Raw genomic sequence first — 72089 nt, forward strand, 5'->3', positions numbered from 1 at the left:
AACAATTTGGGGTCATACTTCAGTTGCATTGAATTGAACTCATGATCACTTAGAGACTGCTGGTGGACTACGCTTCATCACGAGTCATCCACCCTGACGCCACCCACTCTGACCTGGGCCCCTCTCCACGGGTGTCACCCAGCCGCAGCAAAGGCCACCTGGCAGGATGGCCATTGCCAGGAGTCCCGGTGCCCCAGGGGGATGGGCACCTACTCTTTGGCATGCATGGGGAGCTAACGGCACAGGCATCAGCGCAACGATCCCTGTGTGGTCAGGGGACTACAACAAACAGGGTACATGGTGGCTCCACCACAACGGACTGGCTACCATGCTGGATATCAGGTGCAAAGAAGTGCATGGTCATCGTCGACGCAGAAGGCGACACTGCATAGTGCATGGCGCAAAACACATCCAGGAAGGCGTCCATGCCCAAGAGATGGAGAATGGGCAGTACCACAATGTGACGACGACAAAGTGGGCTAAAGATCTCAAAGCACGATGGACATGATGCACCATGTAAGGCGCACTTCCCCAACTGGCTTGCTCATCGGGAAAATTTTTGAAGAATGGAGATCAAACTCTACAGGGAACCATCACATAAAGGCCAAAATGTGTGAAACTCCTTTTAGGAGCCTCTTACGACAGGCAGGAATACCTTGGGCCTATTCTAACCCCCGGACCCGCAGGGGGGGGGTTCTTAATTTATTAATAGCGCGAAACAACAATGGACAATCGGAACGATTAGTTCACCCACAAACAATGTAAGGTGGTATTTTTTATGTAACAACCTTCACGACTTGAAATAACAAAAACACCTGAAGGTAAGGGTTTCGGGCACCTAAGATGGCGAACATCGGCTACAAGTTTTTGACATCATGACAGCTCCCTTATTCTTACAGCTAACGCTAGTCTCAGAACACTTCCTGCAAACGTGACATCATTTCAACTTCAAGTGCAGTATTGACAATGGCAGGAACTGCTATCGCCGTTCGTAAGCGTTCAATGTGGACCTCTCTAACATGGGTAACACATGCCTTTACCGGCAGAAATACACCAACCGGAATTGTCACTGGTTTACACAAGGATGTGTGAAATGAAATATTAGTGACAGAGAAGAATATAATGTTACTGTCCATCATTTCACTCGCAGGATTTTAAGTTGACCTCTTATGTTCCTGCCTAACCACATACTCTGAAGTCTGCCTCATTTTCAGAAATAAACAATCAAATACACATTTCATCTTTCGTTTTCTGAAAAGACACAGATGTTAAAATTACATTGAATATTGCAGAAATACTGGTATTACATTCATAGTAAAAGCCAATAAGGTGTTGACAACAGTAATATAAAATAATACTATTTTGTGAGAGGTAAATTTACATTCTTCAACTCCATACACCACGACCTTACTTGTCCATTACACTAATGCCTATTCATGCGATAATTGTCTTTAAGTCTCTGTTATCATAGTACCTCTTCGAGGCTTGTATCATTGATGAGGTATTAACTGACATTTAATGATAAGGGTGACATGTTTACAATACATTTGCAATGAGTCATTGCCTTGAAACGGCATACTGCAAGTTATAATACAAAACAGTTGGATATGCCAAAATAAATATGTTGCCTCCCAAATCGGTTGGTGATAACACAGTGAGCCTCGTGATACCGTAGTGCATGTGACATCAAGATGACACCATGATTGCAGAAAGTACTGCGAGACAAGTGTTATCCTGTTTGCCTCTTTGAAGGTATTCTTGGCTGTTGATATTTGTCACTATTGACAACAGATATCAACAGCCACAAATCTCCATACTCATAACATCCACCAGCTTTCTTTAAAATTTTTTGTGCTTCATAAATTTTATTTAGTCCTAGCCATACATGTTCTGGTTGTTGTGAACGGGTGCCGCAAGTGGTATTCCACTAGTTCTTTACTGTGATATCGATTGGCGAAGTAACGTCTTGTTCACCTTACTATTTCAGTACACTCACCAACCTCTTCCAATCCAACTTCGTTCCTCGAAGTGCTGCACTTACTGCTGGAAGTTAAGAGAACGAATCCAACATGCAAGTCTCAAAATAAATGAGAGGCTTCTCATTAAGTCTGGTATATTGTGTCAGCTGAATGTATCCTTTTTTTCACAACCTCAACACCTTTTGTTTGTCCCACCCGCTTCAGCCGGTCCTCCTCAACGCAGCATACCACCTTCCTACTCATTGACCTACTACTATCTGATGGCTCCAACCACACCTCTGCCCATCAACCAGCAAGAGTACCTGCACTTTGATAGCTTTCATACCAAGAACTACCTCCCATACAGCCTGGCTACCCAGGGATAGCCTATCTGCAGTGACAAGAACCCACTTGCCCAGTATGCTGAGGATCTCGCCAAGGCCTTTTCAGACAGGCACTATCCCCCTGACCTAGTCCACAAACAGACTTCCTGTGCCATTTCCTCTCACCCCAAATCCTCCCACCACCCCCAAAAACCAGCCACAAAGAAGTAGCCCTGTCACCCATCAACAACCCGCACTTGACCTGAACCTGATCATTTGCTAGGGATTTGATTACCTATCATCATGCCCTGAAATGAGGGTAATCCTACCCAATATCCTTACCATCCCTCCTAAAATGGTGTCTACAGCCCACCCAACCATCACAACATCCTAGTCTGTACCTATGGCACTCCCAATCCCAAGTCACAAGGATCCTACCCCTGCAGAAGACCCATGTGCAAGACCTGCCCAATCCACTAACCCTGCACTTCCTATTCCAGTGCTGTCACATGTTTATCCTAACCAATCAGGGGCCAGGCCACCTGCAAAAGCAGCCATGTTATTTACAAGCTCTGCAGCAATCATTGCACAATGTTTTATATTAGTGTAACTACCAACAAGTTGTCCACGAGGATGAGCGGCTACAGCTAAACTGTGGCCACGAGCAAAGTAGACCACCCTGTGGCACAACATGCAGCTGAACATAACACACTTGATTCAATGGCTGCTTCACTACCTGAGCCATCTGGATACTTCTCTCCACCACCAGTTTTCTGAACTGCACAGATGGGAGTTCTCCTTACAACACATTCTCTGCTCCCATAAATATCCTAGCCTCAACCTAAGGTAAGATACTGTCCCAACACCCTCCACCCACCAGTTTCCAACCACTTTCACATCAGCTGCTCCCCATTCCCATCTCTTACAGTCTGTTTGCCACTCGCTCCCAATGCACCCACCCATCTTTCCCTAGTCCATTCTTTTTTCACCCTGTTTTCCCCATCTCCATGCCCCACAACCTCCTGCTTTCACTGTAGTCCCTGCAGACTGCCAGACAGCACCCCTCCACCCATACACTGCTATACCTTCCCCTTCTTTGTCCCCTCTACATTGCTGCTATCATCCCATGTGATAGTTGCATTATGGCCAGAGCTACCAGAGATTGCACTCATGTATGCATGAGGTGTGCTTTCTTGTGTGTGAGAATGTTGTGTGTTGTTCTTTTTACAATGAAGGCTATGGCCAAAAGCATTTATGTGTCTAATTGTGCCTGTCTGTAACTTAGCGTGTTATCTTTACTGTAAGTAACTATCTTTTCCTACATTGCTTAATTGTAGCGAGTTCTCTCTCGTCCCTGTGATGTCATAAGCATTGTCACATCCAGTCTTCCTCTACGGGTATGCACCGTTATTTCCAAGGCAGGACATAACAACATGGAATTAACTGCCCAACCAACAGGTACTGCAAACATACAACACATCACTTCACCAGAGTAATATGTCACAAGATACACTTCCCTGTAAACAACATTACATAAACTACGTATTTGAGTGACATTCCTGTTAATGGGTTGTAATCGCCCAGTCTTAACAAGTGTATGCATACATTTTCAGATAGTTTGGTAACATTTTTATCGTTTTCCTACAGCCTTCCATCGCTGTGTGTGTTTCAGTATTACATACATAGTTAATACTGCTAAATAAGCCATTCTCTATACATTCAGAAATTAAACAACAGGCAAAAGGAGGCACAATAATCGCACCTCATAAGATACTGAGAAATTCATACTCTATCTATCTTACTTGAACCAGAGTGTTTCTGTTATTCTGTCTGCTGCAGTGAAGTTCATTCTAATAAAGAATTATCCTCGTATTACACAGAGGCGAAACTACAAGTAGTAAAAGTTTTGGATGCTGGAGTCTACTACAACTGGTGAAAATCAGTGCGGTGAGGAAACTGAATAGGGATTTCTCATTGCACCATGAGACTCCATTTCACAATTATCCAAATGATTCTGAGATGGAAATTAAAAAATGTGATGAGCTCACCAGATCCTATACTGTGCACTGCTAAAAATCTTGAGGTGTTCTATGGATAGACCAAATAATTCTGCTTTTAATTTTTTTAAATACATTATGAAGATTGTTATGCACAATAAAGCGGTGCTACAAAATGGCCAAATACCTGCGTACTTCACTGCCTTCCCATCTCTGGATGGATGTACAATCAGTCTGTGGATTTTGTACTCAGTAAAAGAATACCTAGAGATGAAGTGAAATATTTATATGTGAAATATTCTTCTGCCTGAAGCGAATTTGGTATCATAAGTAGAGCACAGGAAATTACACACTTGACAGGCTTCTATTGACTGATTTCTACATACAGTGCAGTACCCAGTGTCTGTTGTGCCACTAATATGCACAGGTTACTTTTTATAATACTTCATATATTTCAATGTAGATAGTGTGCCCTTTTCACCACACACATCAGCATGAGACGTGACATAGCTCTATGAATGTACTGGGTATTATTAGTCAAAGAGCAGTATTTACATTTGTGTGTTTTCTGTGTTATTTTACTCAAACTTGGAAAAGGATTACTCTGAAAGGTAACAAGTTTTCTTTCTTTGTGTACCTATTGACAACTCAACACCTCTGCTTTTCAATGAGTGGTCTCCTTTAATCTAACAATATATAGATTCAGTCATATATTCACAGCCAGAAAGAAACTGCCTACTTTAATACAAAAACTGAAATTTACGATCCTTCCCGATTTCATCAGATGGGTCAGACAATATTGCCTATTCTGCAAAGGCCATGTTTGTTGATAAGACACTGGTATAGTGGATCATTCTAACCTATTCACACCTAAACTGTCTTGTAAGTTCAAACATGGCCATTTGGCTGCACAATACGCATACATTGTAAGTTTTTTAATCAGAACTGTCTGATATACAGATTTATAAAAGCCATTTGTCAGCGGACAAGATAAATGACACATCACTGAATAACAAGCATGACAAATTTTTTTTGTGGTTTTCTGTAATACACACAATGGTATAGTCGCCAACCCCTGTTACTTTCTTGGGTGAAATGGTGATAGGAACAACCCAAATATCAATAATTAGGACAAAATGTAGGATTTCTCATGATGTAGACAAAAACTCATCTTAAAACTTTCTCATCCTTCTGAAAGATGAAAATTGTGTCTTGAAGAGACCCATTAACATTTAGTTCTTAAGTTCTCATATGCACACTAACACTCATTACCTACCAATGTAAAGCAGTGATTAATTGGAAAATTTCACTGCTACACTGGAGTGAGTCTGGAATTCTGAGGACCCCAATGCATCCCACATAGTTGACTCATCTCAGTAGCAACTGAAGTTGACTGTCTCCAAAAAGCCGTAGTTGAAAAATTTAATGCCCTTATTGGAAGCAGAAACAAATAATAATAATAATAATAATAATAATAATAATAATAATTAGTAGTAGTAGTAGTAGTAGTAGTAGATGTTACTATAATGGAAGGTGGTATAAGTGTGCCACACATTTAGTGGTGATAAAATTATGCCTATATTTCAAACTGACTTTATGCTGTAGGTAAAAACTTTTGAACTCTCATATTTTACTACTGCAGACTGGGTCATATTTAGGTTAATTTTGATATTTCATTCCCTTATTACAGTTACAAACAGTAGTTCTGCTGATAGTGTCATATCTTAAAAGTATCTTTGTAAATAGGGGACAATGTAGTTGTCTGCAAGGCAGAGCAAATTAACAGTGTAATGTAATAAAGCTTTGACTTAAATTTAACTATTATTTCCTTGTAAAGTTAATTTTTTGTGTAAAATATTAGGAAAATATAAATCACATGAGTATTTCTCAGCATAATGTACATTTTATTCAACAGTGTTGACACCTCTTTTGAGAACAATTAGTTTCATGTAATGAGTAAAATTACTGAAAATAGCAACATTAATTTTTTATGGATCATGCAAGAAATGAAACTGTTTCACACTTTTAATGTTGGCGTGTTAATATCAAGAGGAACACAGAAGCCTGCACTGCAACAAAGAACATCAGAACATGTAACCGAATAACAGCTTAAGACACAGAAGCCCAGAACAACAATGAATCCATCTCAAAAATACAAACTCCCTCTCCAACAAAAATAATATCAAATGGTATACCTTGAAAAACCTTACACTTAAAAGGTTGGTTTCAACTTCACATGGATTTACTAGGCATGGTCCGGTCCTACTGGAAACGGTATGCTGTTGCCTTCCTCCAACCTTCAAACCGAGTTCCCCATCTAGTTACAAGGGAATCTAGAGTTTTGTGTGGACTCGAAACAACAATGCAACTTTATGTTTTTCACACTAACCCATACTGTCGGATGTGAAATAATTTTTACGTGACAGATAAAAATCTTAGTACTGACTAGGGGTTGAAGGCAAGACCTTTGGATCTGTTGTCTGGCACTTCATCAGTAAGCCAGACTTAAATGTGGAAAATTAATGTGAATGTTGTGCAGTATGGGACACTTTAGACATAATTCAGACAGATCAACTTTATTTACATTTATACACCACAAGGTGTCTCACAGAAGGTGGATGACAATACACTGTGCAACTAAATAGTCTGCCTTCATGTTCAATTCACAAATGGTGCGCATGGAGCAAGACTATTGCTAATCCTTTGTATAAGATCAAATTTCTTCATTCTGCCAGCTGGTCATTTCATGAGATATGTATGGGAAGACATAGTGCGTAGCTTGATTTCCTGAAATGCAAATGGTTTTAACAGTAAATGCATAATGCCTCTCTTCTTCTCTAGTAATTTCTTCAGCCAAGGCACAATTCAAATATAGTAACCTGACATAATCTGCCACCCTACTTTTACATAAGCTGACTTACTTCTGATCTCTGACATCAAATGCATGTGCTCATTTTTTTACTAATCAGTCTCATTACTAAATGTCTCTTCAGCAAATCAATTACTGTACATGACTTATGCTCGTACTACTGTGCATAAACCTCCAGGATGGGGAAAATCAAAATATCTTAAATAAATATTTTTTAATAATTTACAGCATGTTACAAACATTTTAAAAAAATGTGCACTGTAACAAATATTGTAAATTTCAGTTCTTTTGTACAAAACAGCTTTTAAGACAGCACAGATAATGAGGTTCACAAGTTCTGAAGAATGTTTTGTCAAATACATTTACAGTCGAGTAAGTAACAACTTGTGACAATGCAATCATACAATTCATCCGCACAACACAGTGAAACGAAACAAACAATTAAAAGAAGTCACACAGTCCAATGTAATTCAACTCACATGGATGACGTGTCACATCAAATTCACAAACAACTGAAGTTCATGTGCTGCCAGAGTTCTTCACTTGCTGTAGTGAGAAACAGCAGACATGAGGATTGCAAAGCCACTATGGTTAATTTACACCAGATCACCAATGACGACAATTATTCAATAAGTTTCTTGGCTTTGAAAAATCTTCGTAGGTACAAAACCTGCCATGTCGCCAAACCCAAAAGACAGCACATACTGAAAATGCTGAAGTACAGGACTCGGCTATTTGTTGATTCTGCAAAAGAAAAGACGTGCTTCTCAATAATAGTACCAACACATAAAAAGCAAAATATTCAGACATTCACAACAGCAGAGCAAAGTAACAAAAATCTACATCCAGTTACAATGTGTATGGCATACAGTAAACATGACAGCTGTTGGCTGTATTCCATTTATTGATCATATGAGGAAAATTTATTATTTTTTATTCTTTCATACCCAATGTGCTTTCATTATGCAAATTGCAAGAATTTACAATGTAATTCTATTTGTAGGGAATTCTGTGGGTTCTGATGAAATAAATTAACTTATTGTTTTTTATTAAAACTGCTTTCTACGGGACTATCAAAACATTTATTACTCATATTCTTCAAGTGAAGTCACACTTCACAACAGGTTAAATAAATGTTTTCGGTTTATACAGCTGCCATATTAACAGACTGTGGCACAGTATTTGTGAGGAACTGAATTCTATACTGAGATGGGGGAAGGGAAGGAAGGGTAAGGGTGAGGGTGAGAGGAAGACAGAGTGAGTGAGTGTGTGTTGGGGAGAGGGGGGAGGAAGAGAGAGGGAGGAGGGAGAGGGAGGAGGGAGAGGGGGGAGGGAGAGGGGGGAGGGAGAGGGGGGAGGGAGAGGGGGGAGGGAGAGGGGGGAGGGAGAGGGGGGAGGGAGAGGGGGGAGGGAGAGGGGGAGGGAGAGGGGGAGAGGGTGAGGGGGAGGAGAGGGGGAGGGAGGGGGGAGGGAGGAAGAATTCAGCCTTCACTATTATGTTGTCAGAGCTTTTATTGGCCATAGTCTTGACAGTCTACTGCATGAACACTGAATGCTCAAATAATAGTCAGTGGAATCTCATTTATCAAGACTAGGTGGGGCCATAGATCATTCGGGTTATCAAAAATCCGAAAATTCTGACTAAATCACGACGACATTGTTTAAGTGCCATAAACACACCCACTGTCATGCAAACACACTAATTACATATAATTCTAACACACATTTCAAGCATATATTGAAGAAAAAACAGTTTTATACATTGAAATAATCAGCAACTTTCTTTTGAGCTAGATTCATAGGTTTATGTTCAATAAGTTCAGTTGAATTTGTTTCCTATTAAATGTACAAATTGTATAGTGGACTTACAAAAGACTGGTCATAGATTAATCACTAATGTTACAGTACCAAATTCGGCAGCAATGCTTTTAATGAATACTACTCCATCCTTCCTATGCAGAGTATCTTTTCATCCACGGGCACTACCAACTTTTCTCTCTTTGATGTTGTTTTACATTTGCAATGAACAAATGCAATACAGTACCATACTGTACCAGGATCTGTGTATGGCAATAGGTTGAATTTAAACCTAATGATTGTCATCAATAGAGACCGGGTTACATGCATCATAAAAACTTTAAAATATGCATGAAATATGCTTAAAAATGCATGAAAAGTGTCGAAATATGCAAGACTAGAAAAACATGGCAGTTATCGCGTGCATTATATCTCAAAGTCGAACCTGTACATACCAATTATGATGAAGAGCGTTGGACATGCAAAAGATCGGTACATTTAGAATGCTGATGTCATTTTCTGAATACTTTCTAGTAGAGTTTAGGAAGAGGGACTTTCTGGGGTTATTTTTTAAAAATTTGCAAATCAGGGATGCACACTTCAAGAATTGTTCCTTCTTTGCTATTGTTGGTAACAAGCAGATGCGATGCATGTGAGTTGCAGCTAAACAACTGATATGTAAAACATCAACTTTGAGATATATCGCATGCAGAAGGGGCATGCTCAAAAACTCTGTAATATTTTATTTAAAAAGCAACATACAATCATCAATTTTTTTGAACAGCATTAACTATTAATTTATACAATTGGACCAAAGCATTATTTACAATTTATTTTACATTTTTCTACTATTGTAAACATAAACGACCAAGTACTGTCCCAAATGTTCGGTAGTAAGATTGTGTCTTTGATCACTCAAAACATTTTTATAAGCAGGAAAGGACCATACTACATCAACTGAGGTAACTGGGCGGTATTTGAATTTGGGTGCTATGTTGGCATTCACTGTTTCTGGTAAAAGTTCACCCGTCCCATTAATACAACTATCAATTTGGCACAAGGCTTCAAAGCCTGGGTTATTGTTTAAAATGTTTTCAAACTTTTCTTTAAGTTTTCTTGGAAATATTTCTGGCAATGAGGAGTTCACTAGAATAGTTTTATTCATTAACTGAATAGATTCATTCAATGCCAAACCCTGAGTTTCAAGCTTTTTAATACTTGCAGGTACATGGGAAAATGAGTGCTAATCACAGCAATGTCATTAAAAGCTTTCTTGCACTGGCAAACTGACAAGGCCTCTGCACTATTGAAGTCATTTACTACCGCTCTGATAGCCTTGAAATGTTCATTGTAAAACACAGCTTCGACCCAGGTACCCCAATGAGTTATCACTGGTTCGGGAGGTAACATTTGGTAGTTTTTCTTTGTAGGTTTTGATGTGGACAGGAGCCTTCAGAAACACTTTCTTTGTTGATGAAATCAGTTTATTTACATTCAAAAATGTGGAACATACTTCTTCAGCAAGGTGATGTACTCCATGAGCAAAGTACGTCACATAAATCAAATTGGGATAAAATACTCAAAGGGATTTTCCTTCTGTGATCATATACAGAGGTGCAACTGAAATAAACACGAACACCCTATTAACTGCAGATGATTCTGGAAATATTTTTCTAATGCCCTCATTCACAAATCTGGCGATCACAGAATGATTTACTTTTTAAAGTTCTTTGCAGGCCGCTGAATATGAAGAAGGCTCTTCTTTTACCGCACCAAAAAATACATTTGCAATGTAACAGCCACAAGTGTCTGAAGTTTCATCAACTGAAATCCATATAATGCTGTCCTTGAGTTCACTGCGTATTTCTTTCAGAACATTTACATAATTGTCGGTACGCTATTGAAATATCGTGCGAGAACGACGTGAACATACAGCTGGATTCCTGAATATCCAAGATGTGATCTTGGATACCAGCTTTATCCGCCACAAGGTGTTCTAGCGAAAGGGAAACCTATTTAGTGCTAACCAAGAAAAATAAAGTCATTTTATTTACTTGCAAATAATGTGTGTCCCACAATAGTGGGTGGTTTAAGTTATCACCTACTAAAAGACATCTCTTAAATTTGTTTTAATAACCTCTGCAGCTCCAAATTACCTTTAAACATAATTATTCCCAAATAAATAATAATTCACTGTAGAATGAAACACACAAATACAAGGTGTACAACTTTGCTTCCGGCATTTGCCGATAGGTGGCAACAACGGTAAGCAGCGGCCGAAAGAAACAGATCGCAGATGTCACGCAGTTAGCTTGGATTTTTTGATTCAGAAAAAAGGAACTTTGGTCCTGTGTGAGCTGAAACCAAGAGACGTTGAATGGCGTGTGTATGTTTGTGAACAGTTGCTTCAGAGGCAAAAACAGAAGGGATTTCTGTATTGTGACCGGGGACGAAAAATGGGTTCATTACCATAATCCTAAACGCAAAATATCATGGGGCTATCCCAGCCATGCTTCCACGTCGACGGCCAAACTGAATATGCACAGCTCCAAAATCATGCTCTGCATTTGGTGGGACCAGCTCGCCGTCGTGTACTATGAGGTGTTAAAACCAAGTGAAACAACTACAGGTGCTCGTTATTGAACGCAATTAATGCGTTTGAGCAGAGCATTAAAATACAAACGCGCCAATACAGCGAGAGGCATGATAAAGTTATTTTACAGCATTACAATGCTCAACCTCATGTTGCAAAAGAGGTCAAAATGTACTTAGAAACGTTAAAATGGGAAGTCCTACCCCACCCGCGGTATTCTCCAGGCATTGCTCCCTCTGACTATAACCTGTTTAGATCAATGGCACATGGCCTGGCTGACCAACACTTCCGATCTCATGAGTATGTCACAAATTGGATCGATTCATGAATCGCTTCAAAAGATGAACAATTTTTTCGACAGAGGATTCGTACACTGCCCAAAAGATGGGAGAAAGTAGTGGCCAGTGATGGAAAATGCTTTGAATGATATATGTGTAACCAATTTGTTTCATTAAAGCCTCAAATGTTGGGGAAAAAATGGCAGAAGCAAAGTTGTACACCTTGTAAAAAGAAAAAGAGTTTGAGAGTGACCTTCAGCCAGGACTGAAAAATACTTTCCAAATCAAAAATGCTTTAAATTATATTGATCCATACCATTTGTATCTCTCATTTCTTCTTCCCGCTTCCTCATAAGAGAGAAGTCTTTAACAATAGCATCAGATAAATCTTCAAGGCGCTTTAATTCTACCTCTAGAGGTTTGAGTTTAGCTGCTTCTCCAATCTGAAATGAAAGTTAAGGGTTTGCTAAAATACTTGCAAAAGTATAGAAATCATGTAAATAACATGCCATACATGTTCTCTAGGAAGTTAAATAGTCCTCATACATAATGTATGAACTTGTGACACCCAAGAAAGGAATGTATATTCATTTCAATGGCACAGGCTTAAGACCAACAAAATGATTTACATATAAATGGGTTACCAAATAAGCAGCAACCAGTCGCAAAATCATGATTTCTTTAGTTACTTTTGCAAATCGATTTCAACTGATTAACAGCCATCATTGGTGCTACAAATACAAGAAAAAAAAATATAAATAATTAATAATAGTGACCAAATGAACAAATGTACATAAAGCAACGTAAAACCAATTAAATGTATATGGACACATTAAACCATTTAAAATGCACATACAAATTTACCTTTCAACGAATATGTGCCCTGAGTAGTAACACTGTCTTAAGCAGAGGTCAAACAAAGTGATACATCGAGAATTGACTATGACAACGAGAAATCATAAGGGGGCGCTGCAAAGCAAACCTGCCCTCTATGCGAAAAGATACAGCTAAAATAAAATAAAAATGAGAAGAACAAATGACATACAAAGTGAGGTAAAATATAATTATAAAATTCTGAAATATTTACAAAAAATTGATATACTGACAAAGATTTTGTCAACCACATGGTACAGTTATATATGCCAAAAAGTGATTGTACAAATTAGTAAAAAAGCAACAAACATAGGTGAGAAGCACACCATAGAAAAAATTTTAAAATACTTTTTAAAAAAATTTAAAATTATTTATCATATTATCGAAGAGCAAAAGTTAATCATAATGCCAAAACGTAAAACGGTGTTGGCATCCATCTAACATACAGTTAATGATGTTCAAGAAGATCGGGTATTTATTTTTTATTTATTTATTTTTTTGCATTGTGGCTCCATCTGCCGAAAAAGGGAAAAAAAATCTGATCTTCCTGAATACCATTAACTGTACGCTAGTTGGATGCCAACACTGTTTTACGCTTTGTCATTATGATTAACTTTTGCTCTTCGATAATATGATAAATAATTTTTAAAATTTTTAAAAAGTATTTTAATATTTTTTAAAAAAATATTTAAAAAATTTTTTAAAAGTATTTTAAATTTTTTTAAAAAGTATTTTAAAATTTTTTTAAAAAGTATTTTAAAATTTTTTAAAAAGTATTTTAAAATTTTTTAAAAAGTATTTTAAAATTTTTTCTATAGTGTACTTCTCACCTATGTTTGTTCCTTTTTACTAATTTGTACAATCGCTTTTTGGTGTATATAACTGTACTATGTGGTTGACAAAATCTTTGTCAATATATCCATTTTTTGTAAATACTTCAGTATTTTAACATCATATTTTACCTCACTTTGTATGTCATTTCTTCTTCTCATTTTTATTTTATTTTAGCTGTATCCTTTCGCATAGAGAGCGGGTTTGCTTTGCAGCGCCCCCTTATGATTTCTCGTTGTCACACTCAATTCTCGATGTATCACTTTATATTTGACCTCTGCTTAAGACAGTGTTACTACTCAGGGCACATATTCGTTGAAAGGTAAAGTTGTATGTGCATTTTAAATGGTTTAATGCATCCATATACATTTAATTGGTTTTACGTTGCTTTATGTACATTTATTCATTTGGTCACTGTTATTAATTATTTTTATTTTTATTCTAGTATTTGTAGCACATGATGGCTGTTAACCAGTTGAAATCGATTTGCAAAAGTAAATAAAGAAAACATAATTTTGCGACTGGTTGCTGCTTATTTGGTAATTTTATGGTTTACAGTCACTGCACAACTTGGGAACCACGTGGAGCCCACCATTCATATAAATGGGTCATTCTTAGTGCTACAAATGATTATCCTATGGAAAATACAGTGATATATTAATTTATTATTACTACTATTAATTTATAAGTACTGTTTACCACACTTTTGTTTATATTTCTGGCATTTCATACACACTATCCTTTACATTTTTTTAACATCCTCCCATCAAATTTCATCCTTGAGTTAGTATATTTTTGTAGACATTATACACTTTTCCCCCATGTCTGATTGCTTTAATCACAGTTTACACTTTTGGAAGTAATCTGATCTGTATAGCTTTCACCTCTGAAAGCTTAACTTTTATTTACTTTCTTATGTTATGCATGTCTTAAAACTGCAAAACTGCACTCCAACATCTTACTTCTGAAGGCTGCATTATTATTATTATTATTATTATTATTTAAATGGCCTCCCAGAGTATCAAATTCCCAGTTCACAAGTGCATACTATCATTCACCTCATCTAGTTTATCCTTTATCAATCAGCACATCCAGTTCCCCATACCTTTAACTAAATTTTTTTCTCGTCACATACTCTTGATGCTATCTGCATTGTATTTACCAACCACAGACTACAGTGTTCTGCAGGTCATACCATTTAAGAGGTGTTTTAGTTTTACACCTTTGTGCACAACAATGCCTGGCAGAAGTTGAGCCAAATAATATGAAAGCACTGGAGTAAACATATTAATAGAAATTATAACTTTTCTTCCCTAGTGATACTGTGCCTTTCAACTTTCCTTTTACTGTTACAGCCGTGGAGAGTCACCAGTACATCTGTGATCTGGTGTGTCATATCTATATGTATATAACAAACCAAATAAAAACACTGGTACTGGAACTGCATACTTAAAACTTCCACAGTTGTACTGCTATTGCCAATTTCTTGTAAACTACATAATTGCAGAGACTCCAGTGGAACAAGAAGCACAAAATCTTGTTTATAAACCAGTGGAAATATGTAATGTGGCCCAACGAGTGCAGTGTTACGATGCTTTTTACCATCTTTATACATGATAGCAGCATATCATCCCAATGGTCTTGCAACTATGCTGAGTAGTACATCACACCAACTGGAATGTCTAAAGTACGTCATCTCTGTCTACAACTCAAAACAGCATACGAGGATTATCGTCATATAAAGTAGTATACTGTTTTAAAATGCCATAACCATTTGACATATTGAAAACGAAGAATGGGAAGACTGGAGAGTCTGTTAAGGAATTTGCCAGTGTAATTAAGGAAATTTGGAGTACAGTAGAGAGGGAAAATACATGACTACTGAAGAAACAGGAAGATGCAGTGGGCTGTATGGCACTAATGCCACAGTATAAAGTTGGTCAATGAGTGATCCTACCAACTTCATATACGCTGAAGGGAAAACAAAGAACTTTTCTGCAAAGTATAAGGGGCCAGAAAATATCAAGATTCATTTGCCGACAAGAATGACAATTGTGCATGTAGGATGGCTGAAACCTTTTCAAGGGAGTCTGGAAGTTATTCTGCAGGTAGGAGATGCGGACCGCAAACGGAGAGTGAGAAGAAAGATATTGGAAGAAACAAGTAGTTGTGAATGAATTGGTGATGAGGAACCTGTGTGGAGAAGGCCTAGGAGATAGTAATTCAATTTTTTGTACTGTTAGATATAGGTTTAGTGTAATTAATATAAGCAGCTGTGGAGCAGCAATGAATTTAACGATGTGGAAAGTAATAGGTTTTCCAGCCTGCACATGAGATGCAGAGAAGGGGAAATGCTGCGGTTCGTTGAGGGACAACTGATCTTTGTCAGGGTGGAAGTGTTATCAAACCAGCACCTGGAAGGGGGAGTGCTGTTTGCCAAGCATGAAGACTTAGTGATCACCAGTCATCACTGGGTGATACAGTTGATATTCAATGTGTGGGAGATTGGTCACAAGATGAGAAGATTGTAAGAAGCACAAGGCAAATTCTGCAAGGGAACAGACAGGCACAGTGTCGGGGTGTGTAATAGTGTATAACGTGCGTACGAGAAATTAAGGAGCGAGGTGACCCCGGTACCGACGCTGGAGGCTGGCTTATGAAAACCATATTTGGCACTGCTGATGAGGAAGACATTCGAAGGATGAACGACACTGCAGAAGAGTTTAAGCAGTGGGAAAAAGGGAAAAAAACGGTAAATGATTGGCACACTAAACAGATTGCAACTTTAGAGAGGTACGTATTGCATAACACACAACTACTACGACAACTGACTGGTGAAGTAATGCAGTATGCCAGAGCTACAGAAGAGGCATTTAATCAGAGTATCAAGGAACTACAAGTCTTAGATAAGGAAGGAGTAATGACAAAATGTTTGCAGTCCATAAAAGATAACGTTTGGGAAGCACAAGGGAAAGTAACAGAACTACAAGAGGCTATGCAGCAGGCCATAAGAGGTTAGCTAGGGGTAGACTTCTTGTCACTAGAGCAATATTAAGAAGGTCTATGGATAGTATAGAAGGAACTATTGCCAGAGTTGGGGTTGGTTTTACAACCCGAGCACAAAAACTTGCCTTTTTATTTCGAGGTACCCACAGCATCAATGAGAACTGATGGAGTGAAAGTTTACATTTCCTTTTCTGTACCAGTAACAGGGAAACAAGTATGTTATGAGTGCTACATAGTCCATGCAATCCTGGCAAGTGGGGGATATTGAAAGCAATGATTGTTATTAATTACAAAAGACAAGAGAAAATACGTAGAAAGTCACAAAAATGTTACCAAGGGGAATTACAGTGTCTGAATATGATAATAGAGGCACAGGATCTCCGTACAGTAAAATTGCTAATGGGACAAAAGGAGATAAGAGAACGCAATAAAGAAGTGATCGAGCTGGAACTGTACTTTCAGCAGGCTGAGGCACATTGGTTGTACTCTACCTTTGACAAGATGATAGTAGCAGCTAGTTTTTTCGAGCAGAGGAAGCTTATGTCAGCACAGAGGCTAGAATTAAATTGGAGTGGTTTGTTACTTAACAGAACAGCTTGCGAGATAACGGGGCCTACTTTCAATCTGCCAGCTGCAATTTCAGGGATAATTCACCTGAATATTTCGCAGCCTTATTTGTATAGGCCAGAGGAGCCCATAGAGGTGCTATGTGCAACAATTTAACCAGCTTAAACTCTAGTTGGTTGGTTTAAGAAAAAGTACAGGGGGCAGGAGGAGAGGGAAGGGACCAAACTGCTTGGTCATTGGTCTCTTGGTCTACAAAACAAGGCCACAAGGCAAAGAATGTAACAAACAAGACTTACTGCACAAAACCTGGAGAAAAGAAAAACCACAAGAAGTACAGAAGGGTAGCCAACACTACTATGGACAAAATGAGATAAGACGACCACAGAGGAAGCAAGAAAGAGTAGAAGGGATTAAAACAATAGAGCAGAGAACTGCGGCTAGCTGGTTAAAAGAACAACAACGGATAAGCCAGCTACTCTGCAACACAATAAAACCTCCAACCTAAAAGCATTAGGGTAGAGAACACAGACTGACAAAGGACATGCACTAAAACTTATATGGAACAAAAAATGTATAAAATGTAAAACTAAATCAGTCCATGAGGCACTGTCACCTAAAACATTGGGAACGAGTCTGGTAACTGAAAAGTAGGACACTGCAACAGAATGTAGGCCACCATCAACCAGCCATTGTACCTACACTTGGGTGGGTCTTCACAGTGGAGGAGATAGCCATGGGTGAGCCATGCATCACCAATGCTAAGCTGGCAGAGGACCACAGAGTCCCTGCAAGAGGCCCGTATGGAGGACTTCCACACATTTGTAGTCTCCGTTATGGCATGCAGTTGATTGGGCATATCTAGATTATGACATTCCATATCCCAAATCCCAAAAAAACTTGTGGCATAATACCGAACACAAGTCAGTTTCAGTGATGCTGATCTCCACCAATGGTTTCTGAGTAGCCTATTTGGCCCCACCATTTCATTTCATGGGATTCCGACACATCCCAGGGGCCGAACAAACACCACTGAACATCCAGTCCGTTCCAGGGCACAGATGGACTCCTGGATGGTCACTACTGAAGGATGGCAAGGGTGCACTGGCCAACAGCTTGTAAGCTGCTCAAGAAGTCACTACAGACAAGGAAGGACACACCAGTGCATGAACTGATATGCTCAAGAGAATGGGATATGGCCACCAGCTCTGCAGTGAAAACATTGCAGCCATCCAGCAAGTAGTGCTGTTCAGTTGTCCTGCTTGAGCATAAGCCAACGTGACCATCAACCATCAGTGTCTTAAGTGTAGACTATGACAGAGCCCTGAGATGCTTCAAGAATCAAGAGGAAATGACAGCGGAGAGCCTCAGGAGGGACTGAGTCCTTAGGGCCATGCAAAAGTTCCAGCTGAAGCTGACGCTGCGGCCTACGGATACACCATGGAGGTGTATGTGTATGGACCCGGAGGGGAGGGGGTAAAGGAAAGGACTCTAGTTCACAGAGAAGGGATCGAAAGCAAACAGCGATTGTAATCCCTGACCTGGGCTGCTGATGCAGGAGATGAACCACCATGGTTGGGAAAAGGAGATGGTAATTTGGATGCTCAGGAGAGCTACGAATGTGTGTGACGTAATCAACGAGCAGTTGGCGTCTGATCTGCAATGGATGGACCCCACCTCCACCAGTAGGCTGATCACGGAACTCATCCTAAAAGCTCCCATCGCTAGCTGAACCCTGGTGGTGCACTGGGCCTAGTAACCACAACGCAGAGGGCGCCACCGAACCATAAACCAGATTCCCGTAGTCAAGGTGGGACTGAACAAGGGCTTTGTACAGTTGCAGCAGTGTAGAGTGGTATGCACCCCAACTGGTATTGCTCAGGCAGCAGAGGGCATTCAGGCACTGCCAGCACTACTGCTTAAGCTGACAAGTCCTAAGAAATGATGTCTCCACTATGGGGACTGGATCATCATCAAGTTCTGGTTCCGGATGAATGGTACGATGCCGACAGTAATGCATGACACGGGAATTCGCGGCTGAAAACTGGAAGCCGTAGGTTAGAGCCTATGACTGCACCTTATGGATGTCTCACTATAGGACCCGCTCAGCAACACAAATACTGGAGGAGCAGTAGGAAATGCAAACATCATCTGCATGCAGAGAAGGTGAGACAGATGGCTCCACAGCTGCTGCTAGACTGTTAATGGCCACTAAAAATAAAGAGACACTCAATACTGGGCAGGTCAACAGGAAGCAACTCGTGCACATGGGTAGTTTTGAATGGATAGCAAAGAAGGATGTTTCGTAGGATTTTATGCATAGTGCGCAACGGTATGTTCAATGTCCAGGCAATTCTCCATGTACTACACATTTGCATACCACCACTCATCTCCTCCTGCGTTGCTGTGGCCACTGTTTCCACTGATGTGGAACCAATTTCCTTCCCCTACCAGGTTGTACACCAAAAGAACAGTCTTTTCGAATTTCCGAATCATTTTCTCTCGACCCACAGCAGTTATCGGACCAGCTACCTTTTTTCAAACCCTTCAGTGTCCAGAACTTCTACAGAACTGTGTCTGCACAGTCATCATTCTTGTATTACAGCTTTACAAGCAGAGCATGATCCTGCATTGAGACAGTCATGGCGAACATCGCAAACATGAAAGGAGGAGAAGCCGTGTACCCGACGTGTTTATACCAACTTCGATGGGTCATGCGCATGACAGGTGTTTTCATTTACATATCCTGAAACATACAGTGCCCTCTATTCATCAATTTTCAGACTATTTTTTTTCTTCTGCCATATGTTTGCCCCTTCTCCGATAATATTCCATTGCGATTTGACATCATTCTGACCAGTGACGTTATTTCTACAGCTTTTTGGAAGTTTAATTATAATCACCCTGTACATTACAGCTTCTGGCACCTGTCTGCAGCTTAATGTCTCCTCCATATGGTGAATAACAATCTATCATTTGCATAGTATTATTGTTATTCTGTTTATTTTATTGCATTAATATGAGCAAGAGTAAGCATACAGTTAATAGCAGTTTAACAATACATAATTATTAAAGGAGCTACTAACAGCTTGACTTATTCCACATACTTAGAATGGTGGAACTTGCAGCATTGTGTCAATAAGTAAATAAAAAAGTTAAATGTTTGCAATTATGAACTTCACACACAGATGAGTTTTGCAATTTCTGCAAGTACAAGAAAAATTCCACACTGCAAAATGTGTACTGATAATGTCACAGAAGAAGCAAGTCACTTAGTAGACTGATGTACTACATATATAATTTTTGCATGAATGATCAGGATAATGCAATCTTTTGACTAGTTCTGCGGCTAAGGATGGATAATTCTGGGTTGTACTGCACCACTTGGCTCTTTGTACATCTGACTTGGTAAAAGGTGGGAACGAAGTGCACATAAAATAGTTGTAAAGCTGTTATATGCAGCTTGCAGCTATCAGTGAACAACATGTAAACAAAAGAAAACACACACTACTATGAGAACGTGAAACTTAAGTGTTGACTGTACAATGATTCGAACGTATATTAAATAAAAATCTAATTTAAAAATCAAACAAACAGTTCTCACTTTACAGTGTAAGACCTTGAATACTGTGTGTTTAAGAAATACTAGTTAAATGGATATTACTGAGTGCAGCAAGGTAAAATTTAACTGAATTACAAATCAGCTTATCTACCTTCACCCTCTCACATGGCAGAAATAATACTTAAAATATTTTGAATTACTATAACTATTACAATGATTTCTGTAAGACATTTTCACTAACTATTCTTAACCTCATCTACATTTTCATACACCCATTTTTAAATTAAATTCAACTTTACACAAAATGGAAGATAATCTTTCCCTCTAACGTACTGGACATCTTTAATTATCATAAACCATTATTAGAGAAATGCCACAACACTCTCGTAAAACAGCTGATTCATGATGCATTTTAAATGGTTAGTGGTGGTACACTGGTAGAAATTTAGAGGTGGGAAGAAAGAACTGTTACTGGAAAGCAGACACAACAAGGCATCTCTAAGGGTAAGCTAAAACCATACATTGTGATGTGTCATGTAACACACACAAGAAATTTTGTATCACTTATTAAAATTAAAAATAATTACTTTTTATAAGCATGCCAATTAAAGACTATCACTTGTTAACAGGGAGTGACTTGGATGTAAGACAGTTTTTAATATTTCCATATATAGGTTAATATTTGCAAGCCAAGAATAAAAAATTAATTTTCAGGTACAGTGCTCCTCAAAATGTAAACTCTCAGCTTATAATGCAAATGTAACATGTTAGTGTTGGGTATCAAAACTGGTGACTATACTCTGTCTTAAAACCAAATGTTCATGCAGCAAGACGACAGACAGGACGGATTTCTTAAACAACAAAAATTTTGGTAATTTAAAATGGAAGGGGTTAAGTGGCAGACGTATCACTGATTTGCACTTTTGTAAGGTTCACACTGTCAAAAAAATCACACCCACAAGCATAATGACTAAAATAACCAAATTACCATCTTAGTTGAAGAACCGGAAGCCACGAACACGGATGATACAAAAATAAAATTAAAAATTAAGACCAATAAATATAATACAAATGAACAAATGTAAAAACATTGGCATGCAGTGGGCTTTATACTATTGCTAAAAAAATCTGGTATATGCAACAAAGAATCAGAAAAAGCTGTCTACATGTACCAATGTAATTTCAGTTGCCGAAATCCAATTACATGTGACCAAACCATGAACTTAAATACCGAAACACTGTCGGTAATTAAAGAATATATCACTTTGTGAAGAAATGTCAAGATACACATACATCTAAAACAAAATTTACAGTTGAAACAGTGCAGTATGAAGTACAAGAAATATTTAATCTTATAACAGTATACGGATAACTACCAGAATCTTCTACGTGTGTTATTCCTTCTGGTATATGGGTATTGTTTTGAAAGTGAACGATGAGGGAAGTCCATGAAACACTTAGATTTATGCATCCACATGGGCCATCATCCTTTTAAAGTTTGAAAATCACACTTGTAAGGTTCCATTCTCCCACATTTTGTCACGTAGAAATCAACACAATGACTGAACATACTTATACTTTAAGTCTAATCTCTTTTAAATTGGTGGAAGCAAAATGGTCCTATCTTCTCTTCTCCAGCTATCTGTATTATTTGAATATTTATTACTAAAAATGCAAGAAATTGCATTTTTACAAATTATTTACTAAAAACCTCACCCAAGAACTTTTGAGAACCACACAAAATATTGTTTGGTTAATATGTTAGAAGTCAGTGCAAACACAGTGGGCAATCATGAGAAAATGAAAATATTGTAGATTTGGAGAGTATCAGGTGGAACTTCCAACATATAGTTTTTTCAGCAAACTTTGAAATAGTGATGTGACACATTCACTCTTGACCTATATGATTTGAGATAAAATTGCCGACTTGGGGCAAGATAGTGACAAGACATTTTTGACACATATATGACTTTTTATCACAACTTACAATACACTCTCCTGAACAAATTTACATTTTGTGGCATGTCATTATCTTTCCCAAGTAGTTCATATTATAATTTAATTTTTTTATTTTACCCAGATAAAAAAAACAAAATTTAGGTCAGGAAAACTCTTCTGTTTGCTATTGTACACCCTCCTCCTTTCTCCATAAAATTACCTTTCTGCAATTTCTTCTATGCACATTTAGCAAATTTTATATATTTTGAGTAGGTTTAACAGAAATGAAGCGCAACTGAGAAAATGTCACTTGACTGTACTATACCGCTGGCAAATATTGCGCAAAAAATGAATGTATCATTAGAGTAAAAAATTTGTGAATTGTGTAAACTTCATAGAAACATTGAAAATAAAATTTATATCTTACTGTTTATGACACCTACTGTATGCAGTTTCTTATTGGCACAACTGGTAGATGCAATGAAACCAATCGTCCAGTGAGATTTTATAAATTACCTACAAGGATTAAACATTCAGTACTGAATAGCAAAGAAACTTAGGACTTTCAATGCTTTAATGTGTGTAGGAGTTTCATTTGCACTAGAATAACAAAATTCCTACCACATAAGTAAGGTCTATTTCCAGTAGTGTTACACCAGATGTTTTGAGCACTGCAGCTGATGACCAAAGGCAGAGCAAATATTTCTCTACACAAGAGCCTTAATTGCAAATTGCAGGGAAGTCAAGTAGGTGAAGGGTTCAAGTTACATGAACAGAGTGTAGCTGTCTACAGGTGCAATGACGAACAATATTAATAATCAGTCACAGAAGGCTTATTATCTCTTCCACATTTTTTGCTTTCTTCCTCAACCATTACGTCTCACTTCAGTCCTCAGATATCAGAAATTGGTAAAAATCAAAAGCTTTTGGTCAAATAGTGTTATCTGCCTCAGCACCCTTTCAAAAACCTTTGAGGTCCTGCAATACCATAGTGAAGTAGTAGTAGTGAGAGTTCTGTTGTTGAAAATGAGTGAGCTGTGTTGGCTGCAGCTGTGTGAACCAAGCATGCTATTGTCACAAAAACCATGTTAGCAATGGATGCCTCTTGAGTAGTAGCAGCAGCAGTATAGTAGTAGTAGTAGTAGTAGTAGTAGTAGCAGTAGCAGCTTCTTTATGAACTACTTGGACAAAATGACGTCAATACAGCAAGTGTCTACAGTCTTGGGCTGAGGGAACGGCTTCTTTTCATAGGCAAAAAGACAGAAACAAGAGTTAAGAGCACTGTCCTACATGACTTCGTTAATTCTTAATCCTCCCCTTCCTGGACCCATGGGTGGGCCTATCTCACCACTCTCTCTTTATAACCCTGATGTTGCCAATCTACAACTTCTTGAACATGCTCTGTAAGCTGACCTGCTTTTTATGTATATACAAACTTTTACTGAAGGCACAAACGTGGCAAACCAGCTTACAGAGTATGTTGGAGAAGAGCAATACATTGTCAACATATAATGCTAACCTCTCTTCGTGGTTTTCATATATAATTAAGATAGAACTACTCATGACAAAGTCACCATCAATACCATTTAATATTTTTTCTAATAATAAATATATGCAAGTCATTTGCACACAGCTGCTAATTTTGTCAAAATGTTTAAGCTTTTCAACATCTCTTCTATGCATTCCCTTTGTAATATTTCTTCCATCCTGACACATAAAAGATCGACTAATGTTGACAAGGGTGGTGCCAACAAGTGGGCTTTGCCTCTAACATCACAACCTGGCAGCACATATGTAGGGAGAACAGTTTCAGGTACGCAATGAGACACGAAAAGAATGGCAAACTCTGAGTATCAAATGTAAGAATGCATAGTCTCACGGCAGTTACACTGAATAAAAAGTTACAAATGTGCCTATCAAAGACTGTTTGAACCTAGTACCCCAGCTCTTTGTAAGTGAAATGGTCAAGCTATTAAGGCACACACTTACATCATCTTATTTTCTGTACAACAGTCAGAATTACGATCAGACAGACAGCATTGCAGCAGTGGGTAGCCTATTAGCTCCAACCATTGCAAACCTCTTCATGGAGAATTCTGAGGATATTGCCTTAGACATGGCACCATAAAGCCTAGTTGTTTCTTTCAATATGATGAAACGTTCATCATATTGGACTTGAGGAAGTCTACTAGTTCTTGGAACACCTCAACAACATTACAGTAACATTCAGTTTACTATGGAGGTAGAAGAAGATGATGCATCGTCCTTACTCAACATTCTCATCCAGCACATCTGTACTTGCATGCCATCAGCCATCATCATCCAGGCAGAGGTGCACTATTTTACAACCATTGGCTCATTGTGCAAGAATGATATCAGATGCTGATAACCTGCCCCATGAGCTGAACCACCTATGGAAGGTCTTTAATGAACAACAGCTATAACATCTATCAAATAAATGAAGTGACATCAAGCAAGACTCACAACAAGACCACGAGAAGCAGGGAAAGAATCTTGCTTTCTTGCCATTCTGTCGCTCCGTGTTGGGCAAGATAAGCCTCCTGCTTAAGTGACACAAGATCAAATCGATTTCAGGCCTCCAACGAAAATGCCTCAATTACTCAGACCTGTTAAGACGTAGCAGGTGTCAGAACACCTGAGGTCTACAAGATACTTGTAAGTAAGGCCAGTCTTCTGTCAGACAAACAGTAAGCACTGTGAAACGTTGCAGGGAGGAGATGAGATGTTTCATCACTTATGCTAGCCCTAGAAAATGGACACTGGGTAAAATTTGACGATACGTCTGCCATGGCTCGTACAAATGGCTTCTGTAATTGTGTAATTAAAGCAGCCATTGAAATAAAAATCACCAATAACACCGTAAACAAAGATGGTGGCCTGCAGCTCAGTACGGGATCCAGTGATCGTGTGATTGAAGCGGGCGCATCGGACGCCAAGACAACGTATGCCTGTATATGGTGATGCTGTGGGCACAAGTGACATCACAGCTTGCAGCTAGTGTTTATAAGGAGTGCACCAGCAGCCCACTGGCAGTCGTATCACTTGACAATGGCCGAAAGCTCATGTAATTTTAATTACTTGACACAGTTGGAAACCCAAGAACTTTTTATTCACTTGAGCGTATAAACCTGTAAGTGTCTGCAGTTACATATGGTCACATCACATAAAAGTTGCCTTGAATTGTTGCTGCCACAGCTTCAAATTTTTTTCCTATGCTTTTTGGGAATGAAAGTTGTAGGGACAGACTGATCTGTAGTTTAGCCTGATGACTGTGACCTGGTGACACAATGAATGTGACGTCATGAGAAAAAATTGGTTCTAGTCATAAGACAAAGTTGCTGGTTATGGAAGAGCCTATGTTGAGATTTCAGTTGTACATCATGTGCTTCAGAATTATTTTTATGGAATATATCGCATGAACCTTTAATATCAAGAGCACTCCTTTTGCAAATACATTGTATATTCAGTGGTTTTGTACACTAAATTGTTTGTCACAATTACCAACACAATTACACAAAACATTTAAGTATCATCATTGTCCTTTATGGATACTTAACCAGATGATGTTCTACTATTAAATAACCACAAAACAATACATATCAATACACACAAAAATAAGGATCACCATTTAGTTCTGGTGCTGTGTGTCACATGTCTGTTAGTCTCCTTGAAATTTCCACAGTTTAAGCTCATGACTATTTTACACATGATACATACAGCAGTACATGCCAGAATTGAGCAGTTATCTTATAAAAGTACACCAGAATCTTCTGCTTAGGTTATTAAACTATGAACTATGTAAGGACTCCAGCACAGAATTTTCTTTTCACCCTAATTCTTTGTATGGGATGTGACTGTACCATTTAAATGAAAACATCAAACTTCTCAACAGACTAAAATTCAATGGGAGCTATTAGTCATTTATCTCGTTTTACTTTTAACCTGATATGCCAGCAAGTGGGCCATCTGAGAATGGTTCATCCCAGCACACGTCTTCAATCGATTACCAATTTTCATTACAGTGACCTTTCAGTCACCAAAGAGTGCATCATTCTAACAGGGAGATGTCCCCATGGATGGGATCAACTTTTTGAAAGCATCTACACAGTGGTACAAGTTAGGGTTCCATGTAATACACCCTGCAATCATTTATGAAATTGGGTCCTTGCTTGTGAGTAATCCATGAAAAAGAATTTCCTGTGATCCTCTACAGTTTGAACAAATACAATTAAGCAGAGTGGCAGCGCAGCACAGAGGTTAAGATACATTCATGGCGTGCAGAAAATTCTGAGTTCATATCTCATATGGTGCTTTGAAATTTTTTATTTTTTAATCTTTGTCTTAATAACCAATCATTTTTATTAATTGTTCAAAATGCAATTTTTCTTCATTTCTTATCCTTTGCCACACCATTTTCATCAATGTATTGACTTTTTTTATTTGCTCCCATTCTTTCTTCATTTTATACCATTTCATTTCGAATCATTGTGTTTATGGCTTTACTTATTTATATTTATCTATCATGACATTTAAAGATTTTAAAATGTCAATCTATCAGTTGAGAATAAAAGATGGAATAATATATTCTGGATGTGACATGACAGTGAAAACATCTTTTTTTTACAAGACACAATTGTTTTGGACAGTGATAGTTGCACAAAGAATTAAAACACACATTCATATTACACTATGGAAAAAATAACACTGATGAAGCTGTAAACAGAGAAATGAAAGAAAACTCCAGAATAATGAGGAATAGAAATAAATGCCAAAACATGGATGAAAATATAAAATTCCAAAATGAAATAAATCAAATCAACATAATAAATAAATTCAAAATCACACGGACAATTTGATATGAAATAGTATAACAATAAGAAGAAATGAGAGCAAATAAAGTCTGTAAGTTGTTGAAAATGATGTGGCAAAGGATTAGAAATTAAAAAATAGAACCAAAGAACTGTATAAAAAAATGTCAGTCATTTTGACAAAGATTTAAAAATACCTGATGCAATTTGAACCCACAACTCTGCACGTCATGAATGTATTTTAACCACTACGCTACACTGCTCCTCTATTTAACTTTATTATTTTTAAGGCTCTAAAGCAATGTGCAACATGCATTTTTGTCTATTACTTGCAAATGAGGGCTCACTTTGATAAATGGCTACAGGGTGTGATATCTGGAACCCTAGCCAACACCATCATATAGACGCTTTCTGAAAGTTGATCCCAGCCACAGGATCTCTCTTTGTTAAGCAGTAGTTGAGACACTCATCATCATATTCCACATCTCAAACATGCTACACCATCATCAAGACAAGTATGAACACATCCACACATTTTCAAAACATTCAAAAATCACATTGAAGTTACATCTGAGTCACAAGAGAGTATGATGCCTGGAAGTCCTGGATGGGATATAAATAATACTAGGAGTACAGAAAGGAACACAACAAATTAATCAATGAATTCACTGTATAGCTGATGCACATAAACATGATGGAAAACAAAGCTGAGGTTTCGAAGCTTTGGATACAACGAATACATTTTTACCTCCCTCTCAGATTACTCCAGAAACACTCTGACAACATCGAAGTCCATCAATCTTCAACAGTATCTACATTTTTAAGGCTGCTGTTCCATCCATGCAAAAGGTGTCTCCCACATGTTACAGCCACCAGTGGACAGCTCACCTGCAATGATGGACACTTCCTTATCCAGTAGGTTTGAGGTCTTCCTAGTGCCTTCAAAGACAGGCATTAACATTTGAACCTAGGCTGCAAACAGATCTGCCATGCCCCCAATCCTCCAAGTGCCTCCACAAATCGACTGCAGAGTAACTCCCTCTCATTAACCAATACTATCTTGGACACAAACATCTTCACCAAAGCCTACACCAGCGCTTCGACTAACATGTCTGAAAATGATGTCGCATCCTTCCCACCAAAGTTATATCCCACTGTCCATTTAATCATTAAAAAAAAAAAATGAAATGATCGTATGGCATTGTTGGCCGGGAGACCCCATTCGGGGTTGTTCGGCCATCATATTGCAAGCTCTTTTTAGGTGATGCCACATCGGTGACTTGCAAGTCAATGATTATGAAAATGATGAAGGACACACAACACCCAGTCCTCTGCCGGGAATCGAACCCAGGCCCCCTGCATGGTAGGCGGTAACACTACGCTATGGAGGTGGACTAATCAACAAAATATTCTGGTCTATCATTATGCCACATCTACCCCCAGCCCCTTGCTACATGAGTTATATCCTTGTAGAATACAACCTAACCTATGATCCATACAGTACATTCTATGCCAATTCTGTCATCAGCTTATCCTACCATGGGGATGTGACCACCATTCAGAATACTACGCAAATGAATGGCCATAGCCAAACTGCCACCAGCAAAGTTGACCACCTAGTGGTAGAATATGCTCCTGAACTACGCTTCAGAATCAGTGTCACCTAAGTTTCTCCTGTACAATACCAGCTTCTCTGAATTACACTGACAGGATCCTGCAATTCTTCGAAGAATATTTATCTACCGATTCAGCAATCTCCCACTTCTGTTTCATTCTCCTCCTCCCAATCCACTCCATTCCGCTGTGTGCAACCCACCCCCACCCCCACACTGCTTACACCATGGCGAGTTCAAGCTAAGTTTTCAATCATGTTTATGTGCCTGCAAACTGCTCAACTACATGACGAGTGGTCATCTGTACTCCTTCCATTATTTATATTAACATCATGAGTACAGATACAAAAAGAACAGAATTTAAATAAAGAAATTAAACAGATGGCATTTTATCCCAACCCAAGAAATTAGTGAGGAACATAAGGAAAAAATTTGATTAATTAGAGTAAAATAATCACAATAAACAAATAGTTCATTATGAGACAGCACCCAGAACCACTAACATTTATACAGCATAAGCTGGTACCACTATCCAAAGAGTTCTGCATTAGTCTGAACTAAACTTACAGTACCAATTGCTGTTCAACACAGAAATCAAATACATTTATGTGTGAAGAAATTATTAATGTGAATACAGAGATTGTACATTCTATGAAGGAGCTATTAAATTATGGTGCAGTAAAGATAGTCCTACCAGCCATTTTTTCCATTTCTTTCCAATCTAGATAAACATGTACATAGCAGTTTCAAAAGTGACAAAGCAGCTCCTACAAAGTAAAGGCAATATCTTAGATGATATAAGCAGTAACTCTCATAAAAAAGAATTACTTCCCAAAACATATTGAACGCATATTTAAACAAACAAAAATTGTAAAAGAAACTGGCTATGACTTTTGGGGTTTAAAACAAAACAAATATTTTTGCAAGATCACTTGGCAAAATTTCAGTCCTCCCTTTAGAACAGTATAGCGGTCACTTCAGAGAGCTGTGAATGGTATAGAACTGGCACCAGACACTCATCTGACCATCCACTCCTGTCTCATGTCATAGATGTGCATGTCTTTGGCTGAATTGAATCAGCACAGTAAGATTAGTTGACTTAGAGACACAGCAGAAAAGAGTGTGTTTTGATGTGGACATAACCATAAAGTGAATGAAACTGCCTGGTTATTTCATATATCAATGCAGATTATCCTGTATGTCTGCAAGAGATGGAGTACCACTCACAGCCATGTAACATGGCAGATCTGTCACCACAGAAAGATCATAACCAACAAGGACCAAAGATGATTGTCACAAACAACTACGAAACTGGTCAGCAGCTGTCTGAAGGTATGTAGTGTGGTCCAATTTTGCCTCTTTTTATACGATTTAAAGCAGGGCCGGCCATGGTGTGCCAGACTAGATGCAAGCAGGGCCTGGTATATTTCAGCATTGCTCAGTCCTCTGAAGTACCCGGAAATGTACAACATTTCATTAAGTATTGCATGTGTCGGTCAGCACAACTCTCTACAGTTCCGCAGAATAGGGGTGTCAGAAATGTTCCCTGTACCCTTCACTCGTCATTTGTAGCACGAAGGACATTCACGTGTCCAGTAGCTGTCTACACAAAAAGAGGCCATTTAGTGATCTATCATCACAAGACTTTAAAAAATGATGGGAATGACACAAGAGAAGAGTGAGAATTCTCAGTACGTATTATGCAATCGCATAAGTGACAGGTACTGCAAATTCACTCTGAAACAACATTACAAAATGATGCAGAAAGCATTCCAAGACTTAGCTGAGAACAAAAGAGCAGAAAATGCAATCAACAGACCGGATTCATTGTTCTATACATCAAAAAGCACTATGCTAAATTTGCAGGCATGGAACATGTGAAGAAATTGGTGGCAGAATAGTAAAATTTCTGAATTCACACACATTATTCCACTGTCAGTTGCAGGAGCTTTCAAATGGATATGAAAGAAGAGTATGGAGACTTTATATATTACTGTAAAGTTCGCTGGTTAAGTCAATGGACATGCCTGGAACGATTTTTTTATTTAAAACTTGCTAGGAAAAAGGGCGTGCAGAATTGAAAATGAGAACATCCAGAATGGATTGCAGACCTCGCATTTTAAGCAGACTTTACTGCAAATTGCCCATAGTAAGGCACTGCAAGGTGAGAAACCACTTATTATTTAATGGGGACATATTTAAAAAGAAAATTGTATTGAAGGGACATAGTCCAACAAATGCAGTCCAGTTCCCTAAACTCACTAGGGTTAAATAAAATTTAAGGTTCGAACAATACAGCATGGCCTTGAAAGAATTGCATGGCAGGTCTCCTGAACATTATATGGATACTGCCAACCACACTTACATCTGTTTTCGAGACTGTTTGCCATTTCAGTTGACAGTGACCCTGTGCATGTGCAGATGTAGCTGATTAATCTGCAAGGTAAGTCCCATTTTAAACACTAATCCTTCTAATGCTAAAGTCCATAATGAGATTGCAAAAGTGCTACAACATTTTGACAAACACGTGTGAGAGACTTTTTTTAATTATGACCCTAAATAAATCACAACTATGTAGCAACCTGAGTGTGAAAATCTGTGAAATTATGTGTGTCTGTGTGTTGGCAGTTTGTAGCAGATGAAAACTATATTATGCCTTCAGTGCACCAAAAATAATTTAATAATACTGAAAACATTTGGTTTTGAACTATGTTGTTAAGAAATGTGAAACATAAAACCAAGTCGTATGCAGTGCAACTGCATTTCCCTTTAAACACGGCGTGTTCACAGTTTCATCCATTTCTCCCTCTTTGCACTCCGATAGCATGGTGTGGCATTGGCAGAAATGTGCCATTCAGTCTTAGCATGTAGGCGAGCCGAATTCTTGGCAACCTCGAGTGCTGAATGCTCCAATTGAAGCATTTAACCCATGGAGTATGGAGGATGCCAGAACTGGTTATGTCATGTTTTGAGAGTGTTTTCCACATCATGACTTGTGTCCCCTTATACAGGTTACCATCAACATGAAATGAGATGTTTATTTCAACATTATTAGCGAACAAGTGCTCCTCTTTCTTATACATGTCCACAACAAGTGTGCTGCAGATACTCTAAGATTCGCAGATGAAAACTGTGTTCACAGGGCTGCACACCCGTTGTTCTGGTTGGAGGTACGCTTCAGCAACCTACTGTATTTCAATTGACCCATTAAAAGTCCCAATTTTAACCCTGTAGGAAATATCTACTTATGTGGAACAACAGGTGAAAGACAGCAAACATTGTCCCCATCATTTGATCGCTCTACAGGATCTAATCATCAATGAGTTGTTTCAGTTGGATATTACATATCTAAAGGAACGACTTGTGGACACACTTTGCAAACAAGCCGTTATCACGGCTGGAGGCGATGTTACACAGTATTAGCATCTTGCTCCCAGGAGATGACTAACTGTTTGTCCAGTGTGCTTAGTTTTCAATTCATTATGGTCTTTTCCTTTATGAGTGGATGGTCCTTCAAGATTTTGAATCAAGGAATGCGACAATCATAAACATATTTTTTTATAAAAAAATTCCAAAATCTTTCAAAATGGTTCAGAGATGCTGGAAAAGTACACAAGATGCTATGTAAACACTGCTTGGTCTTCTACATCGGCATGACTACCACCAAATTATCAATCAGGATGAATGGGCACAGGCTGAGGATGTATACTGGCAACTCGCAATATCCTGTAGCAGAGCATGCTCCAGAACATGACATTCATGACCTCGGCGCCTGTTTCACCACACATGCCATCTGGAGTCTTCCCCCAGACATCAGCTTCTCAGAATTCTACAGGTGGGAACTAGCACTACAACATGTCCTTGGTTCTCGCTACCCACCTGCCCTTTGTTTACATTAATTTCTTCTGTCTCGGCATTTCTTCACTAACTACAGTTTGCTTCACTCCATTTCAGTGTTCTATATCTTTCAATGTCTTTCTTGTCCATTTTTCACTGCCCCCCCCCCCCCCCCTCTGTTCTGTACAATGCACTTTGCTTTTCACTCTTATTAAATCATGCATGATGAGTAAGCAGTAATCTCTGTCAGCATATTACCCCGTCTTCCACCTTTAAGCTCTCAGGTTATCAAATCTTATCTGATGCAGTCCCCAACAATTGGTCTTACCTTCTCATCCTTTATGGTAAGTCTCTCCTTACCTGCAGCTCTGGGGGACTTTCACGAAATCTACTCCTTTTCCTAGACCTCTCCAGTCCTTTTCCTTCACCCCTCTTCCTTCCCCTTCCTTCTCCATCAAACCCTGTAGGAGCCACTGTCTCTGAAAGCTTGTCAATTACAACCACTTTTTATGTGTGTGTTCTGCCACTGCTTGGTGAATAGATTTTTTTTGTCTATCCCATTAAATAATTTTCTAACTAAAGATAGGTGTGATCAGTCAAAATCAAACCAACATGTTATCAAAAATGCTTCTGACATTCAAGAACTTGTTCTTCATACTACAGAACATTCATACTGCTTCCCTTTACTGCAGTGTAGAGATGAAAATGTTGAAACCAGATAAGAAAACTATTTACTACTTCCCATAAAAGTCAAGAATGAGAATGAAGGCAATGTGATCCATGCAGTCTCCACTACTGATGACAGTTTGTGTGGTATTATACTACACATAATTAGGAAATAATTGACTGCTGGATACATTAAGTATTTTCTAACAGCTAGTTCAATCTTCCCCCACACGTAAGAACTTCAGGAAATTACTTTAATTAACACCAGGTACAACAGACAACACTGATAGGAGTTACGAAGATCCACAAACTTACACGAGTCAAGTCCAATTATTTCCATTAAGCTGATTGTTGAAACTTAGAAAATCATATCTCAACAATTACATTAGCCATCTTTGTGTATTCTGTAGTTACATTTTTGACCCTGATGAAAATGCAAATTTTCCTCACTGTTGTCTGATATTTTCAAGTTTTTAACAGGTTTGGTTCAATATCAAGAATGTCACAGCCTGAAACCCCCATATTCCTGTAGGGTACTAAGGATGGTCCAATAACTTGGATTTTAAAACACACACAACTGTTCAGCATAATAGTCTCTGCAGTGGTAAAATAGTGCTGATTAGTAGTTGCCTTGTTGACAGCATTACTTGTCAAAACTGGTGTGTTGTACTGCATTCCCACATCCATCCTAGTAAATCCCCGTGTCAATCCTGCACATTGTGTGTGAATTCCCTGCGAGTTGCCCAGGTAGAAGACCTGACTCTCACATATTGCTACTACATCCTACTGTGTGTCTTTACAACAATATCCATGTGCACAAGCTGCAAATTCATAATCAACTGTGATGCAACAGCAATGTTTTACAGATGCATAACAAACCCGTTGACTACCAATATGAATGGCCACCAGCAAATTGTGGCTACTTGCAAACAATTTTTTTGTGCATCCTGCATATCACAACATCAATTGCTTTGACAGCTTGTTTAGGTATACATGCGGGTCGACCGAAGCATCCGATCCCACCCGTCGGCTTTGACTCATTACATAAGGCTGTTGTGGTGTGTGACATCACGACGGCACGGAATTTAGTTTGTGAGAGTGGTGTGTTTGTAGGTGTCGTTTTGATGTAATCGGTGGTGCTCTCTGGTGGTGGGTTAGGTGATGTTTTTGGTTTAATTTGCGTGTGTGGCGTGTTTATAGGTGGCGTATTGTTGCGGTCGGTGGTTCTCTGGTGGTGTGTTTATTGGGTAGCGTGCTACATGGCGTACGGGGTTCATTTGCATGATAGCATTGCACGTGTGTGGTATCAGGACTGTGCTATCAGCAAAATATTTTTCAGTGAGTTAACGATTTTAGTTTTGTTATTTCGGCGTTATTGTAGTTTTTTTCTGTTCGTCGTGTGTGAATTTTGGTAAATTGCTTTTTTTAAGTTTAAGTCTTTGGTAGGTATGGATATTACTGACAAGGTCAACAGTTTTCGGTTGTCGGCGATGATGGGGGACAGTGCTTTGTCTCTAATAAAATTTCTGCAACTATTCGGATTTTTGGATTAAGTCGTGAAGTGTTCAGTATGTCGTGAAGAAATGAGGCTTACTAAAGTTCCGGCGACTCGGACCAGGGACGGCTGTATGTGGAGATGTAGTAAGGTTAACAGGTCAAGGGAAGTGTTCGATTCCAATGTGTGGTTGTGGCTGTGGGTGTTCTGGCATCGGGAGTTGCTGTTGAGCTATATAGGTCAAGGGAAGTGTTCGATTCTAATTTGTGGGATCGGGAGCTGCTGTTGAGCTATATAGGTCAAGGGAAGTGTCCAATTCCAGAGGATATTGTGTGGAATTTGGGGAGTTTCGTGTTGTTGTTTTGTGTGGTTTGGTATGGTGGTGTGTGTCTAAATTTGTTTATATTTACTTTTTCCCCACCCAAAAACCCCAAATTTCCGTGTGTGTGTGTGTGTGTGTGTGTTGGTTTTTCAATGTATTTTTGTGTTTGTGTCCATGTTTCCGTAATGACATCATAGGCGCCATATTGGAGTCATAGTGTATGATCGTTTCTGCCATATTTGTGACGTCACAGGTCAAAGCAGACAGGTGGAATCTGACACTTCTGTATTTCCATACATGCCATTTGGATTCCTCCTCAACCAAAACAACAGCTTCTCCGAGCAGTACAGACACAAACTGATGCTTAAGCATATTTTCCATTTCTGCGATATATCCCTCCTCTAAATATCTGCTAGGCTGCTTCTTCGATTGCCTTCTTTCTCCAGCTCTCCCACCTTTGTTTGTGCTTGAAATAGAAAAAATATCAGTAGCTCAAAAGCTCGTAAAATTTTCCCTACTTTTAGACGTGTGTATGTGCCATGTAATAACTATTCCTCAGTGGAATCAGACTTCCATTACAGACACTACATTAGCATCAAATCTCTTACACTTCAAGAAAACTAAATGTAATGTACTAACACCTAATTATAAATAACTAGGAACTATTACCTAAAGCGCAGTGAATTATTTTATACAGAACACTTTTAAAAGCAGTAGTATTCTGAATGAGTACAGCACAATACAAATATCTGTGCAACTGTACTGATTTAAGTAGTATATTCGCTAACACTGAAAATATAGGATTACATGTTTTCTTCATTCTTGCTAGTACCTAATATCACGAAAGAAATTGGCCATTTTTACATGAAAGAAAATGTTGTAGTAATTAATAGAAGAAAATTAAGGTGTGATAGCTAGACACGTAATTAAATCATAGCCATACTGCTGCTTCATGTAATACACAAGTACATTTTGTCTTATTACATACTGATTTTTCAATTTGTTTCTGTGCATATAATTCCCCAGAACTAGCAATATACACAAGCCATTGAAATAATTTTAAGAGTGACATCACGGGACACAAAGATACTGTCTTCTTTTCTGTTTGCATATTTAACTTTTAGACAGCATTCATGTGTTCCATTAACAATATGTTCTTTAGTTCTTGTGGGTGATGCCTTACATTGTGTTGTTTACTATAATACTGCTGTTTTGCTTTCACCAGTGACTACATTGCCAAACGTCGTCATGGTAAAGTGAACCATAGTGTAGCCCAATGTCTAGGTATCATTGGGAGTTGCAAATTGGTGAAACCACTGAATGTGTCATGATCATATTTCTATATTTCTATTGCAAATTCCAGAGTTACGTTTGTGTACCTGAGAAAAACTACTATCTTCCTACTGTGGTCTGCTATTTTCAAATTTTTAACAAGTTTGAAGAGGTTGACTGAAACACGCCCACTCAAATCCCCTATTTCTGTGGTGGCACTATTTGTTTGTTGTTTGTCATTTGCTAAAGTTTGTATTAGTGATGATGTCCACTGGTCACTTGTTGAGACTTTGATCTCTGCCATGACACTGACATACAACCACAGAATTGAATTTTTTACTAAGCTCAGTTCCCCACGCCAAAACTGAAGGACAGCATTTTTATAATAAATCAATAAGTAAAAAAGATTATTTTGCAAAAACGTTTTTATATATTTCTGAATAAATTAAATTGATGAAATGTTCGTTTAATATCTAACTTACTTAAAATTACCTCATTCTCTACATATGTAAACTTATTGACATTATTCAGGGTCAGCAGACTGGGATGGATATATTTTAGAGATGACATTCTTACTCCATAACTGTTTTGTTATTACAAATAGCTAGCACTTTTTACATTTTTGAAACATATCTAATATAAAATACTTACACCTTCATAATTTCTGGCCTCAACACCTCTTTTGGTAATAAGAGAAACTTCTTGGACTACACCCCTCTGATCTAGAGCAAAAGAGAAACAAATGACAAACACTCCACACAAAAAAATCAACATGACCATTTTAATCTTCAAGGGTAATAACAGAAACAACACTACTATACAAAAATGCAATATCTTTGAAAATAAATATTTGTAGCATCTCTTTCTGAAAATAAGTGTGTCACAATAACCACATAACTAAAGCTGACTTTTCACATGTTCTGGTTTAAATGTCAAAATCTGTTAATATATGTAATTCATACCATGGCAGTTATTATGTAAGTGCAATATGGATGATAAATTGTTCAGCCATGACAATAATGTAAACTTTTGAAATGTGATGCAACAGTACAATGCTGCAGATTAGATGGGTACACATATACTAATGAGGCGGAACTGTAATAGGGAGAAAAGAAATTAATATCGAAACTTGGACGAAAATAGGGGCGCAGTTAGGACAAGGAACCATTAATTTCTTAAAAGAGGGAAGCTTCAGGACAAAAAATTGTAGGGAGTGACCAAAGCTTGCCTATGTACTGTATGGTGAGCAGGTTCAGATGGCTATATGTTGCAGGTTGAAGGGGTCAATTCTAGTGTCCTATACCACCCATCGGCTTTGACCAATGACGTAATGTGTGCTGTTATTTTAGTCTAGTGTGGAGAAATCCATCAAGCCAGTCTTTAGACCGAAGGCAACATCAGCACAACAGTTGTTAGTGCATCAAACATTAAGTTGAATTCATTCTGCAGTAGGCCTACATTACACAACTTTCAAAAGTCATTCAAGAAGCTATCCCGGACTTCTATAATTTGCCATTTGTAAATCCTTCACACGAATATTGATATATTCGTATTCTGTATAGGAAACTACTGTAACACAATAGGAATACAAATATGTTCAAGAACAAAAAATTAATTATCAGCATCATTTACAAATAGTAACGATGGGACAAGCAGTAGTTGCAGAATTTTACTAAACTGAGGGAACTTTGTGAGTTTTCCTGTTCAAACTTCCCATGTGAGATACATCGACGAACTTTGAAATATACGGCTTAGTCGTGCGCCTTTTGCGAAAGTAGTGCATTCATTACCTGTATTGCAACAGTTGTATGCATGTGCAAATAGCGTATTTTGAAAGAAAAAGAAAAAAAATGTCTGGCGAAAAAACACACACACACACACACACACACACACACACACACAACATATGGTTTTCATAATTTACAATTTTCATGTGGAGTTTCCAATACTTACTGGGTGGCACACGTGATGTGAAACATATTTCAAATTTATCGTACGTTTCAGTCACAAACGAAAATTTTCCTTTCGATATATCCTCCTTCTGTGACAGAATATGACCTTTTGAATCTCTAACCTAAATCAGAAAACATTTTATGAGTGAGTGACTCCACAAATTTATAGTAAATTCTATCATTACTGTCAAGAACCCACTATATAATCCACTTTCTGCCCTGGAGCTGGAGATACTTCATAATCCCCCGTCACAAGAACGTCAGACTGGATTTCTTCTCTCAAACATTTTTGTGTATTTGGTTCCATTTTCCACATTATTCCTTCTACATTTCTTATAACGGCTATAATGCCCAATAATAAATAAACTAAATCCATTTCTGTAACAGAAAGAGCTAACTACCATGTATATAGCACAACACACTGTCAAATATTGTTAACTTTCACTCGCATTGCATCAAATCCAAACACAGATGAGTTGGCTTTACTCAAAGATTTTCACACGTGAACGTCATTTCCTGATGAAAAACATCTTTGCAACTATATCGATAAAGACGACATTACACACGCAACTAACCTGTCGCCACAGCTAGTGGCCTACTGCAGTTGCATGTCATGCGACAAGAAGTTCAACTTGTTTGTGCTTTGTGGGTCACTTTCCTTCCACCACTGCTCCCTGGTGGCAGTATTTCGATACACAAGTATCCTTTCGCTGTTATCGTGGAGTAATTGCAGCTTTATTCCATTCGCTTTCAATGTGTTTTCATTTTATCACTGAAAAACAGAGAAATCAGTGGTCGGCAGGTAATTTTCGCAACTTTTGGAACTACATGGACAGCAACATATGTTTGTTTTTCCGGATAAGTATGTGTATGTGTATGTGTGTGTGTGTGTGTGTGTGTGTGTAAGAGAGAGAGAGAGAGAGAGAGAGAGAGAGAGAGACCAAGCATTGTATAAGTTATGGATTATATGCAGAAAATAGCTCCCGAGTGTGATATGGCGACTGTTAAACTCAAAACTAGTTACTCGAAATGGCTATGTCAGCGAATGCAATAAAATTACAAACTCTTGAAATAGTGACGTGTCTGCAGATGATATAACACGCCAGCTGTTGGTTAGTTTATCTTTATACATAGCATTTTCGTCTCTGAGTATTATTTCTTTCATAAAGTGTAAGAGGTCCGTGATTTATCCCAGTGCCAAATCCATTTTCGTATCCAGAATTTGGGTTTCGTCTTCTTTGTATTTAACTCTTGTCACATTTCTAATGCCATAACCTGCACTGTCCACATTCATACCCGTCCATGTGATTTCAGCTGACGCCATATTGAAAGCTGTGTAACCACGTAGAATTTGTGGCGCCCTGGGTGAACGGTAGCTCATGATGCCTCTACAGAAAGTCACAAGCTGTGGCGCCACGTTCTTAGCTGTTCTGCGCTTCTCGCACCATTAACTGCTAGCAGCCAATAACGTAAATTCTCTCCCCGAGCGGCTAGCCGCGAGTTATAAACTAGACTGTGAGCATCTCTCTCTCGCATGTTGCTCTTTGCCGTATTTCGCGACCATGCAGTTTCATTCATAGAGAGCCCGAATTATTCACTCAGATGTCGATGTTACTTTCTTGTAGCAGTATAGCTATGGATGTGTATCTGTAAACGTTTTAGTATGATTTCATAATGAAAATGTCATGTGACGGCAATAAACGTGAAATTCCTCACAAGAAACCTTAATTACATTGCGTGCCTATGGAGCATCGTCCTCGTCGTGCGACTGGTTTCGTGATTTCCTGTCAGAAAGAGCTCATATGTAGTAAGCGACGGAAAATCATCGAGTAAAACAGAACTGATATCTGACGTTTGCAAGGAAGTATTATAGACGCTCCTCTGTTCCTGATCTAATAAATGATTTAGGAGACAGTCTGAGCAGCCACCTTAAACTGTTTGCACACTCTTAAACTGTTTGCAGATGATGCTGGGATTTACCGTCTTATAAAGTCATCAGAAATTAAAACAAATTTGAAAAGGCTTAGACAAGATATCTGTATGGTGAGAAAAGTGGTATTTGACTCCAAATAATGACAAGTCTGAATTCATCCATATGGCTACTAAAAGGAATCCGCTAAATTCGGTTTACAGGATAAAACACAAGATTCTAAAGGCTGTAAATTCAACTAAATACTTAGGGATTACAATTAAGAATAACTTAAAATGCAACTATCACGTGGATAACGTTGTGTGGAAAACAAACCAAAGACTATAATTTATTGGTAGAACATACAGCATGTCTACTAAAGAGTCTACTTACACTTTCCTTTTCCACCCTCTGCTGTCAGGTGTGGGATCTATATCTGATAGAATTGATCGAAAAAGTTCAAAGAAGGACAGCTCGTTTTGTATTTTCGCGAAATAGGGGAGAGACTAACACGGATATGATACACGAATTGGGGTGGCAATTATCAAAACAAAGGCGTTTTTCGTTGTGGCAGGATTTTCTCATGAAATTTCAGTCACCAACTTTCTTCACAGAGTGCGAAAATACTTTTTTGGCGCCCGCCTACACAGGGAGAAGTGTTCATCACAATAAAATAAAAGAAATTAGAGCTCGCAAGGAAAGATAAAAGCGTTAGTGTTTCCTGGATGCTGCTCGAGAGGGGAATGATAGAGAAATAGCTTGAAGGTGGTTCTATGAACGCTCTGACACGCCCTTAATTGTGAATTGCAGGGTAATCATGTAGCTGTTTCACAAGCAGTCGATGAGGCTTATGTCCCGCATTTGTAACTTCTTCAAATGTGAATCCGAAAGCGATACTTCTGTTTTTGACATTTTGAAGACTCAAGAACGAACTGCAGAAACATTTTTTGGCAAGAGAATTATACAGAGAATAATAAATAAAAGTGTCGGAGCTGTAAAAAGCTCAGAAAAATTTGTTTTCTTATTGCCTGAAAATCACTGAAATCGCAAGAAACCTGTAACACAAATAGATGGTTTTGACATCGATGTTTCAAAGCGCTCTGTGTTTGAATGTATGTAAGAAGGGAATATCCAACATCACAAAAAACATGTTACAATTATCCCTGAGTAAATTAGCTTCAAAGGTGGCGATTCGTCAATGTAAATAATTTAAAAATACATTGGTTTTAAATATGTTAAGAAACGGGTTTTTAATTGAATGAAGTCACATAGAAGCAGAATGAAGCATGTCCGTTATAAAGATGCACAATACAGAAAGAGGATGTAGTTCTACAGTGTATTACCTTGATTAAACAAGAGTGAATCGAAATCATTCCATTAAAACCTGCTTGGAAATGAGTGATGGTAATGGCGGTTTTAAAGGATCCTTAGGAAAATATTCTTGGATATTTACTCTGTGTGCTGCCTCTTCTTCTGATTTGGTTCCTGAGAGTAAACTTGTATTTATGTGTAAGAGAAATAGTAGTGACTACCATTCCGAAATGATCCCTGTCACTTTCAAAAAGTAATTCACTGAACCATTCTTGCCATACCTAGCTTCAAAGTCGGTCATTGAAATTACCGTGCCAGTTATCATTTAGCTGTTACAGAGCAATGACCAAGTATGAGCACCAGGAAAGGGGATATTGTGCTTTGGCTGAAAAATAAAAGTATTCCAGACAATATAAGCCAGGCTCGTGCTGAACTCCTGCAGCTCGTTGATGTATAAAATTCACATGACAGAATATATAAATCTGACTCCCTTGCACGTGAATGTGGTCACACAGCTTTGTGTGTACCCACATATAACTGTCAGTATAATCCTATATAATTAATTTGTGCACATGTTACAAGCTATTTGGGGAAAAAACAAAACATTCAAGATAACAGACACTGGAAGGCTTATGCATGAAGCAATAGACAGCAGCCTCCATCAGTGTGTGCACACTGTGTGTCATGCTGAAAAATTTCAAAAATAAGACTTGCACAGGGAGGTGAAGATGGATAAAAGCCTTGAACATATCATCCTAAATTTAAATCAAACGGTTTGGACATGGACTCAGATAGCAGATGGTATTATGATGTAGACTGAAACAAAGTAAAGTAATGATCTCTCTTGGTTTTAAAGACTTATGGCTTAAAAATGTTTTTGTCAACGTATCAGTTCCATACATTGGATAAATTCATCAAAAATCTAGTATTTCGATCCGTAAATCCCTGCCATTTTCATGGCAAGAATTAGAAAATGCCTTAAAACGAAAGGGAGGGCTACCTGTCGAGATATTGGTGTTTGACGTTATCGGTCAGCATTCTGTCGAGTTATTTAGAAAAGATGGTTAATTGTTAGCCTGCCCAGTGGATCAGAAATGAGTTCTTCCACTGTAGTGTGGAAGAAGTTAATTTAAACTCATAATGCCTGTCGACACAGAATAATATGATAACGTACTAACAATTTTTACGATATTCTTTTGCACTAGTGTTTGCTACCAGCAATTCGTTTTTACACACACTGTTTGACATTGAACAGCAGTAATCACACCCACATACTGACACTGTACACATTTAAAAAATTATATGAAGTAGAAACAGTTTTCAAACAATTGTAAAGGTGTGGACAAATGATTGATGTCAGTTTTAAAATTCGAATGTATAATATAATGTACCAAAGGCAAATGAACATGACTGTTGTCTGCATCAACACAGTTCAGCAATACGGACTTCATTTGCCTGCTCTCTGCTGCTACATGTATGCAAACCTCATCCCCTCCACGCATCCCTATCGTTTCGTCTCTATGCGTGGAAGTGCCCTCCTGTGTGAAGCAGGCTATAGTTGCGTATATGAACCTGGCTAGAATCTGTGATTTAATTGAGCAATAACATAAACATCAGCTTGGATCACTCTGTCTTTATTTGCACAAATCACGCTTTTTCAGCCGCATTAAAATGCAGATGTGTTTTCGTGCTGTTTTACAGCCATTAATGCTTAGATATAATACACTGTGAGATGACACACCAACATATCAATCGATCGAATTCATTTTTAAGTCTTCCCATTGATCAGTCACATACATGGAATAAATCAGCTGTAGTACAACAAAAGAGAACATGCATTGCTATTTTTAGAATGAAGAAACATTGTGGCATATCCATCCACAAAGTCATCCCATAAATCAGTCACATATATGGAATAAGCCAACTGTACTACAACAAGAGAGAACATACATTGCTATTTGTAGAATAAAGAAACAGTGTAGCATATCCATTTACAAAACATTGCAAGTCATCTGGAAATACAACATATGTATCCTTAGTAGTTACAGAGCAGGTTAGAATATAATAGAATCTTAATTTACCTTTTGGGGGGTTTTTCATACAATTGGCTTCATCAGCACTTTCAATAGACGAAACGATACAATATTAATTACCTAAATATGCATGTGCAATATGTCTATAGGTCTATGCTAAAATAACAGTGATAATAGAATAATCACACATACAATGGAATATAATAATAATAATAATAATAATAAATTATATTAATCACAAATACAATAGTACCATACATAATTATATGTTAAATTAAGTACCAGGTAGAAAAAGTGTAAATGCTTGTACATTAGAGTCTCACACATATACAGGCATAGTTCATGATATACTATTGACTGCCTAAGGCATATACCTGTGTGTTGCTATTTAGAAACCCATAAAGTGAGTAGTACAGCGTACATTTGAGCCACACTTCTATGGCATGCTTAAGGTTATTCATGGATAGATCGCTCTGTGTATTTGGGAGTTTGTTATAGAGTTTAAAACGTGGATACTTACACCTCTTATGTTTTTATGTCAGTCTTGAGTACAGAAGATCTAGAATAAAGTACTATGGACATGCACTTGGGACCTTAAGTTAAAATTCCCTTTCATTTCTTTAGCATATATTAAAGAAGTGTAGACAGACATACTAGACAGTGTCATTATCTTGAGTTCTTTAAAGTGATTTTTGCAGCTTTCCCAGTTCAGTATCCCATACTGTAGTTGTGATTGCAAGAAAATAAAGTATGTAGAAATTAATAAATATTTGCTAATTATGTGTCTGACCTTGTGCAGTAGGAAGAGAGTATGAGCAAGTTTTCTGCCTACATAATTTTTATGCTTACCCCATGTAAGTTTTTGATCTACATGCAGTCCCAGTAATATGACTTTTTTTTGTATCTTGTTTGAATGCCTTCAGGGTAAAACATATGAGTTTGTTTTTTATTTTATTTGTAGATGAAAGATTGGCCGTGCACCAGTTACTGCTCATTTCAGTTACTACTCTGCTGTATTCTAAGACACATTGTAGATTTTTCCCATCTGTAATTAGTGTCCTATCATTGGCGCATGGTATACTGTCAAATGGCATGTACTTTGGGAAATTATTGACATACACAGTGATCAAGAAATACCCAAGTGCTGAGCTTGTGGGATTCCTCTCTTTGTTTTCTTAGGTGTCGAATTTTCATTGTTGGCCTTTACTAATTGTGCTCTGTAACTTAAGTATGACTGAAATAGTTGTAATTGCTTATCTACAACAGCATAATTTTCTAGCTTTTTTATCATTATATAATGTGTGACAGAGCCAAAGGCTTTGCATAAATCTAACAGTGTTGCACAAGTGAGTTTCTTGTTCTCATATCCTTCATGTATGTTACTAAAGAGACAATCTACTGCTTTTGTTGTTGATAGCTGAGATCGGAAGCCAAACTTCTGGCTGTTAGACGACATAGAAGGAAGACTGGTCCCAAAAAATGGCCCCAATCATCCCGCCCCACACATTTCGACTACACAGATGCTGATGGTTTGCTGTCACCATACCACTGCTGCTCTGCACACTATCGCACAGATGACTGTTATGAAACTTGAAGATACCACTCTGCATAAAGATGGCCTCATCTGTAGATAGGATGGATGGCACAAATCTCGCAGTCATGGTTACCTGGTGAAAAAAACAGTGACAAGACTGCCCCTGATGTGGAAAAACTGTCGCTAGCAGGCCCTGCACACGTGGTAAGTGATAAGTGTAGTAACAATTGACGTGGAGAATGTTACACAGGGTCATCTAGCTTACCCTGCACTCGCAGGCCAAATGTGTAGTACTGAAACAGGAGTCGCCTTCCGCATTCACATTTCTCTCCAAGTCTGGTATCCAAACATTTTGGGTATGTCATTCACGATTTCCAGCTTCCTGAAACGACCCTGTTTTATACAAGCGGTGAAACGCTGTTGCAAACATTGAATGCTGTGGTTGTTGACAGCAGCGATACAACTGATACAACTTTTCTGCCCGCCACCTGTTACCATGTGCCTTTCTGTAAGCAAACACCATGTCAGCAAGCTCTCAATTCGAATACGGAGCCATTGTGTACAATGCTGCATCACATCCACTTCAAGGTGATTAAGCAAGAGAAGTGAATTGGACACAGCATTGCCAATTACTATGGCAGGAGAGGGCGCTAGGGCATGACATATGAGTAACAGTACCACCCTCTAGGAGAAAACCATGCATACTGTAACTGATTGGTATAGTGCATTACACCACAGTCTCTGTAACAAAATTTGACTAGATAAATGGCCTCTAGCTCAGAAACCAAGTGTTTCCGAATGTAAGTTGAGTAGACCTCTTTTGTTCCATATCCTCCCAGCGATTAGTTCCTAGATTTGTTGAATGGTGAAAAAAATCACTCTATATATACATCTAAATATAGATTTTTTCTTGTTTTTTATGTTTTTTGCCACACAGGGTGTAAATAAATATTTACAACATATGCACACACACAAAATTACTTACACTATGATAAAAGGGTCATACTACTACTGTGCAGATACTCTCTCTCTCTCTCTCTCTCTCTCACTCATTCTCTTCCTCTCATTCAATCACAGTACCCCACCCACACTCTCACTACAAGTGAACAGTGTGAGAATGGGAGAGTCCAATCCCGTGATCACAAATGACCCTTTTATCATCATGAGGTGACAGGCCGATTTTAGACAGCAGCACAGTATAAACCGCATGTCCTCTCGATTGAATACCTGTTTGGCATACCATGTGCGGAGCTGTAGTGCAGAAAAGCGAACACCCCTGCAGAAACACCGCAAATAGTCTTTGATAGAGAGGGCTCTCAACGCCATATGATGCACCCACTTATCCCACCTCTGGGTGGTACCTTCCAATGTGCAATATGCATACATTTTTGATCCCAGACTTACAGACGCCACAATCGGCAATCCATTCGCCTTATACCTCCAAGGCTAACAAGGTTCTTGCTTTGTGGAATAATACCATAAGGATTATCGACTGTGTATGATGATGTGTCGAATTCATTAACATGGTACTTCATCACTTCATATGAATCACAGTTCTTCACCCAACAGATGAAGTTATCTGTGTCTGTTTAAAGAACTTTAGAATCTATGAAATAGTTTTCGCAAACGCATAACGAAAGCTGTACATGTGGAGTTTGGATAGTCTAGTATGCACATCCCCTCATAATAGTGGCTGATACAGGAAGACCTCAAGGAAGGGGCGCTAAAGATATCTTGAGCTACCTTTACTTTCACTGTAATAAAAAATAATCACTTCACATGCAAAGTTTACACATATACAATACAATGCCATCTTACGATATAAAAAAGTTACAATTCTCTTCCTTAAATGATGAATTCTGTGCACCTATTCTTCGCAGCAAATTGGCTAATTACATCGTCAATAGGACAATCAATGTCAGGCTGAGTCTTCAACAGAGCTAAGCCGTTAAGTAGATCCTCCTTCATAATGTATCGAGATCACTAGAATGGCTGCCACTTTTCTCTTAGGTGTGTGTTAGCTATGTGCCAGAAAAAACGTATAAAATACGCAGACACTTGTGCTACATGGGAAAGTACAACTACTCGATAACTCGATTCAGTCGACTCGACTGACGAAAGAAACGAACGAATAGCGTGCGGGCTGAGTGACGGGGACTGCGCGGACGGTAATGCGGGCGGCCCCGCAAGGGGGGGGGGGGGGGCGCCCCGAGCGCCCACCATATGTATCCTGTGTCCGCCACTGCCTCATAAATAGGTTTCATAAACTCTACTGCAGTCTTCGCCGTCTCCACCGCAGCAACAACGCGTGATTCTAGCCAGCTCCATCCCCAGTTTGAGACACTGCTGGAGAATACGGTGATGAAAAATGTGTCTTTGCTTTTTCACCGGTTTTGTCATCAATTTTGGAGTGGAGCCTCCTTGCGAAACTAGTTGCTCTGGACCCAATGGGAAATCGGCGTGTGCACCATGCAAACCAAAAGGGTATGTGACTTCTGCCTTCATCATATACCCTGCATAAGAATCAGGCGCTATACCCCCATGATTTTTCCACCCAATCCCTTACATTCGTCTTCAGGTACCCCTCAAAACTCAACAATCAGCAGTGATTGTTACATAGTGTGCCCTTGTAAGCTATTTACATCCAACTACATGATGTAACTCAAGTCAAGGGATGCACTGAACCTGTCACCCCATTTGTGGGTTATTTGCCTTTGCGTGTCTATGGACACAGTGGCAAAGTCCCACATGGATCCCTCGCTCAAAGGAATGAAGCATGTCAGCATCGGTCAATAATTTGATGCTACACTCCACTTTCTCACCCCAAGACAACCCAGGTGCCGTGTAATAAAAGGTGGGCTGCAGAGAATATGTTATCATGCATGGACTACCGACTTTCTCGAAAATGTCCACAAGCAAGCTCACGTCTGTGTCCATGTAAAGCTGTGCATACTCTCCTAAAGCAGAGATACTGAATTCCTACCAGACATTCACTGCATGCCCATACTCTGCATCTATAAGGTTGCTGGAGAATGCAGTTATGTCTGGTAGCCTGCTGTCGTTGAGTTTTGCCATACTATCCGCATACATGTACAAGAAAACCCTGTCCTTCGTCTCAAGTTGAAACTTTTCCTTGTCGGAAAGTGCATCTCGAGTGATACGCATATCCTCCTGAGGCAGAGTTTCAATGAGCTTCTGGAATTGTGCCTGTATAAAACGTAGCGTGTCAACGAAGCGGAGCACAATTCTTGGCGTCATTAATTTGGAATATTAAATGTATTTCTTGATGCCCTCAGGTAGGGCTCTGAACTGATCTTTCTCTATGCCGAAATCAGAAAAGTGCTCAACTAGAAAATGAGTGTCATACCCACTTAAACTATGGAAGAAAACGGGTATGTGCGTTGGTAGCTGGTACTTCAAACTGCACAAATTGTGATCTGCGCCGCAGAGCATCTCTCTAAGATGACAGTGGTTCCTATGAGGAGTTTCTGCTCTTGTATCTAGTGGCAACGCAGAAATATGACAGGCAACCACTTTATTGCACAGATCTTGATTCTCTTTCGATTTAGTCCTGGGAACGTTGTCACTGTAAAGCTTATCAACCTCTCATGAAAGTTTTTCCAGCTCAGTGAACATCCAAACTGCAGGATTATACCCAACGTAAGATTTCTAGTGGTTAAGACTCAACTCATAGAACGACACAATTTGGCACACTGTTGCACATGGTACATGTTTTTCTGTAAAGCTGGTGTATGAGATCAGAGGATCACTTGCACACTGGGTCAAAGGTGTGAGGAGGCATTCAGTGTCGTTATACACTACAAATGGGCATCGCTCCTGATGATAAGCATTTTTAAACTTTATGAATTTGTTTTACTCAGTGGGAATAGCAACACATACTGGGCCCATGGAAGCGCAATCTACTAGATGCACTGCTAATAACTTGTCTGACGAAAAAGCAAAATTTCCATTTACTATGATACTTACTCACTTGGGTGGAAAGGAGTTGGGACATGTCATTGATCCAAACATAATGATAATTATTACCATCAGAGAAGAGTAGCATGTTTACATGAATATTATGCTCACCAGCAAATTTTGAGAACTGGAGGGGCCAACGACAATATGCTTGTCCTGCTCATCTCACTTGCTTTTCTTCTCCAGACCATAAACATGAACTGATATTCCGGTATTCTGATCCTTAAATTTAGATATGTCCTCGATGTTGATGGGGAACTAGATACCATTCAAGTTATAATATCCACGAATATTATCATCTATATAATGTGTACCAAGACGATCAGTGTGATCCCTGTATTTCTAATTTCTCTCTCAAGCCAGGATTGACCATGCAAAAGAAGCCTGATCCTTTTTCTTTTCGACATTAATGCATACCATCTTATTAGCTATATCCTTAGAGCGCTTGATATAGCTGGAACTTCCATTTACCAGATCATAGACATGTGGACTCCAGATGTAGTATTTGGCTGTGCTTCAGCTGAATCTCTCACTTCCATCTCAGGAAACCGGTCCATTATAGCACTCAAGGTGGATTCAAGAAACCACTCAGCGATTGCTGTGCCCTGCGTAATTTCCCCCAAAAGATAATGAAGACTTGTCCCTTCAGCGCCAGAGCAACTTTGGGGCAGGTGCGATAGTTTGAGGAGGGCAATTCACTGCATTTAATTGTAAGATACTGTGGATCATTGACTACTTTGAGGAGCTCCGTTTTGTAATATTAGTAATTTTTCGCCTCTCAAACATTAATATACGCTCAATAGTAAACGCCTGAGGGCCTAAAGTTATCGAACAATTGTAAATTAAAAGAAATGAACCATCGCATAGCAGCGACAGAATCTATTATTCTTTATCCTTGCCGTTCTTGCGCGGTGCCAGTAAATCTCTATGTACATGTATCGATTAATGGTATAAAAAAGAATTCTGTTGTTTCAAGACAAATGAGGCTTTTGGCGCCTCACCTTTTACTGTTTGTATTCCATGAGAGGCGGACGCGGACTTGCTGCGTTCCGCAACTGTATTTTATATTCTATGTGTAAATATTGAGTGAAAATGCTAAATGTTATTTCTTTTCCAATCAGAAAAGATGTAGTTTCTTGTAACTGATATCGAACAGACAGCATCAAGAGGACATTTTGACTGTTATGTATAAAGTATTTAACCACAATGGTCATCTATTGTAATTTAATATGAAAAGGTACGTAGCATTAAAAAAAAAAGTGTGTTAAAGATAAGTGTGCTTATTTTCGTAAATTAACCTTGATGATTCCATCTCCTTATTTAACTGAATGATAATTATTTTTGTGTTACTTCATCATCAGAAATTACGATCACGCTGATGGGCCGAACGCAGCATGAGCCAGAAGGAACATTATCGTTTTCCTATTATTTCTGAACCATTTTTTTGTGTAGTGTTGCATTTCTTTTAAAGTCTATAAATCTTCTGGTCCCTTAGTGTTGATCCGGGTATGACTACATCGCGACTATAAAAATGCACAGAAATGATAATGTTTCTTCCGAGCGATCTCAAATATATATATATATATATATATCAATATGCTGCTCTTATTCAGGTATTTAATGGTCAACGTATGTTATTATAATAGCGTAATAAATCCCTGATTCTGTTGCCAAGTGGCCCACCAAAATATTCACTTTTTCGACATTAAAAAAAAAGTAACAGTTCTTTTTATTTTCGTCCCCCAAGAACAACACTACAGTTTCCATAGCAGGAAGGCACGCTCTTAGAAACCAGCAAACCTGCAGTATGGTGTCACTGACCTGATGTCCTCTAAAAGGACCGGAGAGGGATCTGCTGCTATCAACAGGATCATCCCTATTACTAACAATACTACTATTAGAGGGTTATGATGTTCATCCTGTTGATAATGGAGTCAGTGAGGTGCACAGGGGTATGTGCTGAGGCACAAATAACTTTCATTGCTGGCGATGATTCTGACGAGGCTGAGAAAGAAGATGAGGTGGTGCTTCCAGGTCAGGCCAGTGGGAATAGCCTGGCTATGGCGACAGCTCTCGATGCTGCTGCTGCTGTAGGCCTAACATGCTAGCCTGAGGGCTGGTAGCTCGATGCTTCATTCAGAGACACAGTGCTGGGGTGACTTTGGCGGTCCAATGTGGCTGCAGCCTCTCATGTGGCGACTAGTGTTGCTTTTGCTGTGCAGAATTTCAAGGAGCCAAAAGGAGTGCTGCATACCATCCCACCAGCTGATAAATGCTGGTCTGAGCAAGCAGGACAAGTTGGTGCTGGTCTGCTGGTAAAAGGTAAAACCAGGTAATACAATGGCATAAGAAGGTATAATTCACTGATGTTTTGTTTTGATGATGTTCACAGGAAGGACATAGCTGCACCAGAAAGAAATCGCCAAAAAGCGGACAGTCTCATGCAAGGTACGGAGGGTAAGGTAGGAATAACAGGATGGTTGATGGAATGAAAATAGGAAAGAAGGCAGCGTGGAGATCCACAGATAGGAGAAGGAGGCCAAATGTGCAATTAAAGAGTAACTTGTATTGGATGACAATATTTTGTTCCAATCTATGAATTTAACATTAACAAAAAAACGATGTATGAAAAAGTAACCATAGGTAACATATGTCATAAAACAGTTATATAAAACTTAATAGAAATCACAAGGTATGTAAAGCAAACATTAAAATTATATAATGATGAGTTATAGATCAATACTTGTAACGAAAAGTGTATAAACCAAACATGGAGACTACCTAAATGGGATTTTCATAGTAATAAATGTAACAGGATGCAAAGTTCTGCGATCAGGAAATCTGTATAGCACTAAGGAATAGTGGAATAGTACCAATGTGCAAATGAAATAGTAAATTTGTGTCAATACTGAAAGCTGCTTTCCCAAAAAATTATCGAGAAGATACATAAGAAAAGACAAGTAAGCCATGGATGACTAAAGGAATTAAAATCTCATGTAAGAGAAAGAGGAAAATTTATATGAAAGCCAGAGTAACTCAAGATCCAATATTACTTCCATACCACAAAAATACTGTAGTATTTTAAGGAAAGTCATTAAAATGTCCAGAGGTGTGCATATAAGAAGATTAAACTGTATGGGGCATTGTGAAATGAGAGGCAGGACACCCAGTCAGAGTAAAAGATTCCACAACAGTTAAATTAAATGACAATGATGTGACTGATGATTCACAAGTTGCAAATACTTTTAACAACCACTTTCTAAACGTAGCAGCAAATATAACATCAAATTGTTCAGCTGAAAAAGCAAGAGAACACATTAAAAAATCATTCCACAATACTTTAAGGAGCTAGAAGTACCACCAACATCCTTCACTGAAATAATACAATTCTAAAAATTCTAAAAAACAAAAGCTCAAGTGGGGTTGACGGAATTTCAAACATAATTCTGAAATATTGATTCAACTTAATAAGTAATGTCCTTAGCGACATATGCAAATGCATCACTGTCACAGGAAATTTTTCCAGATATGGTTAAATATGCAATAATTAAACCACTTCATAAGAAAGGTGATAAGTCATACTTTAATAATTACCATCTAGTTTATTTACTGACATCTTTCTCCAAAATATTTGAAAAAGTAATGTACTCAAGAATAGTTGCTCACTAATGCGCAATCAATTTACTTAGCCTATCACAGTTTGGATTCCTGAAGGGTTGCTTAACTGAGAATTTTAATTATACATTCACACATCAAATAGTACAAGCCGTAAATAATAGTATATTTGGAACTGATGACTTTACACACAGCTGGTTTGAACTATACTTTAAAAAAAGTACAGAATACAAATGTTGTGCTCAATATTTCAGACAGTCTCTAAAAGGTAGAAAACCTTAGTGACTGGCGAAAAAAATCACAAACGAGTCCTACAGGATTCTAGTTTTGATTCACTCCTATTGCTTATATATATGAACGAGGTTCCACTTCACATTAAACAAGCAAAACTGGTACTTTTTGCAGATGATACTAGTGTTATACCAAATTCCATTAGATAGAAAGCAACTCAAGAGTTGGTAAATGCTATTTTCCAAAGAATTATTAATTGATAAATTTGAAAAAAAAGCATTACACTCAGTTCTGTACAACAACTAGAATCACACCAACAATGGATGTAGCACAGGACTAGGAGTCAGTAAGTAGGACAGAATGGTCCAAATACATATTGATGAAAAACTGAACTGAGTTCCTCAAACAGTTAAGTCCAGCTACTTTTGCTCTTCACATAATTGCTAATCTTGGAAACAAACGAATCAGCCTCCTGACATATTTCGCATATTTCTACTCAGTACTATCGCATGGAATAATTTTCTGGGATAACTCGTCACTTAGAAAAAAAGTATTTATTGTACAAAAGCATGCAGTAAGAATAATATGTGGTGTTCAACCACGGGTGACATGTAGGGACCTCTTTATGCAGCTAGGCATTTTAACTGCACCAATACAACACATACATCACTAATGAAATTCGTCCTAAATATTCCATCACAATTTGAGAAGAACAGTGATTTACACATCTATAATACTAGTGGTCAAAAAGAGCTTTATTACTCATTGTTAAAGCTGTGAGTGGCTCAAAAGGAGTTAAATATGCAACTTCAAAAATTTCTCATCATCTCCTGTCTGACAGGTAGCAAAGCAGGTTTTAAATCTAATTTGAAATCATTTCTCCTGGACATCTTCTTCTATTCCATTGATGAATTTTTACTTAAAAATTGGTAGTGTAGCTGTGTGAGTACAACTAAAAATAATAATGTGTTCATTAATGTTAACACTAAATATATACACACCCTGTAAAAGCACTCTTTTCAAATCGTTTCAAAAAAAATGGTTCGCATGATCTATGGAAAATCTAACTAAGTGGAGTGTACAGGACAGCACTGCAGTCATTGGTACACATGAGAGAGGCAAGAGCGGACACACAGAGGTGAAATCCTAGCCAGCTGACGGCCTAACTGCAGGGCATCTACCTCTAGGATGGGTTCAGTGACTAACAAAATGAGGCCAGTTAGCTGTTCCGTTGTCTGGCAACCACCACAAGGACGTCAGCTATGTTCAGCCACAACACAGAGACAGAGTCACTAGCAGTAGGTCAACATTCATTATATGTCACTCTGTTAATGTGGGTTGCATACAGTCAGGGACAAGCATACATTCAGGGGCAAACTTGATTTATTTATGACCCCCTACCCCTCCCCTTAACCTATTGTTATGCTAAGTGATTTTTGGCTCATCCTTATGAGAAACACCACCCCTCTCCTCCTGCCCCCCTCTGGGAAATCCCCAACCTTCCCCATCCCTCTCACCAATACAAGCACACTTCTGATATCAAATTAATTGACAAACTAATTAAATTGATCAATTAATAACCCTCTTTTCCCTCCAGGGGATCCCCCAGTCCACCCCTTCCCCACTTCCCCTCCTCTCCATCACTTGGAAATTGGTGAGAAAAGGACTCGTTCTTTGCTGGAATGGAAGGACCCCTCAATAGGAAATTCAACTACATTGCAGAGCGTATAATAATACTGGGTGAGTCACTAACTATTGCCACCTAAAACAGCTCTGGAAGTATGATAGTAGCTGAAAAATTTGTGGGACAATTGTTGCATGGGACAATGTAGGCCATAATATGACGTTGGTTTTTTGTTGCTAGGTGGGGTCGCTTCAGAGACATGAAGGTTAATTTTGTTTTTTAAATAGGATGCTGTAGTTTGGTACTTATTTTCTGATAGCAGCTATGGAGACAAATCCATTGATGTGTAACAGTGAGGTCTTTGAAGGTAAACGAAGGTCACAAAGGTGGCATGAACGTCCATTTAGAGAAGGTGTACGAAGGATGACTTTTGGTATCAATTCAGTGCTGCAATACTCTTATCATAGATTGAGCGGTATTCCTTATCACTTCGGCACTTATTGAAGCACACACTCTGACAGTTCTCTCTTGTATATCATGCAAATAGTAAAATTCGCCGAATATGGCGTATCCATTCCTGCAAGAAACATTAGGTATGTTATTGGAAGAAATACCTTTAGAAACAAGGAACAGATTGTGGTATCAACACGATGGGTCTCCAGCATATTTTTCGCTGATGGCTAGAAATGAGTTGCAGAGATAATTGCCAAATCGTTGTATTGGACGTGGCAGGCTCTTTCACCAGACTTGACACCTCTGAATTTTTTCTTGTTCGGATTCGTAAAAGACGTTGTTTATAAAGATGTTCCAACTACACCTGAAGATATGTGAGAGAGAACTGTCAAAGTGTATGCTTCGATAAGTGCCAATGTGATGAGGAATACCACTCAATCCACGATGAGAAGATTGCAGCACTGCATTGATACCAAAGTTCATCACTTCGAACTCCTTCTGTAAATGGACGTACATGCCACTTTTGTGACCTTCATTGACCTTCAAAGACCTTACTGTTACACATCATAGAATTCGTCTCGATAGCCGCTATCAGAAAATAAGTACCAAACTAGAGCATCCCATTTTAAAAAACAAAGTTGACGTTCATGTCTCTGAAGCGACCCCACCTAGCAACAAAAAACTAACGTCATATTATGCACCCCATTATCTCATGCAACTTTTGTCCCACAAATTTTTCAGCTCCTGCCATACTTTCAGAGTTATTCTTGGTCGCAATAGTTAGTGACTCACCCTTTATATTGTTTATTTATAAATTTCAATTTGCAGGGGTTGGATCTCTTTTACTCGCCAGGAAAAGCTCACCATTCTCTGCAGTTTTTGACGATACAGATCTTGTAAAATACATCAAAAAGAAGTAATTAAATAGGTCGCTTTTTCCAATCATGCAAGGAATACCATCACAAAATCGACATAACTCACCGCACGTAATTACTTTGTTAAAAAAATCTGCTGAACCCGTCTTCGCACCAAACGCAGTGCAGATGGACCAGGACATTGCGTGCCCAAGCGCTATCCACCTAGCATATTGTCGCAAATGCAGGTCGGGTGAGAGTCTGCACATAGTGTGGGCGACAGCTTCATCCTATTCCACTGCCCCAGACAGAATGAACCAGACGCACTCACTGCAGAGACTCCTGCGTCCCCTATAAAAGATGTCCTGTGACTCTCATGGAACTTCCTGTGAATGGAGCATTCTGATTGGTTCTTAATGAATTTACCAGCCAAATTGCTGCTGTTAGTGTGGGACCACTGTCCGCCACTAACTACTAATTACGAGAATTTCAGCGGAAAACTATTTTGAACAGATGGAAAAATATACAGTAGTCATATTGCACCTAAAATAAAGACCTGCGAAATTGGTCTACAGACCGTGGAAATGAAAACTATCGTCAAAGACACTGCGTCAATGACACTGCTCTGCTACTGTCGAGGAAAGCTACAATTATTCGACGTGAAACCGATCTCCAACCAGGCTATACCATCACAAACGACTGTACCACCATACCATATACAGCAGTCATATTGCACCTAAAATAAAGACCTGCGTAATTGGTCTACAGACCATGGAAAATGGAAACTATCGTCAAAGACACTGCGTCAATGACACTGCTCTGCTACTGTCGAGGAAAGCTACAACTTTTCGGCGTGAAACCGATCTCCAACCAGGCTATATCACTACAAACGAATGTACCACCATACCATATCGTTGTGGTAAAACACAATTCGTATCCTGCATCACTTCTGCATCCTGAATACGGCTATTGACCACCTGACACTCGTACATATACCATGAAGACTGACAGATCACAGAAAACATAAGCACTTGCACCACATATAGTACTCACAGCAGATGGGGACCACTCCCCGAACTGGTGTACAAGGGCTGGGCCGGTTCACCCAGCAGAAAGACGTCCGCTAATGGTTACTGGTCTGGCCTGCTTGCTGCTGTGGTCTCTGCAACGAGCTACGACCATCTCCAGACTCTGGGATTACAAGAACTCGCGAATTAATTTCGATTTCAACTGCAATATCCGATTTTAAAAGCCAGAAAACGATATATTGATGACATTTTTCTGCTGAAATCATAAAGGAGCATAATTATGAAAATTTAATGTATTTTCTCATAGTCTGCCAGAATACAATACCACTTTCATGACTATTCTCGGTGTCAACCACACAGCAGTATACTACCAATCAGTTGTAAAGTATAATTCCGAAGATAAAGAGTGGAAATTATATCTCTAGAAAGCCAAAACTTTAGCGAGGTTATTATGTGGGACATGCTGCAAACCAATGAGTAACTAGATACTTATATTGTGTGTGAAGTTTTTGCATGAAAACTCGAAAATAGAGGGAACTGGTAGTTCCACTCGAATTTTTAACGAATACCGCTGCCAATGACATAACAGATCATCCTTGTACTTTACGAAGTCAACTAAACCTTTAATACCACTGTTCTACAAAAAAACCTTTTCTTCCATTTCTGATAAAAAATATTGTGATCCTAGTTGTATTTTGAGTGCTGAATTGAAAACTGTTTTTGGTTTTTTTCTGTCAGGGATAGTTTATGAGTAATCGCAATTTTATTTCTCTTTTCAGTTTCTGATATAGTGCAGCAAACGTGAGGTGAAATTCGACAAACAAATGCACATCTTTATGATGTTATAAGTTCATCACATTAATGGAGGATGGGATCTAACATATAACACAGTAACCTTTGTGTATACACTTTGAAGCATTTATTTGACATGAGAAATTACAGAAAATTGTCAAACAATGAGCCACTGTCTTGTAATGCACATCACTTTTTTCTCTTGTATTGTGAATCTTTCTTCTCTCGAATGATATTCCAGCAATAATCTGCTAACATAGAAGGTACCCACTTCCCTTCATAGCGCCTTTCTATGGTAGAAATGTCTTTATGGAATCTTTCCCCATGTTCATCCGAAACGTCACTACAACTCTCTGTGAAGTAGTCCAGATGAGAGTCCATCATATGTACCTTCAAAGACATATTGCACCCCAAATCCTGATATGCTTTGATCATATCCTTCACCATTGCTTTGTAGTTAGTAGCTCTTCCTCTTCCGAGGAAGTTTTCCGACACCATCTTGAAACAGTCCCATGCGGTTTTTTCTTTATCAGTTAAACATGCTTCGAAATTTGCATCTTTCTGCAGCTCCCTGATTTGTGGGCCCACAAATACACCTTCCTTTATTTTTGCAGCTGAAAGACGGGGGAATTTGGTAGCTAGATATGCAAACCGACAGCCTGTTGGATCCATGGCCTTCACGAATTGTTTCATCAGGCCAAGTTTGATGTGAAGCGGTGGAAGTAGTATATATTCAGGAGCTACCAGACTTTCACGTTGTACATTCTTTTCGCCAACTTTCCATCTTCGCCTAGGCCATTTCTTTTTCACGTAGTGAGAATTTTGGTCTCGACTATCCCACTCGCAAAGGAAACAGGCATACTTTGTGTAGCCTTGTTGCATTCTCAGTACCATAGCAATTACCTTGAAATCTTTTCATTTGTGTTCATTGTATTTTAATGAATTTAGCATCCTTTGTACGAATTCGTAATTCTCTTTTGTCAGACTAGCATAAGCTATTGGAACAGAGGGTATTTTATTTCCGTTGTGGAGCAACACACCCTTCAGACTTGTTTTCGATGCATCTATGAAAAGTCTCCACTCCTGTGAAATATAAGTGAAGTTCAGCACTTTCATCAGGCCAGCAGCTTCATTGCAAAATATCAGTGCTTCGTCAGTTGAAAAATAAGAAATAAAGGCACGTTCTCTGTGCCTGAACACACTGATTTTAGTACTTTCGTGCAGTAGATTATACTCTTGTAATCTTGAACCAAGCAGTTGCGCCTTTTGTTTACTTAGTCCTAGATCACGTGCTAAATCATTTAAATCTGCCTGTGTTAACAAATGTGGCGATGACTCACTTGGGCAGTGATATAAAGAATCATTATCTGTGATTTCTTCAGTGCTACTTATTTCACTGTCACTCGGAATTTGACCTCGAGCTCTTGAAGGTACTGGAAGATTGTCGGAATGCTGCACTGGCATTCTCGCTGAAGGCAGATCTGGGTAAACAATGTGCCTCTTTGACTTTTTGTTTGTAAAACTGTGAATTTTTGTTAGACAGAAATAACAATCATTAACATGGTCCTTAGGCTCCCTCCACACCATGGGAACAGCAAACAACGCCACATTCTCTTTACCTTTCCACCACTGAATTAGTTTGCAGTAACATGTAGCACAACAGAAATGTTGTGCCCATTCTTTATCTTGGTCTCCTACCTCTACTCCAAAGTAATGTTTGTATGCTTTCTTTATGACTGAAGAAATTTTGCTTCCTATTTCTGGCAAAAGTGAACTTCCCACAGATGTAGCAGACGTTGTCCGGCCTATATCGACATCCACGACGACGTGGCATTTCTGCAAATTTAGAAATACCACTTTGGTATTAATAGTAGGGAACTAGAGGAACGCTGATGTGTAAAAACAAGCAGTCGTTTTACCTTCAGCACCAGGCTCAATCAGTTTACACACAGGAACTAAAAAATTCAACCGTGCTCGGAAATATGACAGACAGTTACTTGGCAGCCAAAACACCCACTCCTTAAGACTGACACAAATTGCGGCTAACACCGCTGTTGTAAACTCGATGCACCTGTCCCTAGGAGGCGTGAAGCTTTACTGCCGAGGCAGCGACCGGCTGTCACCATTCGAGTTAATGAGATGTTTAAGGTGGTCTTAATGACATAGGTGTGGCGGGGGATAACCTAATGATGTCTGATTCTTCCCACCTACAAGAAATTATCACGTTCTATCACTACTGGATGCGGCAACATACCCGTATTTCTCTATAACGTCTCTGTGTTTGCTATGAATTGTGAATATACATATATACACATATTACATAAAAAGTATCCCTGACAACGATATTTTATTTACATATTTGAATTTCCCACGGTAAAATGGTCTAGAAGCACATACTTTAATATCAGAAACAGAACCCATGTCGAACAGTGTACTCATACCCGCATGTGTTCCTCATGTCTAGAGAATCATCAAATGTCTCTTCCACCTGCGTTTCACCATGCTGATGCAAACAACACGTCGCAATCGATGTCCCTTCCAACAATGATGGTAAATGTGTAGAATAGTAGCACAAGCAGTCAAAAGATCAATTTATATCGGTGGGAATTAAATGTCCAGTGCAAACACTCACCACTAAATCTTCTCAAATTTCCACATAAAAATCAGAAATACTCGCAACACACGTCATCATGAAGGCTCAGTATTAGTTTCGTATTCACCTGCTCAGAGGGCGACGAAGTTAGGTTAACTGCATCCCTGTTCCTTTACTGTCTGGTTTGGGAAACTCAGCGGTGGTCCGCACCTAAGCAGGATATATTCATTCATTCTGGGCACTGGCTATCTCCCCATGTGCCCCACACGCCAAGCAGTGTTATCCCAGGAAACCAGTCACATATTTATCTGTTTAAATACAATTACATATTACAATTGCAGCACCGATCTGGTGACATTCGACACTGTGTGTAGTATCAAATATACCTCCTTCTAACGACTGTGGCTGTGGAAATATCAATTTCCCATATAAATATATTTCCTCCTTATGACGGGACATCAATTTCCACTTAAATTCATTCATACCCCTTATGGCTATCGACGCATTGAAATATTAATTTCCCAATGCAAATCTGTACCTCCCCTATAAACGGACATAATCATTTTCCCTGCACATGCTGGAACACTGACCACAGAGACGTTACGTTCCAACAGTACAACATTCCTGACAAGTAGCGTGATTATCATTTACAAGTGTATAATGTCCAAAAAATTATGGTATGTCCAAACTCACACCAGCTGGGCGCCTTTTGCTCAGCCTACCATAGCTTCCCAGAAGCAAATCCCTCCTGATACATTGTTGTTATTATGTATTTGTCGAGGAATAAAGGGCTTAATTACAGTTAAAGAACCCTCGCATCTTTTATGTACAAGTATGTAATGTAAGTTCTTGCATGATAGCCAGTATTTGTCAGGGTAGGTAGAACTGATATCCCTAGCCAAGTCACAGACTCCTCTTGCTAATTCGCTCGAAATCCCTCCATGTTCCAACAGCACCATTCCATAGTTAGAAGGCTGTCTAGTGCTCCACTAATTACTGACGAGGTAGAGAGCTATTGCATTGATAAAAATAGCATACTAACTTACAAGAGGAAATTCACAACCATGCAGAGTGTATGCAGACTACACAAAGAAATTTAGAAGCTATACACCTATAATTCATTGATAGCAAATTGCAGTCTATAAATATCACTCAGTACATGTTCTTATCTCCTTTATCGTATACCTATGAGTGACGTGCTAGATACACAACAGTGTAATGGTGTTGTCATTGGCTGCACACACACTCTCTCTCTCCACATTATTATTGTAACATCTGATGGAGTAAAACTACAAACTACAAAAGCTTCGCTAACGTTACCTTGTAGAGAACTCAATAAGATTTTACCGTGTCTCTCTCTTCTAATATACGGGAAGCAAATACCGTCCACACGTTGACATCGACCATATGTGGAGATCCCATTAAATATACATATCTTGACCCACAGGAGCAGGCAGTCAGTGATGTAAGTTGCCTCAATGGACCTGTGTAAAGTTTATTCGCCTGTATTGGGGGAAATCCGTATCCCAAAGACTATCAATCACAATAGAGGGCTCATGTGTTGTTGTTTCATAAGAAGTTTGATTCCCTGTTCTGTTTTTTGCTGTAATACATCTAAGCAGGCTGCTCTCACACCACACAGAATGGTTGAAATAAAAGACACAGGCGGTGTTTTTTATAGACAAAAACATGGAAGACATCTCAATATACGGAAACTGGAAGAGTCTGCTGCATTGTGGAGCGTTTTCAATTGTATTGTAGACTGGAAATGCAAAAAAGGCTAAATAAATATTTTCTTTTGTGTGAAAGGACACGAGGTGACAGAAGTACAAAATCCAATAAGCTAAGATAATAATCGTGTCTGCGATGTAAAACCAAAGAAAATACAATGTTCAATGTTAACACCAGTTGTGTAAAGACTGTCATACGATTAAAAATTCTTCGTTAGGAGTCCTTGGAAGAATTAGACACTAACATTTTGTTACATGGATGGAAAGGTCTGTGCTGTGATAAATTCTGTTTGTTATCTCAGAATATAACGATTGTTTGTCAACATAGTATAACGGATTTTATTTAATGTTCACTGGTGTGTGAAGCACCTTTCCTTCGAGTCACTGCCATTTTCAGCGATACATCTGCCACGCTGAAAATGGCAATAGCGTCAGTTGTTGACCACGTTTGCTGGAACATTCTCTAAATTCACCTAAAGCGAGCACAGCTCCCACATATTAGCTAAAAATTGGCTTCATTAATCAAGAGAAGTAAAATGTTCAAACAGTGCAAGCACATAAGGACAGAATTGTAAATTGTTGCAGGTACGTCAGGATGCAGCTCAATTTCATTTACGATTTTCAGCTACTTATAAATGTTTTCTAGGTTATCAGCAGCTGTACTTGCAGAAACCGCATTTACCCTAAAAATAAGAATGCTCATGTTCTCCTATTTAATCTGCTGTTGAAGAGATTGGTAGTAGTCTTACGAAGCTAGCTACACCTTTTAACAAACAGTAATTATTGTGAGACATTCGATTAATATTATGTGTACAGTTACATGCAATGGACATAATTCTTTTAACATTGTTGCATATACTCGTATCTAACTTCTATGAGCCTCATATGAAATATAAAGAACTTTACTTTTCATTAAGTTCAGCGAAATTAAAGTGCAACTTTTTTCTATTTTATTTATCAAATACATCACCTTTTTTTTTAGCTAAGATAAATTACAGTTTTCAAACTGCTATCCAAAGATGATGATCTCAACATTTAATCTAATCTCCCACAGTGACAGGGAAGCAGATGTCCAGTGTTCTCTTTTCGAAGAGATACACAGCACTGATTCTTCATATTGGTAGTGCATATTGTATCCAGGTATATGATCGCTGTTTCGGTGTCCTAGATGGTAGTCACCCTGACACCCAAATCTTTGGATTCAATTCATAATCATATGTGGATCAAGCGGGTATTCTTCAGGACTTAAACCTATACAACATGGATAGTATGCACCACCAGTTGTCAATCCCACTGGTGGAGAAATGGAATAATTTTCACACACTCAGGCGAACATGTAAGTACCCTCATTCCTCCACATTTTTTGTCGTGTTTTTATCAATTTGACGTATTTTTCGACAATTTTTCGTAATTCTACCATGGTTTTCCAGGTTATCCATAATTTCAAGGCATTTTACTCAGTTACTCGAGATGCAGACCATTACTTTCGATGAGTTCTCATGTCAACAAAACGCCTCATCGTGCCGAACTCGTAATGCAGTGCGGTTCTCAATTTCTGTATCATTGCTAAACTACCCCCTCCATTACATTGCGAGCGTCATGTACATATGGACATGTTGCAAACCCTGTTACCCTGCCTACATCGCAAGACGCAAATATTGTTTCTTAATGAAGGAAATCAGTAGAGAGGAGGTGGAAAACCGTCGTTCCTTAGCCGAAACAGTTTATAAATTTGGTAAAATTTTATTACGATTTCCCATTTCCCCTGATGTGAATGGGGTCACAAAGTATTCTCACATTCCTAGGATAAAGTCGGAGATTCGAAGATCTATGCACATAAATCACATTATTTCGAAACGAGCTACCACTTCATTGAAACTATTGGCTAAGGAGCCTCAGAAAAATCTAGATGGCCCCTCTCTATGGATTTCATAACCCTTCTTCTGTCTTTAACCAACGCTTCCTGCAACACTGTGTCCAGTTTAAAATGGAACTGACCATAAGCAGGAGGGTACTATAACCATTCGATGTCTCATGAAAAAACAGAACGAGCTGAGATCAGCATAATCAATATGCATCGATATTTTGCTTATACAAAGAGTGTAACATGTGTTCCAAACTTGTACCGACTGACACTAGTGATATACGCAGGTATCTTCATACCAGTACTGTAACTGCCGTTGTGCAAAGACTGGTCTGTACCAATCTTACATCACCCATCCAATTACATACAATCTCTCTGGATGCTTGAATGCTCAGGACTTTAGCACTCCTTATTGGTGTATAACAGATATGGGCCTGATACATTTGAGAGTATTGTGATGATATAACAGACGATTAAGAAGAAGAAACGTATGATTTATGCATAATGGGGCTCCCAATGGAAGGAGTTTGAAACACTTTACATAAATCACTTGCACTATCAATTCTGTAGAACAGTTACAGTGTTTGGATTCCGTAACAGGTAGGTACTGGGAAGTGAGAAATGATCACAGAACATAAACACACACTCCTAACGCTACATGGTTCTGCATTCAAGCTTGCTATAATTTTATAGCAGTGTGGTTTCCGATATATTAATCACAGGGAATAAAGCACTGTTAATACTCCATTGTAGGAAACATTTCCAACACATGACTTACATTCACCCTGCATGTTTCCTTCCCTCTCACTATGGAGAGTTACTTTATGATGATATAACCATGAATTTGTACACGAAAGAAAAAATATATAAAACATACATTCTTGGTGATCCACACACAATATAGCTTTGTGGAGGTACATAGTGTCGTCCACTGTTCGACCTGCCAGGTTAGCTGAGAGCACTAATGTGCTGCTTCCTGGACTCAGGTAGGTGCCAGCCCCAGATCGAATCTGCCTGGCGGATTAACGACGAGGGCTGGTGTGCCGGGCAGTCTGGATGTGATTTTTAGGCGTTTTTCCACATCCCACTAGGTGAATACTGGGGTGGTCCCCATGTCCCATCTCAGTTATATGACTCGCAAACATCTGCAAGACATTTGCACTATTTCATGATCATGATTTACAGTAAATGCAGACAGCTGGGGTTCACTGATTCCATCCGTGGAGGGAGGTGGGAGGGGGGGGTGAGGGGGTGGTACTGGGTGGCGGCAGGAAGGGCATCTGGCCACCCCTTCGAACTAACCATGCCAAATCCGATTGTAATAGTGCCGACCCTGCGCATTCTATGGGACACAGGCTCAAACAATAGAATAGCGTTCACTGTTCATATCCAACAATTAAGGTTCAGAAATTATGCTACGCTCACGTCAGTCCTATAAAATGATCGTCACCAATGGAAAATGCATGAATCAATGACATCTTATGAGTAAATGACAAACACCTAGCAGCAGTGTTTGACATGTGAAATTACACACCACGTTGCTCTAACTCCATGAGCAGAACACAGTCTCTTCTATATATGCCTTCTGTCAAGCAAATGTATACACAGGGACTGCAGTACCCCACAAACCCCTGTCATTACCTTAGAATCACTGCAGTTATGATTTATGTCTAAGATGTGGCAGCGGGTTGGAGCACTTTGTGTACATCTTTGTTCATTTAGAGAAGGGTGTTTTTCATTGGTATGGTGGACATATTTCATCACACATGCGTTGTAAGTCCTCTGGTGACTGCATTATGGAGAGGTTTCCTGTTAACAACTGCGCGTAGATAGCACTGTAACTGACACACAGAACACACAGTTGTTTACAAGTCAAAAGCAACTTATACCACATGACTAATACACTCCAAGAGGGAAACGGAAAAAAATCGTTAAATGAGTGATAAATGAACTGCTGTAACATCTCTCTGTCTCTAGAATGCATCATCAGTCTACTATTAAATCATACCTCGTTACAACCACTCCCAACTCTTCACTCCATCTACTTTCTATCGTCCTTTAACTCAGATCCATGTCAGTTTAGAGCCAGGTGGTTATCTTTTCCAGGAAACCATCAAAAACAGCAGTCAACTTTCATGTATCCCTATTATGTAAATGGGCATGTAGCAGAATGTTGTTAAAAACCATGCAGCAACTATTCTGTAAGATATTTGTTAGCTGACACGTCACGGTTGTGACTGGTAAAGAGTAGAGAGAATCAAATTGTAAATACTGTCTGTTAGAATTTAAAAAAGTAACCATCCTTACATAGGGTCAAACATGCGACTCATTCTGTAGTTGTATATTGCAGCCCCCAAGCTGGTAATAGAACACTCTTTGGCTGAGGACACTTTATAAAAATCTGTAAGGTGGTCGTCAATAACTTTCGGGTAAAGCATTCGTATGAGTACATTCGAAAAGCAATTTACATGCAGGAAGTTTTCTTGAGCTTATAATACTTACAGAGAGGTCTTTCAACAAGAGAAAATTGCTGAAAAAATTTGGTGGGCAGTTTAAGACTGTTGTTCAAAATAGTGTGTAGCCTATCACATTTACTCATTGCTGGACGAGTTATAAGCTCCAACCTTCCAAATGCATACTTGTTAGCAAGCCATTGGCACCTAAGCTATAAAGGCATTTCCAGTGCTGCTGCTAGCAGTGCATTGATAGGAGTTGATCTCATCCATCCTAAACACGTCTGGATGCAGCTATATTGAAATGTCTCTAATTTATAGAGATACTTGACACTAGCATTACCATAGACTGTGTAACCATATTCAGTTCTACTCCTAATTAAAGCTCAATATGAGGTTAACAGAACACTGAGGCTTACACACCACCACATTCTAGTTAAAAATATGATGATGTTCATAACTGGAAGGCAAGTATCAGTAATGGGCCTGATGTGAGTAATCCAACTGAGTCTGGAATCAAACCACTTTTCCACGAATTTAGTTGCAAATTTAACATGAAATGTATAGCTTCTTCCGTGAATTTCATTATGGTGCACTTGGCACCTTGAAAATATAATAACTAGGACTTTGAAGAACAGATTTCAAGGCCATTAATGTGTAACCAGTCATCCATTTCTAAAGTTGCCTCTGTCAGATTGTTGACAATAGAATAGTCTGAAGATCCAAATGAATATAGATGTATATCATCTGCAGGCTGCAGAATATAAACGTTAGGAGGAATAATGTTTTCTAAGTCCCCAGAGGAAAGAATGTATAACAAGGGGATAAGGATAGCTCCCTGGGGTATACCTCTGGAAAGAATCATAGTTCCCAGAAAGAGGTTCTGGTATTTTACATAGATTGATCTCTTCTTGAGAAAAGTGTTAATGCCATATTCCAGCTGACGGAAAGACCGGTTCACTTCAAGTTTTCCAACAGCTTGGAGACCCGGACATTATCATAAGCTTATGTCACATCTAAGAATGATCATATTAAAAACTTATTTTCGTGAAAATCAGATAGAATGTCACTGCACAATACTGTTAAGTCGTATAATGTCCTCTCCCCTTGATGAATCCAAATTTGGATCAAGATAAATATCCATTAATTTCCAGACAAAACTGAAGACGCTTTTTGACAAGTCTTTTAATAGTTTTCCCCACACTAGAAGACAATGTAACTGACTTGTAAGAGTTCTGATTTTTGAGATCTTTCCCAGGTTTCATAACCATCTGTGTAGTCCATTCCTCCATAAGCTGCCCTCTTCCTCATTTCATTGCAAACCCAAAGAAGAAGAACTAAAGCTGCCATTGGAAGATTTGTTATCATCGCATAATGAACATAGTCAATTCCTGGAACAGTATTTGTCGAATTTTTCAAAGCCACCTCCAACTAATGTATGGAGCATGTAGCTAATAGAGGATGACTGAGCTCCATTTCTTATGGAGCAGCCACAGGGGCATCAAGACAAGGAGGAGCTAATTTTGACACGAAGCCTTCCCCATGAACCATGGACCTTGCCGTTGGTGGGGAGGCTTGCGTGCCTCAGCGATACAGATAGCCGTACCGTAGGTACAACCACAACGGAGGGGTATCTGTTGAGAGGCCAGACAAACGTGTGGTTCCTGAAGAGGGGCAGCAGCCTTTTCAGTAGTTGCAAGGGCAACAGTCTGAATGATTGACTGATTTGGCCTTGTAACAATAACCAAAATGGCCTTGCTGTGCTGGTACTGCGAACGGCTGAAAGCAAGGGGAAACTACGGCTGTAATTTATCCCGAGGGCATGCAGTTTTACTGTATGATTAAATGATGATGGCGTCCTCTTGGGTAAAGTATTCCGGAGGTAAAATAGTCCCCCATTCGGATCTCCGGGCGGGGACTCCTCAAGAGGATGTCGTTATCAGGAGAAAGAAAACTGGCGTTCTACGGATCGGAGCGTGGAATGTCAGATCCCTTAATCGGGCAGGTAGGTTAGAAAATTTAAAAAGGGAAATGGATAGGTTAAAGTTAGATATTGTGGGAATTAGTGAAGTTCGGTGGCAGGAGGAACAAGACTTCTGGTCAGATGACTACAGGGTTATAAACACAAAGTCAAATAGGGGTAATGCAGGAGTAGGTTTAATAATGAATAGGAAAATAGGAATGCGGGTAAGCTACTACAAACAGCATAGTGAACGCATTATTGTGGCCAAGATAGATACGAAGCCCACACCTACTACAGTAGTACAAGTTTATATGCCAACTAGCTCTGCAGATGACGAAGAAATTGAAGAAATGTATGATGAAATAAAAGAAATTATTCAGATAGTGAAGGGAGACGAAAGTTTAATAGTCATGGGTGACTGGAATTCGAGTGTAGGAAAAGGGAGAGAAGGAAACGTAGTAGGTGAATATGGATTGGGGCTAAGAAATGAAAGAGGAAGCCGCCTGATAGAATTTTGCACAGAGCACAACTTAATCATAGCTAACACTTGGTTTAAGAATCATGATAGAAGGTTGTATACATGGAAGAACCCTGGAGATACTAAAAGGTATCAGATAGATTATATAGTGGTAAGACAGAGATTTAGGAACCAGGTTTTAAATTGTAAGACATTTCCAGTGGCAGATGTGGACTCTGACCACAATCTATTGGTTATGACCTGTAGATTAAAACTGAAGAAACTGCAAAAAGGTGGGAATTTAAGGAGATGGGACCTGGATAAACTGAAAGAACCAGAGGTTGTACAGAGTTTCAGGGAGAGCATAAGGGAACAATTGACAGGAATGGGGGAAAGAAATACAGTAGAAGAAGAATGGGTAGCTCTGAGGGATGAAGTAGTGAAGGCAGCAGACGATCAAGTAGGTAAAAAGAAGAGGGTTAGTAGAAATCCTTGGGTAACAGAAGAAATATTGAACTTAATTGATGAAAGGAGAAAATATAAAAATGCAGTAAATGAAGGAGGCAAAAAGGAATACAAACGTCTCAAAAATGAGATCGACAGGAAGTGCAAAATGGCTAAGCAGGGATGGCTAGAGGACAAATGTAAGGATGTAGAGGCTTATCTCACTAGGGGTAAGATAGATACTGCCTACAGGAAAATTAAAGAGACCTTTGGAGATAAGAGAACCACATGTATGAACATCAAGAGCTCAGATGGAAAACCAGTTCTAAGCAAAGAAGGGAAAGCAGAAAGGTGGAAGGAGTATATAGAGGGTCTATACAAGGGCGATGCACTTGAGGACAATATTATGGAAATGGAAGAGGATGTAGATGAAGATGAAATGGGAGATATGATACTGCGTGAGGAGTTTGACAGAGCACTGAAGGATCTGAGTCGAAACAAGGCCCCCGGAGTAGACAACATTCCATTGGAACTACTGACGGCCTTGGGAGAGCCAGTCCTGACAAAACTCTACCATCTGGTGAGCAAGATGTATGAAACAGGCGAAATACCCTCAGACTTCAAGAAGAATATAATAATTCCAATCACAAAGAATGCAGGGGTTGACAGATGTGAAAATTACCGAACTATCAGTTTAATAAGTCACAGCTGCAAAATACTAACACGAATTCTTTACAGACGAATGGAAAAACTAGTAGAAGCCAACCTCGGAGAAGATCAGTTTGGATTCCGTAGAAATACTGGAACACGTGAGGCAATACTGACCTTACGACTTATCTTAGAAGAAAGATTAAGGAAAGGCAAACCTACGTTTCTAGCATTTGTAGACAAAGAGAAAGCTTTTGACAATGTTGACTGGAATACTCTCTTTCAAATTCTAAAGGTGGCAGGCGTAAAATACAGGGAGCGAAAGGCTATTTACAACTTGTACAGAAACCAGATGGCAGTTATAAGAGTTGAGGGACATGAAAGGGAAGCAGTCGTTGGGAAGGGAGTGAGACAGGGTTGTAGCCTCTCCCCAATGTTATTCAATCTCTATATTGAGCAAGCAGTAAAGGAAACAAAAGAAAAATTTGGAGTAGGTAATAAAGTCCATGGAGAAGAAATAAAAACTTTGAAGTTCGCCGATGACATTGTAATTCTGTCAGAGACAGCAAAGGACTTGGAAGAGCAGTTGAACGGAATGGATGGTGTCTTGAAGGGAGGATATAAGATGAACATCAACAAAAGCAAAACGAGGATAATGGAATGTAGTCGAGTTAAGTCGGGTGATGCTGAGGGTATTAGATTAGGAAATGAGACACTTAAAGTAGTAAAGGAGTTTTGCTATGTGGGGAGCAAAATAACTGATGATGGACGAAGTAGAGAGGATATAAAATGTAGACTGGCAATGGCAAGGAAAGCGTTTCTGAAGAAGAAAAATTTGTTAACATCGAGTATAGATTTAAGTGTCAGGAAGTTATTTCTGAAAGTATTTGTATGGAGTGTAGCCATGTATGGAAGCGAAACATGGACGGTAAATAGTTTGGACAAGAAGAGAATAGAAGCTTTTGAAATGTGGTGCTACAGAAGAATGCTGAAGATTAGATGGGTAGATCACATAACTAATGAGGAAGTATTGAATAGGATTGGGGAGAAGAGGAGTTTGTGGCACAACTTGACCAGAAGAAGGGATCGGTTGGTAGGACATGTTCTGAGGCATCAAGGGATCACCAATTTAGTATTGGAGGGCAGCGTGGAGGGTAAAAATCATAGGGGGAGACCAAGAGATGAATACACTAAGCAGATTCAGAAGGATGTAGGTTGCAGTAGGTACTGGGAGATGAAGAAGCTTGCACAGGATAGAGTAGCATGGAGAGCTGCATCAAACCAGTCTCAGGACTGAAGACCACAACAACAACAACCTTCTAACAATACAGGGTCCACCATTGAAGATCTAACTGCCTGAACATGTTTTAGAGAGCGAAGTGTCTTCCACACTTCTGATATGTTAGAGTCCTTGTTCAGTGCATTACACTAGTTGATCGAAGCCACCTTTTTCTTTTCCTCCAAGGATCTCCTGGTATTTGCATCTACTCTTTTTAACTCCAGGAATCTATGCAGTGTTTGTTCACTACAATATTTAGTTACTGCTAACCTTCTTTCAGCCACAGCTTTGGAACATTCGGTATCTCACCAAAATGTGCATGGTTTATCAGAGAAAACTTCTGTTTTCCACTGGGAAATTGCATTGCAATCTGTTTGATCAATGGTTGCCATAAGAGCTGTGTAGGCTTCCTGTGATATCCATGCTGGATGCAGTTTCCTGATTAATTCCTGTATAGTTTGTGGAAATGTTTTCCAGCAAACATCCTTTATTTTCCAGGACTGTTTGAGCAAAATCTCTATTTCAATGTTTTAACGTTTTGTAGGGCCCCATAGTAATGAATGTTTAACAGTGGGATAAGGATAGCTGCTAGGGGTAAGCCTCTGAAAAGAATCATAGGTCCCAGAAAGTGGTTCTGGTGTTTTGAATAGATTGGTCTGATCCCATAGAATACCTTACGGTCCCCCACTTAGAAATTTAGTGAAAATCAGGCGACACAAGA

At 38.9% G+C, this 72089-nt stretch overlaps 1 protein-coding gene across 1 annotated transcript; it reads right to left on the bottom strand.

The window, feature by feature from the left end:
- Positions 1-7344: 7344 nt before the first annotated feature.
- Positions 7345-39065, bottom strand: LOC126471112 (transmembrane emp24 domain-containing protein bai). Its single transcript, XM_050099197.1, has 5 exons — positions 38775-39065; positions 38577-38697; positions 37275-37345; positions 12132-12258; positions 7345-7891 (listed from the first exon to the last, which is right to left on the bottom strand). Exons 1-5 carry the CDS (start codon positions 38949-38951, stop codon positions 7770-7772), a joined length of 618 nt encoding a protein of 205 aa, XP_049955154.1. The 5' UTR covers positions 38952-39065; the 3' UTR covers positions 7345-7769.
- Positions 39066-72089: the final 33024 nt, after the last annotated feature.

The sequence above is a fragment of the Schistocerca serialis genome, chromosome 1, assembly GCF_023864345.2.
Source record: "Schistocerca serialis cubense isolate TAMUIC-IGC-003099 chromosome 1, iqSchSeri2.2, whole genome shotgun sequence".
In the NCBI taxonomy this organism is placed as follows: domain Eukaryota; kingdom Metazoa; phylum Arthropoda; class Insecta; order Orthoptera; family Acrididae; genus Schistocerca; species Schistocerca serialis.

What these genes read in the sequence shown, in the direction of transcription:
- LOC126471112 (XM_050099197.1), bottom strand. Translation starts at nt 38,951, where the DNA reads ATGGATTTAGTTTATTTATTATTGGGCATTATAGCCGTTATAAGAAAT. An exon ending in CACATCACGTGTGCCACCCA is followed by an intron (nt 37,346 to 38,576) that starts GTAAGTATTGGA and finishes CTTTTGCTCTAG; the next exon opens with ATCAGAGGGGTGTAGTCCAA. An exon ending in AGGCCAGAAATTATGAAGGT is followed by an intron (nt 12,259 to 37,274) that starts GTAAGTATTTTA and finishes CTTTCATTTCAG; the next exon opens with ATTGGAGAAGCAGCTAAACT.